Source organism: Monodelphis domestica, chromosome 4, assembly GCF_027887165.1.
Source record: "Monodelphis domestica isolate mMonDom1 chromosome 4, mMonDom1.pri, whole genome shotgun sequence".
NCBI lineage: Eukaryota > Metazoa > Chordata > Mammalia > Didelphimorphia > Didelphidae > Monodelphis > Monodelphis domestica.
The window spans coordinates 360,754,363-360,824,928 of record NC_077230.1 but is presented as its reverse complement, the minus strand read 5'-3'; the positions used below and the strand labels follow the sequence as shown (position 1 = coordinate 360,824,928).

General features: G+C 44.7%; 4 protein-coding genes across 7 annotated transcripts; all 4 read right to left on the bottom strand.

Moving 5' to 3' along the window:
• Positions 1-3,697: 3,697 nt before the first annotated feature.
• Positions 3,698-7,593, bottom strand: GJA4 (gap junction protein alpha 4). 4 transcript variants are annotated; one of them, XM_007492765.2, is made up of 2 exons: positions 7,279-7,593; positions 3,698-5,736 (listed from the first exon to the last, which is right to left on the bottom strand). In XM_007492765.2, exon 2 carries the CDS (start codon positions 5,719-5,721, stop codon positions 4,651-4,653), a length of 1,071 nt encoding a protein of 356 aa, XP_007492827.2. In that variant the 5' UTR covers positions 5,722-5,736; positions 7,279-7,593; the 3' UTR covers positions 3,698-4,650. The 4 variants fall into 4 exon arrangements, with proteins under 4 accessions (XP_007492827.2, XP_007492828.2, XP_007492826.2 ...); XM_007492766.3 differs by having other exon boundaries at positions 7,447-7,593; XM_007492764.3 differs by having other exon boundaries at positions 7,456-7,592.
• An 8,773-nt stretch (positions 7,594-16,366) lies between these two features.
• Positions 16,367-21,823, bottom strand: GJB3 (gap junction protein beta 3). Its single transcript, XM_056795125.1, has 2 exons — positions 20,655-21,823; positions 16,367-18,215 (listed from the first exon to the last, which is right to left on the bottom strand). Exon 2 carries the CDS (start codon positions 18,181-18,183, stop codon positions 17,362-17,364), a length of 822 nt encoding a protein of 273 aa, XP_056651103.1. The 5' UTR covers positions 18,184-18,215; positions 20,655-21,823; the 3' UTR covers positions 16,367-17,361.
• A 28,292-nt stretch (positions 21,824-50,115) lies between these two features.
• GJB4 (gap junction protein beta 4) lies at positions 50,116-54,699 on the bottom strand. The gene is made up of 2 exons (XM_007492761.3): positions 54,586-54,699; positions 50,116-52,612 (listed from the first exon to the last, which is right to left on the bottom strand). The coding sequence occupies exon 2, from the start codon at positions 52,558-52,560 to the stop codon at positions 51,757-51,759; it is 804 nt and encodes a 267-aa protein (XP_007492823.1). The 5' UTR covers positions 52,561-52,612; positions 54,586-54,699; the 3' UTR covers positions 50,116-51,756.
• Positions 54,700-57,237: 2,538 nt separating this feature from the next.
• Positions 57,238-62,260, bottom strand: GJB5 (gap junction protein beta 5). The gene is made up of 2 exons (XM_007492760.2): positions 62,129-62,260; positions 57,238-58,057 (listed from the first exon to the last, which is right to left on the bottom strand). The coding sequence occupies exon 2, from the start codon at positions 58,031-58,033 to the stop codon at positions 57,245-57,247; it is 789 nt and encodes a 262-aa protein (XP_007492822.1). The 5' UTR covers positions 58,034-58,057; positions 62,129-62,260; the 3' UTR covers positions 57,238-57,244.
• Positions 62,261-70,566: the final 8,306 nt, after the last annotated feature.

The window sequence follows — 70,566 nt, the reverse complement described above, 5'->3', positions numbered from 1 at the left end:
AGAACTCAATAAATTGCACTTGAACTGGACCATTCACCCAAATCAAACCATTTGTCTGGATACAACAGAGCCAAAAAACAACTTAGGGACAATATTTTTAATAGATGTTGCCATACAAATACTCATAATCTTCAAGCTTCAGGGAACGAAAAGCTTTCAAAATATAGAGACTTAGCAGAAGAAATTAAAATCATGTGGGGACAGAATGATTTCTATACCATCTCTGTTATCTGCCTGCTGCTAAGATTGTACCTAGGATGTTGTCAGTGAGCTCACAAAGATGTATCCTTATACTTTTATTTAACTACAAAAAAATTTGTATAATCTACCACAATAACCTGCTGAACATTAAATGTAAGAAAAAGCAAGAGTGATGTCCCAAGACTTTCTATATGAATGCTATTATTCAAATGAAAATGATTATGATGTTAACAATATAAATAATATAATAATTATTAACAGTGGACTTTAAAAGACTTTCTATGGGCAACATTTGAATGGACATATAAACAAAGGAGTTTCACACAAATAACTGAATTACACAGTTATCCACATAAAATGGAGTTTATGAAAGTAATTGAGGATCATATCGATATCAGGAATCACTGAAGAATAATCCTTGAGAAGCCAATGCACATTATGCAAGGAAATGATAGATAGAAATGATGCAGCATATCATCACATGATGAAAACATCTAATGTCTACCAAAGACAGCAAAACACAGCCTGGTAGCTAGAATTATACAAAGGAAGCTTGTTATCTTTCAGGTGACGAATCATCACATTATAAATACAGACCTCAAAATATCCTTGAGAAGTCAACAAATAAATTGAACTGGAGCCAGGGCATTTTCACAGAAAAGAAAAAGTGTTGCCCACAGTTGGCTGGATGTGACATTGATCCAGAGAAAAATTTAAGAATAACATCTTTAATAGATGTCACCATACCTAATACTCCTAATTTCCAAGTTATGTGCAGTGAAAAGCTTCCTAAATATAGAGATCTAATGAAAGAAATAAAAACAACGTGGGAATAGGATGAGGCATGTGTCATCTCTGCCATGCCATCTGTGCCTGGAATTGTTCTGAAGATGTTTTTAGTGCGCCTACCTGAGTTCAAATCCATCCTCTGATACTTGCTAGCTATGCAATCCTGGGCAAGTCACTTAACTCCCTCTGCCTCAGTTTCTTCATCCAAAAAATGGAGATAATAATGGCACCTATATTGGGGGGGGGGCTATTGTGAGCATCAAATGAGGTAGCATATGTAAAGTGTTTTGAAAATGTTAAAGTGCCATATTAAAACTAGCTATTATTATTGATAATAAAAATAAAAACAAAAAGCAGTCATTTTATCTGCCTGTGGGCAAACCATTAAATCTAAAATAATATTAGCAGGATAGACTTGTCCTAATATTGTTTCTATTTGAACTCCACAACAATAGATGAAATGAATATTATTAGGTAACATTTATTGTTAGCTGATAAAATGAGATATTTGTAAAACACTGCAAACCTTAAAGCATTATACAAATGCTTGCTATGATTTATTATTATTATTTATTATTTCCTTTTGTAACTACCCAGAGACTGACAGATTTTCAGACTTAAAAAAAACCCTTACCTTTTGTCTTAGAATCAACACTGTGTATAGGTTCTCAGGTAGAAGAGCAGTAAGGGCTAGGCATTGGGGGTTAAGTGACTTATGCAGAGTCATACAGCTAGGAAATGTCACTCTAGGTCTGGCATACTATCTACTATATTGTAAAATCTCCAGATTTTCAGCATTTGAAGGTACCTAAGAGATCATCTCAACAATTATTTAACCTGGGGTCTGTGAATTTGTTTTAAAAAGTATTTTGACATACTGTAACTTAATTGATTTCCTTTCATTAGATTATAAAATCCTCTGGATCTTATTTTATGCATTTAACGTTATTATTCTGAGGAAGGGACCAGGAACTTCACCAGACTGCCAAAGAGAGCCAACATCAAAAGGTTACGCCCTACTGTAGGCTTTGGGGAGCTATTAAAGGGTTGGCTTTATTTTTATTTATTTACTTTTTGTTTGTGTTTTTGTTAGCTTGTTTTTAGCAGGGGAGTGACATAGTCAGAGGGATGTATTAAGACAAGAATTCTCAATAGTGAGGGCGCATATAGGGAGAATCCATTTGCTCAGTATTGCTGGTGATTGTATGCTGCCATCACTGGGATGTATGCGTGCGAGGCCCGAGATGGATACATCTGAAGGCTGATAATGCATCATGTAGGTACACAGGATTAATGATTTTAGGGAAGCCTCTGATAACAGAACATGGGGATTCCAGGCAGGGAAGGGCCTCAGCTTTGATTGGAAAACCACTGAGTGGATGTTGAAGGCAATAGTGGAAAGTCCCACAGAGAGTTGTTCTAAGAAATCATGGCAGCAGCTAACAGAGGCTTTAGGGACAAGAGCTGCTTCCTGGGGAAGCTGTGTTATCTCTATAGTGAGACGAGGAACAATTTAAAGTTAGGACCCAGGATGCCATTCCATTTTGGGGGCTCATGTTTTATTTCCAGGAAAACCTGGGTTCATAGTCTCCCCTTTCCTACATACTGGCTACATTATCTTGAGAAAATCACATCCGGTCAGTGCTCTGGGCAACTCTGAAACTATAAATTGTCCAGAATGTGCTGAGTTGTCTTGGTAGAGGGAATTTTCTCACCAGAGTTCCCAATTATCAATAAAATCCTGTGCTTTAAGTCACTAGTAAAGTTGCTCTTGAAAAAAAAATCACCGTTTCAGAGGCGATAAAGGGAAAGGATGGGTCCAGGCTTGGCTTCAGGGCAGTAATGGTCCCCTCTTCTCCTTGTTTCCCCTCCCTCCTGGGTTCTGTGATTCTGGGAAGTGGTTGAATCAAGAGCCAGAAGGTCCCAGAAGGGGTCTGGAGGGCACAGCTGTGAGGGTGAGGTGGGCAGGTGGCTGCATTTCCTTACAGCCCACAGGTGGGGATGGAGAAGGGACAAGCTGGAATAGAAGAGACCTGTTGGTAGGCAAGTGAGTGTAGTCAGGCTCTGAGCTGGAGTGGTGGCCATCAGAGTGGAGAAGAGGTGATTAAGAGGCAGTGAGGACAGCTGAGGACCTATTTTGTTTCAGGTTGTTAAGAGACCCTAGAATTGAAACTGGATGTTTGATTAGCATCTGGAGGGACATTGCATAGGCCATTTAAATCCCTCCCTTGTCAAAAGAGGAAGGTTGGTCTAGATGGCTTTGAGGTTCCTTCCAGTTTTGTATTATGATCCTGTGGCCAAGATGCATTGAAAGCAGACTCAGTAGGACTCTGTGTGGTGGGATGGGGAGGGTGCTGAAAGGGCAGGATTAAAAAACACGTTAAGAAATAGTTTATAGAAGAGCTTAGATTTGGGCAGATTAGGTCCTTGGTATTACTGGGACATCTAGGTGGATTTGCAATCTTGAAGTGAGAAAAGAGAAGCTTATGGATAGATTTGAGGGCATCTGGGAAGGAAGGGTTGAGGCCATGGGAGTAGATGAGAGCACCAAAGGACAGAGAAGAGCTATTATGACGAAGCCTTGGAGGGTTAACAGGTGGAAGGAGCTAGTGAAGGATATCCTCCCTCTCCCTTCCCTCCATCCTTACCTCCCCACATCCCCTCCTTTCTTCCCACACTAATAAGACGAGGTCACACTGGCTACAACTTATGTTCAGGTCCCATTTATTTTAGAAGAACAAAAAACACAAACAAACAATATGGGGGAAAGGTTCCAAGCCCACTCTTCCCAGCCCTGTTCCAGCTCTCTCTTTCCAGGGTGGAGTGAGGACACAGCTAACCCAACCCAAGAGAGCATACAGAAAAGGGAGTCACAGCTTTTGACCAGGACCCAGTGGCTCCAATATGTGTGTGTGGGCGAGGGGCTTCCCTTTGGTGGGGAGCCAACAGGGTGGATCATAACCCAATCTCTGCCTTTCCAAGGGTATTTTTAAACCTGGGACCAGGGTGGCTACCTGGGCAATGGAACACATCAATGAGCTTGTTTACTCAGGCTTACAAAACCCAAAGAGGAATACAATGTGGGAGTCCTGCTCCTTAGGACTTTTATATCAAGGAATCTCAATCTTGAAGGGACATGACATTCCTTCCTCCCCTTTTGTAGATGAGAGCATAGGACAGACATGGGTCCCTTCTTCTGGGTAGCCACCACCCCATTTCTAGGCTGATCAGAATGAAACAAGATGGAGGCAGGTGGAAACAAAGACCTGATCTGGGAAGTCTGACCCACTGGGCCTCCACAACAGGGTCGACACAGGCCCAGTACTGCCAACACTGTTGGCTTTCCTAGGATAGGATAAAGTTCTCTTGATCCCAGGAAAAGTCAATGAACCATGACCTGAGATCACGTACTACTCAGCTGGAGGTCTCTTTGGTCCTTGGGGAGGCCAGAGGTCTTAGAGCAGCCAGACTCTGCAGCACCCCCCCCCCCAGGTACATGGCTGCATCACTCCCTCTACCATGGGAGAATTCACTCACATGCAGTTTGGGAGGGAGGCACCTTCAAGACAAGAAGCTGAGAAATATCTCCCCACTACTTCTCCCTGAAAAAAAAGAGCTCTGCTTGGAGGTTGTGGCAGTGGAGGTCAAGACTCAAGCCCCTTACACATACTGTTTCTTGGAAGCTGAGCTACTAGGACGACTCAGGGCATTGTCTCCGTTCTGGGGGGGCTGAGCCAGGTAGGGGCCCTCGGGATGAGTCAGCAGGGGCCCCGGCCCAGGGAGCATGCCCTGCTTCTGGGTGGCCAGGCTCTCTTCTGTATTCAGGTTAGCCCAGTTCTGTTCACTAGACAGCTTGTTGTAAGAGGGGCAGGGAGGCGACGTAGGTGTCTCGTTCATGGGGAGGTAGAAGAACATCCGATCCGAATAGGGGTCCCCAGAACTACCCATACCAGCCCCATCCCCCAGGGCAGCAGAGTAAGGCCCCGGCCGAGCCCGGGTCTGCCGGGCCCTCAGCTTGTGCCCCATACACCGAAAGCCAAGATGTGCCAGCTCCAGGAGGTTGAGTACTAGGGAAATCATCCCCACGACCAGCATGAAGATGATGAAGATGGTCTTTTCTGTGGGGCGGGACACAAAGCAGTCCACCAGGTGTGGGCAGGGGAAGCGTCGGCACACGTACACGGGCTCCATCATCCAGCCGTACAGGCGCCACTGTCCATAGAGGAAGCCAGCCTCCAGCAGGCTCTTACAGACCACGCTGGCCACGTAGGTGCCCATCAGGGCTCCCCTGATGCGAAGATGCCCATCCTCGGCCACAGAGATCTTTGCCATCTGCCGCTCCACCGTGGCCAGCGCCTGCTCCACTCGTGGGTCCTTGGCTTGAAGCGCCCGCAGCTCGCTCTCCTTCTGCCGCAGCTTCTCTTCTCGGCGGGACAGGTAGATGACGTGGCCCAGGTAGACCAGGGTGGGCGTGCTGACAAAGAGGAACTGCAGGACCCAGTAGCGAATGTGGGAGATGGGGAAGGCCTGGTCATAGCACACGTTGGTGCAGCCCGGCTGGGCCGTGTTACATTCGAAGTCTGATTGCTCGTCTCCCCAGACAGACTCACCCGCCAGCCCCAGGATGAGGATCCGGAAGATGAACAGTACGGTCAGCCAGATCTTGCCTATCACTGTGGAGTGCTCCTGGACTTGGTCTAGCAGTTTCTCTAGGAAGCCCCAGTCACCCATTGCTCCACGGTCTTTCTGTGTGGGGAGAAGAAATGGGGTGTTGGAGAAGGGATGGGGGCACAGGGCAAAGGATCTTGGACACTGGACAGAGCCAGTCCCAAGCCCTCTCCTCTTCTACCCCCGGGGGCCAGGAGGTCAAGGGAAGGAGCGATGTAACCAGGACCCAACTGGATCTGGGAGAGAGGTTGAAGGATAAAATTGCTCTTTCTAGAGCGTCTGGGGCTCCTCACCTCTGCCCTTTTAGCCCTAGGTGGGCTGGAGAGAAAGCCTCTTTTACAGCAAGCTGATCCTTGAGTGTTTCCTTGTGTGTGGAAGGGAAAGAGATAGAGAAGCCACCTGGTTTGGGGGAGGCACACCTGTCAATCAGCTCAAAGAGGAAGGAGTAGTGGGTACTTATATATATATGTGTGTATATATATATATATATATATATATATATATATATATATATATATACACACACACATATATTGATCTCCTTTCCTACAGAAAGGAATGAAGTTAAATGATCACATCACTAGCCACTCTTCTTTCCCACAGTTTTTTTAAAGCCCTTTCTGTCTTAGAATCAATACTGTATTGGTTCCAAGGCAGAAGAGTGGTAAGGGATAGGCAATGGGGGTTAAGTGACTTGCCCAGGGTCACACAGCCAGGGAGTGTCTTTGAACCCAGGACCTTCCATCTCTTGGCTCCCATCTCAATTCACTGAGCCACCAAGTGCCTCACTTTCCCACAGTTCTTAAAGCAGCTATTTCTTAGGTCCTTCTCCTAAAGGTTCCCCTCAACCACTCAACCAGGGGGACCATTCCCTGGAAGTTCCTTTGCTAGACAGAGGGGGCTCAGGTCTCTGTACTTCCCCAAGAGGAAAGACTCAGGCATAATGGGAGAGTTTGATTGGGCTCAGCTCTCCTGAACTTTTTCTGTTAGCTCAACTCTGGTAGATTGAGGAAAACAAAGGGAGTTTCCTAATCAGAATTTCCAGGGTCCATAACTGCCCTGGCTTTGCTCTCCTCTACTCCAGGGAGGGTAGGGTGGGGTGGGGTAATAGCACCTAGCCCAGTCTGGGTGAAAATGGACTCTTCCCTTACACCATCTTCAGCACAGTGTCTTGGAGGGTTGTTCCACTTCAAATACTACCTCCCACCCCAGTGATAGAGTGGGGGTCGTCATATCGGCTCCCAGACCGAAGACAGTTCAGATCTAGCCACCTAGGTTGTCAGACCTCTCACGGACCGATATCCCAGAACTGACTCCCCTTCCTCTGTTTACCAAGACTTTTCTGAGAGGGAGGGAGGGACTTTGCCAGGTGAAGCGAGGGAATTTCCTAACAGCCCACAGAGGGAAGGGAAGTATAGGGGCCACTCCTCACTTTGGGGTTATTGTCCAAGTTACAGGAGGGGCAGGGACCAGGAGCCCCATGCAGACATCTCCAGTGGCACCCACCCACCCACTCCACCCCCCACATTATTCCCCAGGTGCAGCAGGGGTCACACCTCTGAGAGCAAGAACAGGAAACAGCGGGCCCAGGAATGGGGAAGAATTGTTAGCAGGTCCTACCTTGAGGTTTGAGGGGCAGGTGAGGAGGAGTCAAAGGCCACGAACCCCAGGCGTACTTAGCCCTCTACCACCCAGCCTTCCCTCCCCAAGGCTTGGCACAGAGCTGCCCCGGGAACACTGCCCTAGGCTCAGTGTACTCTCAGCGGTGGTGCCGTCCCAGCCCCTCACCTGACGCACCTGGGCTTAGAGGCTGTGGGAAAGGCTCGACACGTGGGGAAGGAAGCAAGAAGTCCCGGAGAGGCGGCCGGTGGCCCCTCCGAGGGAGTCTGAGTCCGAGCCCTGCAGGACAGAGCTGGCAGCTGTCCCGAACTTAATAATAGCGAGGAAGGCGGGGAGAAGGAAATGGGGGCGGGGGCCAGGGGCCAGCTAGGCTGGACTCTTTAAAGAGATAGGTGTTTGTTCGTGTGAGGTGGGAGCTTGGTGATGGAGAAGATTCAGGGTGATGGGGAGGGAGGTACAAGGAGATGGGAAGAAGGTCCCTCTAGCTAAGCCTAAAATCCCACTCTTAGAGCTTCACATTCCTAGCGCTAAAGTCAAACAAGCCTGCTTCTGTCTCTGTCTCTATCTCTTTCTGTGTCTCTTTGTCTCTGTCTCTCTCTTTTTCTCTGGCTGTCTCTGTCTTTCTTTGTCTCTGGCTCTCTGTCTCTGTCTCAGTCTCTCTTTGTGTCTCTGTGTCTCTCTTTCTACCTCTCTCTCTCCTTAGACTTGAAGATAGCCCTGGAAGAAAACTCCTCAGGCAGCTTTCTTGGACCTGGACCCTCCCCTCCTTTGTAGAAGGCTCGCCTTGATCATTTTAAAAGGGAGCTGGATTGAGAAGTTTTTGGGTACCTATAGAGGAGAGGATAGATAGATCCAGGCGACTCCTGGTCCTTTAGGGACGTTCTTTCCATGGACTTGGCCATGTATTCATTTCCTAGATAACCTGCAAACATGCACCCTTCTCTTCTTCCCTTCCTCCCTCCCTTCTCCTCCTCCTCCTCCTCCTCCTCCTCCACCATCCTCATCACCACCACTACCAGCCCCACCCCTCCTCCCCTCCCTGTCCACAAGGCTGAGAGGCTAGGAAAACTGGGAGTATTGACACCCAAGCTGGGTGAGGGTACCCCCTAGGATTGGCAAACTGGTGGCATAGCTATAGATGAGTCAGGAGACTTGAAATAGTAACTTGAACAACAAGATTTATTAAGCCCTTACTATGTGTCAGTTCTGAGAATTCAGGGAAAAAAAGTAGTTTAGTCTAGTCCTGGTTCAGTCACTAACTGGTTTCATCACCTTGAAAAAGTCAATTTCCTTCTTTGTGCCTCAGTTTCAAAAAACTCTAAGAGACTGAGGTGAGAATGGAGTGCTGTCTAGCCATGGGGAGGAGATAGAAGGCTTCGCTTTGGTACAGCAAGCAGACTTGGCTGACTCAGGCACAGAGGGCTGAAACTGGAAAGTAAAATTAGAAGTAGAAGTTGGATCCAGATTGTGGAGGGTTTTAAACACCAGCCTGAGGAGTTTGTATTTTTAGCCCAGAGGCCGTAAAGAGCCTTGAACTAGGGTGGGGAGCAAGGCTGGTGAGAACCTTTCTAGGAGAAGAACCTTCAGGCCTCTTCCTTGACCTTGGCGTAGGCCTGAGTGGAGGCACCTACTTCACTGACCCCTGGGGGCCTGAGAACCATAGCAGGCAGCTTCTCAGCCTCCCAGCCTTCCCTCCTCCTCTATGACCCTTTCCTCCCTGTCTCTCCCTGGGGGACTCCTTGAGAGCCTATCAGGGTCCTGAGGTGATGACGTTTGTCCTCACCCCAGTGCTATCCCTGGGGATGCTGGTGGGAGAGCAGAGATGGGAAGAGGGTGGGAAACTAGTCTGGGAGGTGAGATCTGACTGACAAGCAGAAAATCACAGAATTTCAGAAGTACAAGGAACCCTCAACCAACTCCTGCCCCAAATGGATTCCTGACATGGCATTTTAACAGGTGGTTTTCCTTACAAATCTACTCTCTGCAATGTCCATTTTCCCCAAAACCCTTACTTTCTGTCTTATAATCATTACTAAGTATTAGTTCTAAGACAGAAGAGCAGTAAGGGCTAGGCACCTGGGATTAGGTGACTTGCCCAAGGTCTCACAGCTAGGAGATGTCCAAGGCCAGATTTGAACCTAGGATCTCCTGTTTCTAGGCCTGACCCTCTAATCAGTGAGTAAGCAAGCTGCTCCTACTTTCCTGCCACCTGGGGCTGAACAGAACAACTCGGTGGGAACCTCATCTTTCTGACCCATTATGCAAATTTGTGGGGAAAATAGGGATTGCTATGGTCCTATTCCATAGATTCCATAGATCTCCACATCCTTACATCTTCTCAAAATGCTTCCCAAGGTCACTCAGCATTGGCTATTCAGCATTCATCATGGCAAAGAAAGGAAGAAAGGTGCAGACCTTGAACTAGATGATCCCTATTTGAAGAGTTTAGAACAATTTCCTCAACTGTGTTAACTTCCTCATTTTAATGATGGAGAAGCTGAGGCCCAGTGAGGTAAAGTGACTTGGAAGGAACCATTCCTGCTGTGCAGTGAATTAAGGGGAGCAAAAATAATAGTATCTAGCATTTATATTGTTCTTTAAATTTTTCTAATTACAAATATTCTCTTATTTTATCAATGGAAAAAGTATACTTCTGACTTGTGAGTCAGAGTATCTAGATTTAGATCCTGGCATTGTCATTTTTTAACTAACCTTCTTGGGCTCCAGTTTTCTCATTTGTCAAAAGAAAGATGTCCTGATAGAGAGATGATGGATTCAAAGTACAGACTGAGGCATATTTGAAATACAAATTTGAAAGAAAGGTTTTGTTTTTCTTGCCCTCCCCCCCAGCTATGGTGATAATGGAAGGGAGAAAAGGCAGATATGAAAATGAAATAAAATTTAACTAAAAAGTGAAATGAGGAGGTGGGTTAAGATGGCATCCGAGATTTTTCCTTTCCACTTTTAGGTCTATGACCCTAATCCCTGCAATCTTGTTCATCCGTGGCCCCTCCCATTATATAGTTTATGGTCTCTGAAAAGTTATACATAAACCAAATGTTTATAAAGCAATCAATCAATTAGAATTTATTAAGTACCTAATATGGGCCAAACACTGTGCTAGGTGCTGAGGAAATAAAGAATGAAGCAATTCCTACTTGCAAGGAGCTAACATTCTAATGGGGAAGAAAAGTGGCTGTACAAAATGCATAAAGTATAAATATAAAGCGAATAAACATGAATATATGCAAAGAAGTTAAATAAAAGGTGGTTTGGGAGTCAGTACACTAATAGTTGCAGGGGGAATAAAAAAAGGCTTTAGGTTATCAATCAATCAATCAAGAACATTTATTAAGCACCTACTATGTGCCAAGTGCTGGGAGGAGGCAAAAGACAATCCCTGTCCCCAAGGAATTAACATATAATGGGTATATTAAGAAAGAGGAATTCTGAGGCAGAGGTAAAGGGGCAGGACTTTGAAGGCTTGGAGCCAATGCAAAGGAGCAGAGATGGGAGACAGACAGAGTGTCGGCTATGAGAAACAGAAACTGGGCCACTTTGGATAGACTTTTGGATAGAGTGGGGGCAATGTCCAGTGAAGCTGGAAAGAGAAGTTGGGGCTAGACTGTGTGGGATTTTAAAAGCTAAATATTTGTATTTGACCCGGGAGCTTCTGTAGTTGACCAACCAATGACATCATTATTATTGGATAAGTAGGAGAGAGATCAGTTCTTAATGAAGTCATTTGACTTTGGCCGCAGTAGACAGCAGAATGCACCGGAGTGGAGAGAGTCTCTAGGCAGGGAGGTCCATTTCAGTAATCCAGGGGAGAAGTGATGAGGGCTGGAGCAAAGGTGGGTTCTGAGTGAGTAGAGTGAAGGGGCAGGAGGCTGGGGACTCTGTGAAGGCAGAAATGGCAAGATCTGGTTCCAGAGCAGCTATGTGGAGTGAGGAGAGCCAGAAGGGACATCTAGGATAATGCTGAGGTTACAACTCAATGCTGAGTTGGTAGATCAGGATGGTGGCGCCTTGGGGAGAGTTAGGAAGAAGGGAGAGGTTAGGGAGGGGGAAAGGATAAAGGCAGCCTTCACAAGGGCTGTGGCTGTATCTGGAAGACCCCTGAGCTAGGAGTCAGGAGACCTGGGTTCTTGTCCTGACTCTACTGCTGTTGACTCCCTGTTTAATCCCCAGGCAACTCCTTTCATCTTTCTGGATCTCATTTTTCTTGCAATGCACAATAAGGAGGTAGGACTAACATAACAGTCTTCTTGTTTTCCATAGTCTATGTATCTGTTATAAAGCAAAGAACCTTTTTAATAAATAATAACAGCTGACATGGATGTAAGCTTTAAAATTTGCAAATTTATACATACAGTCTTGTTTGAGTCTAACATCCACCATGTGAGGTAGGTGCTGCTGATATTATCCCCATTTTACAGATGGGGGACCTGAGGAACTGAGGTGATCAGGGACTTATTCTTGACCTCGGATCTAGCCATTGTTGGAGGCAGAAGTTGAACTCAGAGCTTGAGAACACTACTCACTTGAATTGCCCCATGGAATCTTATTTTATAAATAAGATTCTTATTTAATAAATAATAATTTATTATTATTTTTAAACCTTTACCTTCTGTCTTAGCATTAGTTCTAAGAGAGAAGATTGGCAAGGGCTAGGTGATCCAAGTTAAGTGACTTGCCCAGGGTCACACAGCTAGAACGTGTCTGAGACCAAATTTGAATCCTCATCCTCCCAACTCCAGGCCTGGTGCTCTATTCACCATGCTATCTTGATGCCCCCAAATTTTTATTAAGCACCTATTATGGCACAATAGGTTTAGTCAAGAAGAATCACTAACTCTGTGAACAGGGACTTACTTTACAGAGTCAAATGAGATACTGAATACAAAGTGCTTTGCAAGCTTGAAAGGGCTGAATAAAAATTATTTATGGTGATGATAGCTAAATGGAACTTGATATAGCAGTTTAAAGAATCTTGGCCTTATATCAGATGATTTGCTACCTCGGGAGAGGGATGGTCTGAATAGCAAAATGTCAGAAAAAAGCACCAAAAATTGTTTTTAAAACAAAAATTATATGTTAAAAAATCCTGGCTTATTTGGATATTCAATTCAACAAAATCAACACATATTTGGTAACCAACTGTTGGCCTCTGAGACCTGGGTTCAGGTGTCGTCCGTGACACGTTCTATACTTTACCAAGTCCCAAGGGGCCCTCTTGGACTAAGTCACAGGGAAGGTATGGATCCGTATAGGTTGGTGGAGTTTTCATGGTACCAGTTTACTATACCAGTGAAGTCAGGAGTTGATCATCCAAAAGGTATCAGACTGTGTACTAGATGCTGGGATACAGAGAAAGAAATAGACACTGTCCACGCCTTCAAAGGGCACATATTCTTCTTTGCCTCCTGGCTTCCTTCAAGTTCCAGGAGCCTTTCCCTATCTCCATTCATTCTAGTACCTTTCCTTTGTTGATTATTTCCTGTTTAACCTCATGGTTCATGCTGTCTGCCCAGATTGTGAGTCCCCTGAGGACAGGGGCTGTCTTTTGCTTTTCTGTGAATCACCCAGAGCTTAGCACACTATCTAGAACATAGTAGATGCTTAATAAATGTTGATTGACTGACTGAGACCTGAGCTGCTTTGGTAGCCGGTTTGGTCCCTGAGCTGGATCTGAAAGATGCTTTCTGTCTCCAGATTCTTCTCTCAAGGCACAGCAGCATATTCTGATCCCACAGAGGGATCCTGGGATAAACCGGTTCCTTGGCCCCAGAATGACTGCATAAAGGATTTACCCATAGCTCTTCTAGGAAATCCTGTGCCTTAGGGCACGGCTTCAGGATTCTGAAGGGAAAAGCCAAAGGCTTGGGCTGAGTTCCCACGGTTAGGGTGGGAAGGAAGGGGAGAGGATCAACTTTCTTAAGAGAGAGGGATGAACGGAGGCTGGGTGAGTCAAAGGGAGTGAGTGAGAAGGTCTGAGTGTGACAGAGCGTGTGAGTCAGTGCAGCAGAGGTGATGTGGCTGTGAGGAGCCAGTGTGTAGGAGAGAGACCATGTGCAGGTGGGAGGGTAACCATCTAAGAATGCCTAGGGTGTCTCTGGGTATAAGAAAAGGGTGTGATGGGATTGTATATAAGCGTGAAAGAGACATTGTCTAGGCTTGCTTGTGCAAGACTGCCTGTGTGTCTAAGGATGGGAGGTAGTGTAGAGGGAAGCTGGAATGTGATTTGGGGATTCTGTAGGAGGAGTTGGTCTCACTGTGATGAGGAATAGTGTGGTATAAGGGTCAGAGAACTGTCCTTAGTGCTAGGAAGACCTGAGTTTGAATCTGTTCTCAAATACATATGTCTGATACTATGTGGCTCTGGCCAAATCACTTAATCTTTCAGAGCCCTAGATGGCTCTCTATAAGTTTTAGAGAATTTCCTTAACCAGGAGTTCCCTATAGCAATGACATCACAGCTTCAGTCTCCGTCCTCCTTGTCTCATACAGAGATTTTCTATATATAGGTTTTAGGCTCATAAGATTCAGAGCTGGAAGGGTCCTCTGATGTCATCTAGTCCAATCCTTTCTTTTAATGGCTGAGGCTGTATTGAGAGGCACAGCTTCAGAGAATAAGGGGGAAGAATAAAGAATAATCCTGTTATACACTGCCCTGGTCAGACCATACCTGAGTAGTGAACAGTTCAGGGTGCCACGTTTTATGAAGTGGAGAGTGCCCAGAAGAAGGCAACGTGCATAGTGAAGGGTCTTGATGTCAAGACATATGAGGATTCCTTGAAGGAATTGGAAATATTTAGCCTGGAGAAAAGAAGGCTCAGGAAGGACATGAGAACTGTCTTCAAGTATTCGAAGGACTGTCAGATGGAAAAGGGATCAGACTTGCTTTGATTGGTCTCTGAGGACTGATTTCAGATCAATGGAAGTAGCAAAGAAGCAATTTTAGGCTTGATCTGAGGAGATGCTTCCTGGTAATTGAAGCTGTCCAAAGGTGCAATGGCTATCTTCCTAGAGAGTTTGGAGCTTTTAATGAAAGGGACAGACAGACATTTATTGAGTGATCTTGAAGGGCAACTCTTTTCAAATATTGATTGGACTAATGGACACAGAAGCTCTTTCCAACTCTAGGATTCTATGGAACCAAGAACCAGAGAAGATAGGGATTAACCCAGTGGCACACGGAAAGCAAGTATGGAGGTCACTATTTGAAGCCATGATTCTGGTTCCAAAATCAGTGCTCTTTCAATATTTAATTATCTCTCTCTCTCTCTCTCTCTCTCTCTCTCTCTCTCTCTCTCTCTCTCTCTCTCTCTCTCTCTCTCTATCTATCTATCGATGTGTCTCTTTCCATCTGTCCATCCATCTATCTATCCATCCATTATCAATCCACCCATCCACCATCCACCCAACCACCCATTCACCCATCCATCCATCCATCCATCCATCCATCCGTCTATCTATCTATCTATCTATCTATCGACACACATGTGATAGGTAACTCTGGGCTTCATTTTCCTCATCTGTTCAATGAAAGAATTGGGCTGGAAGATTTTCAAGGGATCTCTTACTTCTGCAATTCTTTCCCCCTACTTCCTGGGGTTCAGAGGGGGGGGTGGTTAATTAAATTAAATTAACTATGTATGTGACTGAGTATCTCTGCCTGTGACTGTGTACATGGTGGTGGGATTGTTGGTGTTTCTTGGAGTGATTGTGTCTCAGGGGAGTCTGTGGGTGTAAGTAGATATGGAGAGTGAAGTGGTTAGGGTGAGTTTGTTTACTTTTGCATAATGGCTCCCCCAGATTCTCCCATTTGGATGTTGTATATGTATTCAGAAGCTTTTAGACATGGAACTTTGGTCATGGTGCCCTCTACTGGTCAACTAAGAGAATCAAGCTCTATAATTGGCTTGCTCCATTTTCTACAGCCCATCCCACTTGCTCACCTTTATTCCGATATTTACCATCCCTGCAACCACCTAAAGAGGTAGCTGTGCCATAGATGGCTCGGTGGATAGAATCATGGAAACTAACTTACATGTTGTGCTAGTCACTTCATTTCTGCCCAAGTTCTTTCATCTGTAAAATGGGGAGAATAGTACATGCCTCCCAGGGTTGTTGTGAGGATGAAATAAGCTGATATTTGCAGAGCTTAAAGCACTGCATAAATGCTAGCTATGTCAAATGAAATCACAAACTCTTTGAAAATCTTAAAGTGTTTTATAAATTTTGACTGTTATTATTATAACCTTATTGTAGCTCACAACTAGCACTCCGTCCTCTCTTCCCTTCCCTCATTCCCACATTCCCTATCTCCACAAGTCTGCTGTTCTGATAATAATATGTTCTCATCTTTATATTCCATTTTGCCATAGCACCAGTTCCCATTCCTTCATTCCCACTGCCCTTGTCCCCCCTCAGTTCCATCTGCTCACCCCACATCCCTACTCCTGTAATCTATTTCTACATCCTTATCCCTCCTCAAAATTTCCCCAATTTTCTGAGGGGATGCCCCTCAATTGGGGAATGGCTGAACAAATTGTGGTATATGTTGGTGATGGAATACTATTGTGCTAAAAGGAATAATAAAGTGGAGAAGTTCCATGGAGACTGGAACAACCTCCAGGAAGTAATGCAGAGCGAGAGGAGCAGAACCAGGAAAACATTGTACACAGAGACTGATACATTGTGGTACAATCGAAGGTGATGGACTTCTCCATTAGTATCAATGCAATCCCTGAACAATCGGCAGGGATCTAAAAAAAAAATACTACCCACAAGCAGAGGATAAACTGTGGGAGTAAAAACACCGCTGAAAAGCAACTGCTTGACTACAGGGTTGGAGGAGATAAGACTGAGGAGAGACTCTAAATGAACACTATAATGCAAACTCCAACAACAGGGAAATGGGTTCGAGTCAAGAACACATGTGATAACCAGTGGAATCATGCGTCGGCTATGGGAGAGGGAAAGGGGGGGGGAGGGGAGGGGAGGAAAAGAAAACGATCTTTGTTTCCAGTGAATAATGTATGAAAACGACCAAATAAAATAATATTAAAATTAAAAAAAAATTTCCCCAATTTTCCCTGCCCATAAGGATAAGAGGAGTCCAGTGATATCATGATTTTAGGAAAAAAAACCCAAACCAGGTCTTTTTTTAATTGAATTTCAAGAGAAAATCATCTTTTCATTCTCACCTGTTGTTTAGTGTGCTTCATGCCTTCAACCTTAGTTCAGGATGGGAAGATGAGTCAATTCTACTGCTCCCTAAACCAGCATTCCTAGTGAATCTGTCCCCAAGCTTCAGAAGAACTTCTTGGGGACAAAACCTGCTAGGGCCCTGAGTTTAGAGGATTCTTCTGGAGATTAGGGGGTAGGGAAAAGAAATAACAGATCTCTTCAATATGGAAAGAGAGAGTTCTGAAGGCAAGGGTGGAAGGAAACCAGATTGGACTTGGAGGAAGAAGCCATAGCCTAAGCCCCTAGATATTGCATCATTGCTGGATCCTCTTTGTTGGGACTTACCTACTCTCATTTCAGTCTGTGTGGCCTGCTGGCCTAACCCACAACTCTGTGTGTCCCGACCTGAGCTCTCAGATGATGGTCCTGTGACCTCTGGTTGGGGAGAAGGACCCATCTTATCATGCCCCTCCCTTCTGACTCCTTGGGGGAGTAACAGGGCTGCCCTGAAGGCCTCCTAAGCACCAACAGAATTTAGCCCTGGTGATAGGGAGTAGAGGGTTACTCTGATCTGGTTCTGCCCCATCTCTCTGCCCCTCCCCCCCAATTGTAGGATATGAGGTTAGAGATTAGCTACTAACCCTTTCTCCCCGACTGATCTTCCCTGAGGCTCCCAGAGTGGGAACTCCTTCCCCAGGACCCCCAAGCCTCCTCCTCTACTCTCATTCTCCCATGTTGACTCTTCTGGCCCTGGGGTCAGAGGAACAGGAACTCCCGGGAGTCACGAACAATGGGGGAGTCATGAACAATGGGTTGACCGTGCCTGGCTCAGCATACCCCAGTCTTGGTGGGCAGTCCTCAGGCCCCTTGCCTCGCTCCATCCCGGGGTCAGATGAGAGTCAGGTTGGGTGCAGAGGCCCGAAGGGCCTCTGCCCCCTTGCCTTGGACCATGCCCTCTTCGCCCCCATGGTGGGTCAGCAGATGGTGGCAGCGGCAGGTGGATGCCCTGCTGGAGGAGGGAGAGTGCAGGGCAGAGCGCTTGTGCTTCTTTTGGCAGAAGCTCCGGGATAGTCTCTTAGAGATGAGGTAGCAGATCTCAGAGATGGTCAGGACAATGCAGATGGCTGAGGCCCCCACCATGAAGTAGGTGAAGATCTTCTTCTCGGTGGGCCTGGCGATGTAGCAGTCCACGGTGTTGGGGCAGGGGCTCACGCCGGCACACTGCACCAGGCGGGGCATGAAGAAACCGTACCACAGCGTGTGCAGAATGTAGAGGAAGACGACTTCCACGATGAACTTGAAGAAGAGGCTCAGCAGGTAGGTCCACCAGAGCCCGCCATGCTTCTTGCTGGCGTTTTCGTAGAGCCGGGCGCATTTGTCCCCGTGCTTTTCCCGGTGCCGCCGCTCCCGCTCCTCCCGGTAGGCCACGTGCATGATGACCAGCAGCGAGGGGCAGGTGACGAAGATGAGCTGCAGGGCCCACAGGCGGATGTTGGAGATGGGGAAGAAGTGATCGTAGCAGACATTGGTGCAGCCGGGCTGGCGTGTATTGCAGTCAAAATCCTTCTGCTCATCCCCCCACACGCGCTCCGCCGCCACCACGTACACCAGCAAGCGAAAGACGAACACCACCGACAGCCAGATCCGGCCGAACGCTGTGGAGTACTTGTTGACACCACTCAGGAGTGACTGCAGAGTCTTCCAGTCCATGGTTCATGGGCTTCGGGGGCGCTGGGCCCCACCTGTGAGGGACAAGGACGAGAGAGGCTCAAGGTGGGACAGAGGGAGGGGCTTGTTCGGCCACGAGGGCTCTGAATTTCAGGCTTGAGCCTAGGAAAGACTGGAAGCTGTGGGCTGATGGGAGCAGAAACTGGTCCGGGACTGGGAGTCTCAGGAGACCCGGCACTCACCAAGCATAGAGATGTTTTGTGAATGCAGGAGTGGATGTGCTTATGTCCCTCCCCCCCCCCCCCCCCCCCGCCCCCCAGCCAGGCGCGTGCAGTTGCATGTAGGAGTCCTTGAACCAGCGCACATGTGTCTGTCCGTATAGGCATGTGTCGATTTGGGCGTGGGCACGCTTGTGAGGAGGGTTGAGCCCCAGGGCATCGTGAAGTAGCTTTTCCTGAAAAGGTGTATTTGTCAATGTGGGTGGGTGGTGTGTGCCTAGAGAGTATAGCGTTAACCTGGGCTTATTTGTGCTTGGTGCACCGATGAAATGCCCCGTGGTGATGTGTGGGGAGGCCCCAGGTGGAATGTGTCACATGGGATGTGGGATGTGGAGAGCGCTAGGGTGTTTGGGGTGGCACCAGCAGCTGAAACTGGCAGGCAGCATGGGGCAAGGGAAAGAATGCTGGATTTGGCCTGGCTCTGCCCAGTTTTGGGTGAGTCACCCAACCTTGATGGGTCTCAGTTTCCTCATCAGTAAAATGAGGGGAGGGGTTTGGACACAGTGGCTCGAAGGGCACTCCCGAATCTAGATCTGTGATCCCAGGGTCCTGTGAACTTGAGGTAGCAGCAGCTGAGGAAGACCCAGAACAAATCTCTTTTGAGTCTTTTTTTGGGGTGGGAGTGGAATCCTTCCTCTTCTCCTAGGAGCCCAGATGGGGAGGTGAGGGAGCAAACCCTTCCTTTCCCCCTACGTGGTGAGTCAAGATTGCTTCAGATCTTTCTCTTTTTCCAGGTCCTAGTTTTCCCTTAAGCCTGGTCTGCACTGGACGTCCACATTTCCCACCCCTTTCCCCAGGTCTGTGCTCTTTGGCTATATGGCTCTTTAGATCTATTTCCTGCACATGGTTCTGTAGGGCAGAGACTGTTAGTGGGCTTTGAAATCAAACTCTTGAGATGTGATCCCTGAGCTGCTCCCTGTAAATATTGGTACAGCCGAAAAAGCATTTGCTTTGACATCAGAAGACTTCAATTCAAATCTCTGCCACTTATGCCCTGGCTTGGACTTTACCTTTCTGGCCTCAGTTTCCTCACTTGTAAAATGAGGGGGTTGGACATCTCAGATGCTTCTGAGATCCCTTTCCCCTCTACATCTATGATCCTAGAAATATGAATCTTCTTTAGTACCTCCCATCATCCATCCCACCAGCATGGAACCTTGAAAGGAGGTCTGTCAGGAGAAGGGTTGGCCACTGTAGGAGCCACTTCATGATTCCCAGTGAACTTGGGTAAGTCACTGGACCTTAAGGTGAATAGAGCTGATTTCATGATCCCTCATTCCTTACTGATCTGATTTACTGTCTCTGAAAAGGGAAGGGGATACGTCTCAGAAATCCTTGCCACCTTCCTGATCTCCAGACTTCACCCTTATCAACACCCCCTACAGAGCCCCCAACCCTGTCTGAATCATGGAATGGCTACATTCATGGGGAAGGAATTTCCTTGGCCAGACCGAGGGCGGGGGAGCAGGCGGAGCTTACCTTCCCTCAAGCTGAAGGCAGGAGGCTAGAGAGGGGAGGTACGGAGTAAGGTTACAACCCCTTCCAAGGACTGGAGGAGCAGGTTCTGGGCCCCTGACTCCCCTGGCTGAGCTGCCCTAGAAGGGGTGGTGGTTTGTGTGGAAGACCTGGCTTTGGCTAATATCTAAGGGATGGGGCTATCCAATAGACCAAAAGGAGTCCTGGATTTGTTCTCTCCCAACCCTATTAGGTGCAGGAGAGAGCTCTGTGCTCTGTGAAAGGGCTGGAGAGCAGCCTTAGCCCCAAGCATGATGGTGTGGACTCACAGTACATCCCCAACTATACTCAAGAGTCTGGGGATTAGTACCTGGGCTTCCCTTCTTCAGGTAGGGAAGAGCAGGGCCCCCTAATCCTACCGTAGGTACTTTCTTGGGTTTGGGGGAACCACTTCCCCTCCCTCCTTCCTTGAACCACTCCCTCCTCTCCATCCCCTTTAGTCTGGAGCATGGGGACTTCCTGGGTTCCTGTGGGATTGAAAAACAAAGAACTGGCCCCTGACTTTTGTCCCTTTGAGATTTCTGCTCCCTCCTGCCCAACAGAGTGAGGGACCAGGATACCTTCAGCCAGCCCTATCCCAGAAATCATCTCCTAATCCTGCCATATTTTTTTAGAGGGGAAGAGGGGGGTCAGGGACAGGTCCATGTCCCATTGGGCTTAGATAGTGACTGTTCCCCAGCCAGTGTCTCTAACCTCCTTGATCCCAGGGGTAGTACTTACCTTCCAGCTCCTCCTCTTCCAAACCCTGCAGGGAGGCAAGTGAGGGACAGTCTTAGATAGCTGCTCCCACACACCTTCCTCTCTCAGCCTGTTCACTCCCTCCTCTGGGCGGAGTTGGCCTGCCCTGCCCTGCCCATTTGGGAGGGATGTCGTTGGCCAGCCCAAGGTGGCAGCAGGTAGGCTGCTGGACATGAAGGAGACCCCTGCCTGGGACCCTCATAACCTGGGTTGTGTTGATGATGGGGAGAGAATTTGCCCCACCTGGCCTCATTTCTCTACTGTCTAACAATGAATATCTGAGTTTCCTTATTTCCTCCTCAGGACCCTGAGACATATCCAGCTCATACCTCTGGCCCCTGAAAAGGAAAAAATAATTATTGGTATCTTTCTGCTTTAGATCACAGTCATGTCCAGCTTTCTCTAACTCCCCTCCCCTAACTAGTGAGCCCTACCTCTTAATAAACACAAGCAAAATCTGAAGACACTTCAGTGATGTCCGACAGTGTGTGGCACGTACTGCAACCTCAGTCTTCCATTCTTCTTCCCTATTTACCTTAATTATACATATTCACAAAGTGCATGCAGGATTGCAAAGTCCTTCCTCACCACTGCCTGTTGAGGCAGGTAATACAAAATTATCATATTCATCTTTAAGACGAAGATTCAATTTTAATGATTTGTCCACAATCCCATAGCTGGGAAGTGTCAGAGGCTGGATCCAAAGCCAAGGCTCCTCACTTGAACTGAGGACTTTTTCAGGCAGATGCTGGCTTTGATACCTGTTGCCTCTTCTCCTACAGAGACAACTCATCCCAGATGCCCCACGCATGTTATTCTGGGGGTCTCCAACTCATCCTTCAGTAGTTTCCTAAATTCTCTTTCAGGAGTTCCCAGCCAGTCCCTGAGAGATCTTGGAGGTCTTCTCTCAGGGGTTCCCCATTCCCTCTTTCAAGGGTCCTTAGTTCTTCCCTCAGGAGCCCTACAGAGTCCTTCTACTGGCTAGATTTGGTACGATAAAGCTGGCTTTCTGCATCTAGATATATGTATATGTATGTTTGTGTGTATGTGTGGCGTATTTTTTTACTAAAAGAAAAAATTTAAACCTTTACCTTCTGTCTTAGTAATAATTCCAAAGCAGAAGAGCTGGAAGGGCCAGGCAATTGGGATTCAGTGATTTGCCTGGGTCACACTGCTAGGAAGTGTCTGAGATCACATTTGAACCCAAGACTCTCTCCTTTTCCAGACCTGACTCTATGCACTGAGCCACCCAACTGCCTCTCCTTTATATATTTCTTAGCCTTCATCAGAGCCTCAGGAGAAGCTGGCTCTTCTCTTCCAATAACTATTCTCCTTTGTTTCCCGCCAAGATGTCTCAGACTCATTGAAGTGCCCGGTAGCCTTTCCAAATCTCCACCTACTTGAGATTGTGAGGTTCAAAGGTTGTTGGCTAAGCCATTTTTTCTGGAAGGAGCCCCCTGCCTAGCCTTGAACTTAGTCACAGTTCAGTTGTTCTGCCTCATTCTGGCATAATGGAGGGTGGGGTGGGGTAGGGCAGGACTCCAGCAAATCTTCCTACCCTTTGCCACCAAGGAGCTATTGCCCTTGGCTTTTTTGAGATCTCAAGGCTCAGAGAAGGGTGAATGGGAAATATGATGCTTGACCTGGCTTGGGGCAGTTGTGCATCAGAGCAGCCATCTTCCTGGGCACTGAGACTGACCTATTTAGGTTCCTTCCTGAGAGAAGTGGTTGGGGGGGATCTGAAACCTGGGCACTGGGCAGGATTTCCCTACCTGGGATGTCATCACTCTGGTTCCAGGGAACTGAGGGAGCGTCCCTAGAAATGAGCCAATTTAAAGCAATTAGAGATAATTACAGGTAACTAATTATATCTGGGTAATTTCCCTTTGTTTCTCTCCCTTCCTAATATATTGCAATCCGGGACCCAGTGTCAGGGCCTCACATTCTTGCTGCTTCCATCTCTAGGACATATAGACCCTCCTCTTCTTCCACCCCCACTTCCCTTCCTTGAATATGGCTTGTTGGCTCCTGCAGAAGTCCTTCATCTCTGTCTTAGCCACAGGCCAGCCTGAGGTCTCTTGCCATAGATGCTTAGGAGAGAGGCTTTTGTGGTGGTCTTACCCCACCTCTCCTACCAAGTTCTGAGTGGGCTCTGGGAGGGAGATAGAGGAAAGTACTGGGAGCAACTTATTTATCTCTCCCCACCTTCCTTCTCTTTTAACTTGGAAAAATGCCTCACCCCAACTTCCTTTATCATGGCTTGGCATTGCTTGGAGAGCCCACCCTCTCCTGCTCTGGGGACAATTCCAGTCCTTTTCCAGGGGAGAAGTTGAGCTCCACAACTATGGGGGCAAAGCCATGGGGATGAGGTGGGCAGAATTGAGAGTGTAACCGGGAAGTCTGGACCTCCAGCCTTTCCTTTACCCCCATCTGACCTCACTTTCTCACTAGTTCCAATTGGAGACTGGCTCTGTAAGGCTCTGCAGCCAAGCGATTAGCATCCTGTCTCAGAGTGGGAAGGGGCCACAGAAAATATCTAGTCCAACCTTGCTCTGTTGTAGGGCAAGAATCTTTACAAAAGCCTTAATAAGCAGTCATTCATCTTCCTTGAAGACCTACAAATGACTAGGAATTCATTACCTACCCTCCAGAGGCAGCCCATTCCACTGTTGGACGGTTCTATTGTTTTTTAAATTAAAAATGTTTTATTGCTCTACCCTTCCTCCCTCCCCCTCTCCCTCCCTTCTTTCCTCCCTCCTTCCCTCCCTTCCTTCCTCCCTCCCTCCCTTCCTCCCTCCCTCCCTCCCTCCCTTCCTTCCTTCCTTCCTTCCTTCCTTCCTTCCTTCCTTCCTTCCTTCCTTCCTTCCTTCCTTCCTTCCTTCCTTCCTTCCTTCCTTTATCCCTCTCTCCTTTCCTCTTTCCTTTTCTCTCTTTGTTTTTCTTTATTCCTCCCCTTTCTTTCTCCCCTCCCCTAACATTCTTCCAACATTATAAAGGTGGCTATAGACCACTAAACTTGGAATCAGGCAGGCCTTAGTTCCAATCTTGCCTCAGATACTTACCAGCTAGATGATCCTGGGCAAGTCACTTAACTTTTGTGCTTCAGTTTTCTCTGATGAAAAATTGGGATAATAATAGCACCTATCCCATGGGGTTTTTGTGGGGATCAAATGAAATGACATATAAAATGCTATTTGTGCCATAAGAAATGATGAACAAGATGACTGCAAACTAACCTGGATAGACTTACATTAAATGATGCAAAATGAAGTGAGCAGAACTAGGAGAACATTGTACACAGTAACAGCAACAATGTACAATGATCAACTGTGAATGACTCAGTGCAAGGATCCAGGACAATGCCAAGAGTATCATGACAGAAACAGCTATCCTCCATGTGTTTTTTTTTTTCTCAAGTGTAAGCAATATGTGTCTTCTTTCACAACGTGATGAACATGGAAATATGTATTGTATGATAACACATGGCCAACCAATATCATGTTGCCTGTTGTCTTGGGGAGGGAGGAGACGTAGGAGGGAGGAAGAGAACATGTATCCCAAAATGACAGAATATGAACGTTAAAAATTGTATCAATGTGTTAAAAAACAAACCACTTCACAAACCTCAAAGTGTTATACATGCTAGATTGATTATTAGTATCATTACGCATTTATTTATTCCCAATTCACTTACCTCCTTATAATCCTCCCTTTATAACAAATAAAAAGTCAACTATATAGTTATTCAGTCAATTCTTCAAATAGTTAAAGGGGTAGGAGGCACACTTCACTATTAGTCTCTTGAACTCACAAGTGGACACTGCATTGACCAGAGGTTTGGTGTCTTTTTTTCTTTACATTTATCATCATCATCATGGAAATCATTCTTCCAGTTCTGCTGACATTACTTCAATTCATACAAGTCTTCCTCAGTCTTTCACAGCTCTAGCTATTGAGATATTTTTCTTGAAATTGAGCTAAAATCTATCTCTTTGATTTCTACCTCTTGCTTCTTAACAGGATCAGGGTCATAAACTGGAAGAGACCCTCTGTGGCCATTTAGTCTGACCCCTTCATTTTCCAGATGAGGAAACTGAGACCCAGAGAGAAATGACTTACCCAAGATTTAATCTCTTTTCCTTCTCTTCCGCCAGAAACAAAGAAAAACACTAACAACAACCCTCATAACAAATATATGAGTAAACAAAAGACAAATATACAAGCAAACATATTCCCACATTGTCTGTATTTAAAAATATGTCTCATTCTGCATGTTGAGTCCATTGCCTCTCATCAGTTCTCTGAAATCACAACTGCTCATGGTCAGAGTTCTTAAGAATTTAGAAGTTGTTTTACAATATCGTTATTAGTATAAATATTTTTTCTGGTTCTGCTCACTTAACTTTGTATCCATTCATATAAGTCTTCTCAGGTTTCTTTTCTTTCTTAAATAAACCCTTATTTTCCGTCTTAGAATCAATACTGCATATTAGTTCCAAGGCAGAAGAGTTTGGTAAGTACTAGGCAATGGGGGCTAAGTGACTTGCCCAGAGTCACACAGCTAGGAAGTATCTGATGTCAAATTTGAACCCAGGACCTCCCATCTCTAGGGCTGGCTTTCAATCCATTGAGAAATCCAGCTGCCCCCTTCTTAGGTTTCTTTAGTCATTTTTTATAGCATAATAGTATTCCTTTATATTTATGTGCCTTTATTTTATTTTTTTAAAACCCTTACCTTCTGTCTTGGAGTCAATACTATGTATTGGCTCCAAGGCAGAAGAGTGGTAAGGGCTAGGCAATGGGGGTCAAGTGACTTGCCCAGGGTCACACAGCTGGGAAGTGTCTCAGGCCAGGTTTGAACCTAGGACCTCTCCCCTCTAGGCCTGGCTCTCAATCCACTGAACTACCCAGCTGCCCCCTGTGCCTTTATTCATATAGCCATTATCTAATTGATGGGCATCCCCTTAATTTCCAGATTTCTGCTACTACAAAAAGAACTGAACTGCTATAGATATTTTTGCGCATAGAGATCTTTTCCCTCTTTTTTGGTTTCTTTGGAGGCATAGACCAGTAGTGTGCTCATTGGGTCAAAGGATAAGCACAAGTTAGTGACTTTTGGGGCTTAGTTTTAAGTTGTTTTCTAGAATTATTTGCCCAGGGTTATACAGGAAAGTGTCAGAATCAGGATTTGAACCCAAGTTCAGCCCTCTGGGGTCAAGCAGAACAAATCTAATTACTTTTCCACATGACAGCCCTTCAGATATTCAACCATTTCCCTCTTGGGTTTATTTCACCCCCCCCCCCCCGAATATCCTTTTTCTGTTCTTTCAGCACAGAATTAAAGATTTTAGGAGAAGAAGTGTTAATTAAATATATTATATCAAAGGATAGGATTTTTTCTTCCCAGGACACTAGAACCATTAAACAAGTATATCTTTACTTTTCTAAAACCTTGCCTTGTGTTTTAGAATCAATACTAAGTATCAGTTCCAAGACAGAAGAGCAGTAAGGGCTAGGCAATTGGGGTTAAGAGACTTGACCAGGGTCACACAGCTAGGAAGTTTCTGAAGTCAGATTTGAAGCTAGGACCTTCTGTCTCCAGGACTGGCTCTTTATCCACTGTGCCACCCAGCTGTCCCCAAATGTGTCTTTTCTACCAGAGAGAAAAATGATGTTGGCTGCTGGAGGGGCTGGGGACATTCGGATGCTGAAATCCTGGATTCTATCTTCTTTGGCAAGATGTGGACTGCTTCATCTCATATTCTTGGTGTAAGGCTGAAGAGTGGGAGAGTGAGGGGAGGGATTGTTCTTTTCTAGGTTTCTCTTGAAGGCTCATACCTAATAGCAGTGGGTTGGACCCTGCTTGGGGTCCCCAGGAAATCCCATTCCCCCAAACATCTAGCTGCTGATTTCAAATCAAGGTGTCCTTGTGGGTTGATGGTCCTCAGGGGATGAGGGAAGGCAGGCAAAAACACAGCAACTCGAGGGCTTCCTAGTCATTCCTCAAAGCCCAACTCTTTCAGGGAAACTTTCCTGGTCCCTTCAGGCTGTGACAATCTTTCCTCTCCCATAATGCTTAGTTTTGTGCCAGTCTAACCCACTTATTAATCTCCTAGCTCTGTGCCTTTACTGAGGCTATGTATATCTCTCTCTCCCTTAGCACTGCCTGAAAGGCTCTCTCTTATCACCTCCTCAGCTGGGAACCCCTAGATCCCTTCAAGGCTTCCTATAAGAGGCTATTTCTGATTCACCACATTGTTAGTTTCCACTCCTCTAAAATGGTGGCATATACTTTCTGATTCCCACTTGGAGTTTCCCATATCAATGAGATCTCAGGTCCAAAGAATAATTTAAAAAAAGTAAAAATTATGAAACAATGTAGAGCACTGGGTCTAAAGTCAGGAAGATCTGAGTTCAGATCCAATTTTAGACACTAGGTATGAGATCCTGTTTGCCTGAGTTTCCTCAGGTGTAAAATGAGCTGGAGAAGGAATGGCAAACCTCCCCAAATGGGGTCATAAAGAGTCAGAAACAGCTGAACAACAATAAATCTGTGTGACCTTGGCTAAGTTACTTAACCTCTGTTTATCTCAGTTTCCTCAACCGTAAAATAGGGTTAATAATAGCACCTACCTGTAATAATGAAAGTAAAATAGTCAATGTAATAGTATTTAAAAATAAAGAGTGTGGTTGCCATCTATAAAATTAACTCTCAAGTCACGAGTCTGTCAGTAGCTCTTAATTAAATTTTAATCAAAATGGAGAGAAAGTAAAAAAGAGGGAAATGTAGGAAGGAGGCAGAAAATATCACCAACTAAATTACTCTAAACTGAATCAGGAAGCTGAAATCTAAAGCCCCCAAGCGCACAGCAGGCATCAGCAGTCCAGCTCAAGACCCTGTTCCACAAAAGGGCCAATGGAGAGAGAGCTCTGCCTCCCGCACACACTTTTTTCTTTCAGTCCCTCTCCATCAGGCAATGTATGCTCACAAAATTGGATGTGGGGTAGGATGAGCTTGGGGAGTGGGTACTATCTATACATACCTCAAAGGGTTGTTATGAGGATCAAATGATATAATATTCACAAAGGGTTTAGCACAGTGCCTGGCACATGATAGGTGCTTAATAAATGTATTTATTGGGGCAGCCAAGCAACAAAGTGAATAGAGCACCAGATCTGGAGTTGGAAGGATCTGGATTCAAATTTGACCTCAGACACTTCCTAGCTGTGGAACACTGGGCAATTCACATGACCCTGATTTCCTAGTCCTCGCCATTCTTCTGTCTTAGAATTGATACTAAGACAGAAGGTAGGGGTTTCCTCCCCCCAAAACCCCTACCTTCTGTCTTAGAATCAATACTGTATACTGCTTCCAAGGCAGAAGAGTGGTGAGGGCTAGGCAATGGGGGTTAAGTGACTTGCCCAGGGTCACACAGCTAGGAACTGTCCGAGGCTAAATTTGAACCCAGTACCCCTTATCTCTTGGCCTGGCTCTCCATCCACTGAGCTACCCAGCTTCCCCTTGAAGGTAGGGTTTTAAAAATTATGTTTCTTTATCAGTGTAATGCTATTCTCTCTCTCCTATTTTGATGTTCCCTCCAACCCCCCTAGTAGAATGTGAGCACCTTGAGGTCAGGCATTGTTTCTTCTCTTTGCCTCTGTAGTATATAGCATGATGCCTGGTATGAATTAAACATTTATTAAGTGCTTGTTGGAAACGTGTATTATAGTTGTGTGTGTTTGCATCTTGTCCCTGGAGGCAGGGGCTGTGCCTTATCTAAATGTCCTATTTCCGCCAATGTTTTCTGTGCCTAATAAACACTAAAATAATTTGTGGTTGTCGATCTCATCTCCAAGACTCTGCTGAAGTCCTTTTCTGGTGCTTTGTCATGCCAGGGTGGTGGCCCTGGTTTCCCAAAGCAAGTGTCGGCAGGTGTTAGCAAACTGGAAAGTCTTGGGAAAGGATGGGCTGGGTGTTGAGACTCTCCACGTGTCCTAGAGGATGCAGCAAGATGGAATTTTCAACTGTAGCAACTCTCCAAGACCAGCTTTGGGGACACGCAGAGGGTATGATCTGTCTTGGTGTGGGAGAGCACCAAGGAGATCCTAGGGAGGCTCAGTACTCACAGCAGCAAAACCAGGGGCTCCCCAAAATGTCAAAGTTGGAGAAGTTGTCCTGGCTAAATGTCCCCAAATGAGGTATCGAGACATTGGCTTGGTGTCTCTGGGAGCCAAAGCAGGAAAGGAGGTTGCATGTTACTTAGCCAGCATTTATTTAATTTTTGAATTTTCACCTTCTGTCTTAGAATTAAGTCTGATTCCAAGGCAGAAGAGTAGTAAGGGCTAGGCAATAAGGGTCAAGTGACTTGCTCAGGGTCACACAGCTAGGAGGTGTCATCAGATTTAAACCTAGGACCTTGCAATGCCACATATGGCACTCTATCCATTGTGCTACCTGGCTGCCCCTCCCCATGCATTTAGTAAGCATCTACTGTGTGCCAGGGACTGTGCTAAGCACTTTACAAATATTATCTCATTTAATCCTCATAACAACCCTTCAAAGTATCAGAATCTCACAGCTAGGAAGAGTCTGAGATTTGAACCCAGGAGATTGGCTCTCTATCCATTGAGTCACCTCGATATCCCTCAACCATGACTCTTATTATAAGATCCAGACACTGTGCTAAGTGCTAGGAAATACAGAGAAAGGCAAAAAACAATCCCTGCCCTTAAGGAACTCACATTTTAATTAATTATATACAGTGTAAAGGGAAGGTATTTTCCATGTAGTAGAAAGGCTTGGGAAATGAGGGATTTGAGTGGAATCTTTTTTTTTTTAAATGCTTACCTTTCATCTTGGAACCAATACAGAGTACTCTGTACAATACTCTGTATTGGTTCCGGGGCAGAAGAGGGGTAGGCAATAGGGGTTAAGTAATTTGACCAGGGTCACACACCTAGGAAGTATCTGAGGCCAAATTTGAACCCAGGACCTCCTATCTCTAGTCCTGGCTCTCATTGTCCCCTTGAATTGAGTCTTGAAGGAGACCAGGAAAGCCAGGAGACATAGGGGAGAAGGAAAAAAAAGTATTCCAGGTATGAGGTACAGCTAGGGCAAAAGCTTGTTTTCTGGAGATGCAGTGGAGTGTATGGTGTGTGCGTGTGTGTGTGTCCAATAATAAGCAGGCCAAGGTTGTTGGATCTGAGATGGCCTGGGAAGGAGAGACACTCCTCTAATATCAGAATGTAAGTTTCTTGAGGGTATTTATCTCAGTGCCTTACAGTATTCCAACTTTCTTAAGTGCTTCTGAATGTGACTAGGGCCAGAATGCAAAGGGTTCTAGTTCCCATTTTTACCTTGAGCAAAAATAGCCATGTTTGGGAGTCCAAAGACTCTTGGAGGCCAGCCAACCAAGGTGATCCATCCTAGAATTCTGCCTTTCCCCATCCCTTCCAGCCCCAGGGCCCCCACTCTTTCCTTATCCCATCCCCAGGGCAGGAATAGCTTCCTCTGCAGAGGGACTGAGGCACAGCCCCTCAGAGGAGGTGGAAGTCTGGTTCCTCACAACCTTAGGAACCTCTAGGACTCCTCAGGGAGCAGTGGACCTCCATCTTTTATCTCCCCCTCCTCCAATGGAGCAGGAGGGGGCTGAACCACTCTTAGAGCACTGAGTAGGTCCTGGGAAGACCCAAGCCCATATCCCTAGTCAGGGGGCACTAAGAGGCCATCTAGTGCTTCTTTCTCCCTCCCACTCCCCACACCCCCAGTTCTGGGTGTGGATCTGTTTTGAGGAAGAAGGCTCACCCCCATATCTTGACCTCACTCAACAAGTTCCCACCCTGGCTCTAGGGGCCTCCTCCCATTGTCATACACCTTTCAGGAGTCCCTCTACACCCACATAAGTACTAATGTGACCTGGAAGCTTTCCCCCTAAGACAAAGGCTTCCCAAGGGTGGGGCAGTGTCTCCCCCTCAAATTGGGGGTTCCCAGAGGTTGGGGACTGTTACCTTTAGCCTGCGGGTTCTCTGGGGGTAACGTTTTATTTCAGTCTCCAAGTAGGGGTTTTCTGAGGCAGTCAAGCTCCCTCAGTCAGATGGGGTTGGGAGAAGAATGAGGGCCTCCTCTCTTCTTCTGGGGGAAACTTACCTTGTGCTAGGAGGCTCAAGAACCTTAGTGAGCCCAGAACTGTCTTTCTCCTTGTTCCCCATAAACAGGCTTCCCCCCCCCCCCTTTAAACCCTTACCTTCCGGCTTGGAATCAATACAGTGTGTTGGCTCCAAGGCAGAAGAGTGGTAAGGGCTAGGCAATGGGGGTCAGTCAAGTGACTTGCCCAGGGTTTGAACCTAGGACCTCTTGTCTCTCAATCCACTGAGCTACCCTTCTGCCCCCATCAATGGGCTTTTTGTTGGAGGTTACAAATAGGCAAAGCAGGGATGGATGGGCAGACAAGTGAGGAGGTCGAGGGAAAGTCCCAGACAAGGAGATGAGGAACCAGGCTGAGGGAGTGGGGCTGAGTCAGCCTCTGTCCCCCCAGGTTTTAGGACCTGAAGGAAGAATCCAGCCCTAGAATTTGGAAAGTTGTTTTGTTTTTCTTATCAACCGTACCCAGTCTCTGTGAATGGGCCAGAGCTGGGTGCGGCTCTTTCTCAAGAGGGAGCGGTGTCTTCGGGGTAGTTTCCAGCACACTAGAGAACTGTTTCTTGGCCCCTGTTCGCCCCAGATCCCAGCTCTGCCAGGACACGAGGTCTAAAGAAGCTGCCCAGGCCTGTTGCATTCAACAACATCCACTCATATTATTAAGCAAAAGGTGCCAAGTGGTGGAGATATAAAGACAAGAACAAAGTTGTCTTGTCCTCAAAGAGTTTATATTTTTCTAGGGGATACAGAATGAACAACATACATAGAAAAGGAAATAAAGCAGGACCTTTAGCAAAGGTGCAGAGCATAGGGAGCCCTTTGGATGGGCGAGGGCATGGGCCCATCCCCAGAAATACACCAGCACTCCTATGCCCACCAGCCCCATAATAAAATAGTTTTTTTTTTTAATCCCAATGAATGAATAAAATATTAAGCATTTTGACACCAATTCCTGAATGGCTGTCCAATTCAAATGTTTATCACTCAGTCAACAAATGTAAAAAATTAGGTACTTACTGGAGTTAGGTACGATGCCAGATATTGGGGTTACAAAGAAAAACAAACAGACTCAGCCTTCAAGGAACTCACTCTAAAGGGAGTAATAATATGCAAAAACTGGAAGCTCAAAATATACACAGCTACACAGCATTCTGAATTAGCCCCTTGTCTCCCCAGCCAGCAGGAAAAGGGCTAATTCTCTGGAAAGTTGTTGCTAGTGAAAGTCTTTTGAAAATCCTCTTCTAGTTTTGGACAAGCTCAGAGAGGGAGAGAGCCAGCAGGAGAATGATGGTGAGGCCAGGAGTCTCTCTGGTGGGAGAAGGGGGCCATGCTCAGAGAGATTTCGGGGACGCTGGCCTGAAAAGGGTGAAATGTGTGGAACTGGGAATTTCTCCTGACTCCTTCCTTCTCAGGGCTGACTCCCACACAGAAGCATCCCACCACCCCACCCAGACACAGTTTGGGACTTTGTGACTCTGATTACAAGTCATGGGCACCCTCTCAGCACCCTCTCAGTTTCTCATCTTTAGATTGGGGAGGCTGGGACCAGAAACACAGGAATGAAGCAGGCAGGTGAAAGTGCCCCAGACTCAGATGAGTCAGGGAGAGAGGCAGCAGGGTTTGGGGAAATTAAATGCTTGGATTTCCAGGTGACTGTGCATTAAGATAATCCTTTCTAGTTTGTTTAGTCCCTGTCACTCAAGGGGAAAATTAATGCTTCCTAGTTCCTCAGTCATCTTATGGTCCGCTTCTTTCTTCTTTCTTTCTTTCTTTCTTTCTTTCTTTCTTTCTTTCTTTCTTTCTTTCTTTCTTTCTTTCTTTCTTTCTTTCTTTCTTTCTTTCTTTCTTTCTTTCTTTCTTTCTTTTCTTTCTTTCTTTCTTTCTTTCTTTCTTTCTTTCTTTCTTTCTTTCTTTCTTTCTTTCTTTCTTTCTTTCTTTCTTTCTTTCTTTCTTTCTTTCTTTCTTTCTTTCTTTCTTTCTTTCTTTCTTTCTTTCTTTCTTTCTTTCTTTCTTTCTTTCTTTCTTTCTTTCTTTCTTTCTTTCTTTCTTTCTTTCTTTCTTTCTTTCTTTCTTTCTTTCTTTCTTTCTTTCTTTCTTTCTTTCTCTTTCTTTCTGTCTCCCCTTTGTCTTTGAAGTATTGGTTCTAAGGCAGAAGAGAGGTAAGGACAGTTGGTGTTAAGTAACCTATTCTTTTCCAATATATAGTATTTACATAGGACTTTATAGTTGGCAAGGGACTTTGCTATCTTGATTTGACCTTCACAATGATGATGTAAGGGAGGCATTATGATTACCTCCATTTTATAGATGAATAAACTGAGGTTGAGAGAAGTTAAATGACTTGCCCAGAATTACACATCTAGATAATGTCTGATACAGGACTCAAACTCAAGTTCAGTCCTCTGTCCATTAGGTCACCAGTTACTAGAAACAAATGTTCCTGAACATGGGCAATCCCTGGTAAGCAGAGTCATATGAATGTGAAATCCAGATATGAAATGGAGACACACATATTTGTTTACAGACAGGTCTGTCTTTAGACAGACATGTACATGCTTGTTTCCCACTTTTCCTATCTTTAATCCCAGGCAACCTCATTGAGAGGGACTGACTTCAGCGACACAATGTACTCTACTTTAAACAGACCCATAACCAAAAATTCTGGAATCTAAGGCAGATTCATTTGAGGTGGATATAGGGGGCCCTGTGATGCCTTTTTTTCCAAGAGAGGTCCAGAGAAGTAAACTCCTTTCCAGTTCCATTGTTCATTACTACCCTTCAGCCTGGTTGTCCTTGATGTTCCTTATATGTAGCTCCCATATCTGAGCCTTTGCAATGGTTATCCCTGATGCCTGGAATGCTCTCCTTCTTGCCCTTTGCCCCATGGAATTTTTTATTTCCTTTTAGACCCCATACTTTATTTCAAGCTCTATCGACTGCTTGATACCTTTCCTGATCCCCTCTACAGCCTTCCAGTGCCCACTTCTCTAAGGACTGTATTTATTTTACATTTATTCTGTATCTGCATATCTTGTCTCCCCTGAGAGAATGGAAGCTTCTCAAGGGCAAGGAATGCTCCATTTTTGTCTTTGCATCTTCTGGGACTACCACAGTGCCTTCAACAAAGGAACAGTTATTGTTTATCCTTTGTTTTTGAAGAGAACCAATGTCATCATGGGGCGAAGTCTTGACTTGTTTGTGAATTGGATTTAAGTGAGTCAGAGTTGCACAAAGTCATCAGCCTGTCTCTTCTAGAGTCATCAAAGTCCAGTGGCATAACATAACAAAAGTCAGGATGACTAGCAACGGCCCAGGATGCAGAGGATGACTCTGGCATCTTCCATGTCTGACCAATCTCAAAGTCCTCTGCTGCTACCTTCATGGCAGTAGGAACAAATTATTCTCATCCACCCATTTGGCCAGCAGTCTTCACATGCCTGAGATAGACATGCCTCTAACTGACTAGGAGGTGAGAGGCCTGTCAGTTTGTTTGTTCAAGTATTTGTTGATTGTTTCCTTAGAGAAAAAAGTCCTCAGAAAGGGCAGCTTTGGGGACCTTTGGGCTGGTTGAAGGATGGTCTACCCATTTGCCTATATTGAACCTAATCTAGAGAAATAGGCTTCTTGCCTGTTCGTTTTCCTGGTACAGATTCTTTGGAGGCCTGGAGTCTCCCTTTTCTCCCTTCTTTAAGATGAAGGAATGGTTAAAAGGAGGCACGTTGTGTTCCCATCCATGGTTCAAAACTCTGCCATATTTAATTATAGCTTTGGATTTAGAATCAAGTCCTGGTGCTAGGGCCCCAGTGCTACCTCAGAGACTAGATATAAATGTGGGATATGGGGAATGGAATTTTATGAGTGAGAGGTGAGTGTGAGACCTGAAATCTGAACCACTGTAGCTCAAAAGTTCTTTTTGACATAATTTCTTATATGTGCCCCCGATTCTACTCTAGCTCAAATGTTTTAAAATAATTTCTTATATGTTCCACAAATTCAGACTAGGGCCTCTCCACATCTGAGGTCAAGTTTCCTCCTTTAGTCTAGGGGGTCCCCATTTCATTATTTAGACTTTTGATTGAAACCACACCTCCTTCTTTGTCTCTAACAGGCGAGTTTCTCTTAGGGTGGAACTGGGACAGAGGAAGAAGCTGACAGACTAAACTATGAGTCTGTCATGACTCAGGCCCCCCCAGGCTTAGGCTTACTTGACCATAGTGAGGGAAAGCTTGCCTTTAAAGGAAATCAGAAATGAAGCAGCAGAAAACATTTAGCTTCAAGCTAAGGAAGCAATCCCTGACCTGAGGGGTGAAACTTGGGGCTTTAGGATAGGCTGACCCTGGCCTGGGACAGGGGCCAAATTGGGAAGGAAGCCATGACTCAATACTACAACTTTCACCCAAGTTTTCCCAGCCCTGCTGATGTTTGACACTTTAAGTTACCCACAATATTTTAATTGTTATTTGAAAAATTTTATTTAATTAATTTAGAATATTTTCCCATGATTCATGTTCTTTCCCTCCCCTCCTCCCACCCCTCTCCTATAGCTAATGAGAAAATCCACTGGGTTTTACATGTGTCACCCACAATATCTTTAGGTGAAGAGGGGGGCCAGTTCATCTGACCCTAAGGGAGAGTAGAGAGGATAACACAACAGTGCTACTTTTTCAAGTCTCATTCCTACTATTGGGCCAGGATCCCAGAGGATGGCTACTACTGCTTCCCTTAGGTTCTAGGGATAACACTGAGGGGCTGGGACATTCATGGAAGTTTATGTTGGTTGCATGGTAAAGTTCCCATATGTAAATCCCTTTGGGCACGTAGGATTTGGCAGTAGCCACATGGCATGGCTGTCTGCCTGTAATATGTGGCATATACACTTGGGGCAAAAGGAGACAGCTTCAGGTCTTCTGAACTTTCAGACTTCAAGAAGTCATTGTTCCGTCGTTAGGCTGGGGGTGGTACACTATGTTAAACCCAGATGGAGAAGTTAAGCAGTCCACCATTGCTTTATAAATATAAATTTTTGCCCACATAACCACTTAAGCTTCTGTCTCCTCATAATTACTTAATAAAATTACCTCATTTTGAGGACTTTTTCTTTATTACTAAAAAATTGTTTTTATTTCTGAACTTAAGAAATACCAAATAAGAAAAGTATTTCCATATACATATTAGAACAGAAAAAAATATAATTGAAACTGCATGTGTCTATTATATTTTGTGTAGCTTCTTTACTCTTTAAATTTGTAGTGTTTAAAGCTACAACTTTCTAGCCTTCCTTCTGTTTCTTCTGTGTATTAAATAAAAGATAAAAGATGTCTCAATGACACTCTTTTCCTTCCTTCCCTTCCTTCCTTCCTCCCTCCCTCCCTCCCTCCCTCCCTCCCTTCCTTCCTTCCTTCCTTCCTTCCTTCCTTCCTTCCTTCCTTCCTTCCTTCCTTCCTTCCTTCCTTCCTTCCTTCCTTCCTTCCTTCCTTCCTTCCTTCCTTCCTTCCTTCCTTCCTTCCTTCCTTCCTTCCTTCCTTCCTTCCTTTCTTCCTTCCTTCCTTCCATCCATCCTTCCTTCCTTCCATCCTTCCTCCCTCCCTCCCTCCCTCCCTCCCTCCCTCCTTCCCTCCCTCCCTCCCTCCCTCCCTCCCTCCCTTCCTTCCTTCCTTCCTTCCTCCCTCCCTCCCTCCCTCCCTCCCTTCCTTCCTTCCTTCCTTCCTTCCTTCCTTCCTTCCTTCCTTCCTTCCTTCCTTCCTTCCTTCCTTCCTTCCTTCCTTCCTTCCTTCCCTACCTTCTTTTTCCTTCTTCCTCTTTCTTTCTTTCTTTCTTTCTTTCTTTCTTTCTTTCTTTCTTTCTTTCTTTCTTTCTTTCTTTCTTTCTTTCTTTCTTTCTTTCTTTCTTTCTTTCTTTCTTTCTTTCTTATTAGTTTTTTTTAAATTGGCTGTCCCTGTCCAAATTACAACAAAATCTAGCCCACCTACTTCCATTCCCAACTACCCTCTTTCAAAGGAGGCAATTTATGGCATTATACCAGTAATGAACTCACTGATTGCCCAAGGCATCATAATTTCTGGGAAATCTGAATACAATACACCCATCCTGCCTGTTAAAAAGCCAAAATTGGGGCTCAATGGCAAGCATCTCTATTGATTTGTCTAGGATCTGAGAGCTGTGAACAATCGTGTTATTAAGAGACACCCTATAGTTTCCAAAATAAATACTAGCCCTATACAAGAACAAAGGCTCATGAGCAGCCTGTGACAACTACAGAGGCATCTCACTACTCTACACTGCTGGAAAGCTCCTTGCCCGTGTTATACTCAACAGACTCCTGTCATCTGTTTCAGAGCAGAACCTGCCTGAATCACAATGTGGCTTCCGACCAGATTGCAGCACCATCGACATGGTCTTCATGGTGAGCCAAATGCAGGAAAAATGCCTTGAGCAGAACCTAAGTCTCTACATTGTCTTCATAGACCTAACAAAGGCATTCGACACAGTGAACAGGGACACATTGTGGGTGATCCTCAGCAAGCTCGGTTGCCCAGCAAAATTCGTCAAACTGATCCAGTTCTTTCATGTCGACATGACAGGGGAAGTCCTATCTGGTGGAGAGACTTCTGATCGCTTCAACATCTCCAATGGCGTGAAACAAGGCTGTGTCCTCGCTCTGGTACTATTCAACCTATTTTTCACCCAAGTATTACGACATGCTGTGATGGATCTAGACCTGGGCGTCTACATCAAATACTGACTGGATGGCTCACTATTTGACCTTCACTGCCTGACTGCAAAAACAAAGACAACAGAGAGACTCATCCTGGAAGCTCTCTTTGCAGATGACTGTGCTCTCATGGCCCACCAAGAAAATCATCTCCAAACCATTGTGGACAGGTTCTCCACCGCAACAAAACTGTTTGGCCTGACTATCAGCCTCAGCAAAACAGAGGTGCTGTTCCAACCTGCACCAGGGAGGCCAACAAACCAGCCGTGCATTACAATCAATGGCACGCAGCTTTCTAACGTCAACACTTTCAAGTACCTGGGCAGCACCATCGCCAACGACAGGTCCCTAGACCACGAGATTAATGCCAGGATCTAAAAGGCCAGCCAGGCACTCGGGCAGCTGCGCTGCAAAGTCCCCCAACACAGCGGTGTAAGCACTGCGACGAAGCTCAAAGTGTACAACGCAGCGGTCCTCAGCTCGCTCCTGTAAGGTTGCGAGACATGGACACTGTACCGGAAGCACGTGAAACAGCTGGAGCAATTCCACCAACGCTCCCTCTGGTCAATCATGAGCATCCGATGGCAGGACCGAATCACCAATCAGGAAGTCCTCGACAGAGCCAACTCCACCAGCATCGAAGTCATGGTCCTCAAAGCCCAGCTACTATGATCCAGACACGTCATCCGCATGGACCTACAGCGAATACCAAGACAGGTATTCTATGGTGAACTGTCAGCTGGACTCGGGAAACAAGGCCGACCAAAGAAAAGATTCAAGGATCAGCTAAAGTCCAACTTGAAGTGGGCTGGTATTACACCAAAGCAACTAGAACTCGCTGCCTCTGACAGAAGCAGCTGGCGAACCCACATTCACCATGCTGCCACCACCTTTGAAGATGAGCGACGTCGACGTCTTGCCGCTGCGCATGAACGCCGACACCAGGCCACAACTGCACCTCCTGTAACAACTGGCGTCCCATGCCCCATGTGCCACACACTCTGCGCCTCAGCCTTTGGACTTCAAAGCCATATGAGGGTACACCGTAGATGAAACTGCACAAAGACAATAGTCATTCTTGGTCACCAAGAGACTACCACTAAGTTTATGACTTCTCTGAAATATGCAATTTCATTCTTCCTTAAGGCACAATAATATTCCATTACATTCTTATGGTATAACTTGTTAGCCATTCCCCTATAGATGAGAATCACTTACATTTCCAGGGTTTTGCTACTGGAAAAAGAGCTGCTATTGTATATATGACCCCTTCACTTCTTTGTTTGATCTTCATGGAGTATAGGCCTCAAGAGTGGTTTCACTGGGTCACATAGGTTAGTGACTTTCAGGGCACAGTTCCAAATTGTTTTCTAGAATGACTATACTGATTCACAGTTCTACCAGCAGTGCATTTGTTTTCCCTCAGTCCTTCAAATATTTATCATTACACTTTTTTTCAATCATCTTTGCCAATCTGATGGTTATGAGATAGAATGTCAGAAATGCTTTTATTTGCATTTCTCTAATTACTGGAAATTTGCATTATTATTAGTGATTAGCATTTTTCATATGTTTGGTGATAGCTTTCTCTCTGAAAAATTTCTGTCCGTGTGCTTTGATTGTTTTTCTATTTATTGAAGAACAGCCTTTTTTTTTTTTAATTTGAAAAATTTATTTAGTCAATTTAGAATATTTTCCCTTGGTTATAAGAGTCTTGTTCTTTTTCTCCCCTTCCCTCCCCCCTCCCATAGCTGACACACAATTCCACTGGGTTTTACATGTGTCGTTGATCAAAACCTATTTCCATATTGCTGCTGTTTGCACTAGAATGATCATCGCCAATCATATCCCCATCGACCCATGTGATCAAGCAGTTGTTTTTCTTCTGTGTTTCTTTTCCCACAGTTTTTCCTTTGGATATGGATAGCGTTATTTCTCATAAATGCCTCCAAACTGTTCTGGATCATTTCATTTTTACTACTAGAGAAGTCCATTACATTGGATTATACCACAATGTATCCATCTCTGTGTATAATGCTCTCCTGGTTCTGCTCCTCTCACACTGCATCACTTCCTGGAGGTCATTCCAGTTCACATGGAATTCCTCCAGTTTATTATTCCTTTGAGCACAATAGTATTCCATCACCAACAGATACCACAATTTGTTCAGCCATTCCCCAATTGAAGAGCATCCCCTCATTTTCCAAACTGTTTGCTACCACAAAGAGTGCAGCTATGAATATTCTTATACAAGTCTTTTTCCTTATTATCTCTTTGGGTTATAACCCTAGCAGTGCTATGGCTGGATCAAAGGGCAGACAGACTTTTAGTGCTCTTTGGGCATAAGGAACAGCCTTTTGTTTTTATAATTTAGATTAGTTCTTTATATGTCTTGGAAATGAGACTTTGCTGTAAAGATTTTTTTCCCCTAGTTAACTGTTTCCTTTCTAATTTTAGCTGCATTGGTTTTGTTTATATAAAAAAATTAAAAATTTTACATAATTAAAATGATCCATTTTACCTTCTATCATTCTTTCTTCTCATTTATTATGACCCCTTCCCCATACCATGGAATCTTTTCAAAAATTCTTACCTTCTGTCTTAGAATCAATACTGTGCAAAGGTTCCAAGGTAGAGAAGAGTGGTAAGGGCTAGGCAATGGGGGTTACGTGACTTGCACAGGGTTACACAGCTAGGAAGTGTCTTATTCCAGTTTTGAACCCAGGACTTAGGCCGGGTTTTCAATCCACTGAGTCACCTAGCTGCCTCCCTAACCATAGTATCTTAATGGTAATTTCTTTCTTGTTTCTCTAATTTGCCTATGATATTACCCTGCATGTCTATATATTATATCCATTTGGGCCTAATCTTGATATATGGTATAAGATGCTTGCCTCTACATATGGTACTTAATTTCCTTTTTTTTAATTTGGAAAATTAAATTAAATTAATTTATTTAGAATTTTTTCCATAGTTACAAGATTCATATTCTTTCCCTCCCTTCCCCCAACTCCCTCCCATAGCTGACACAATTCCACTGGGTTTTACAGGTGACATTGATCAAGATATGGTACTTAATTTCTGCTAGTCTATTTCCCAAATTTTCCCAGTAGTCCCCCCCACCCCCAAATAGTGAATCTAGTAGCTGAGATTTTTGGATTTATAGAATGCTAGGATTCTGTATTTCTCTTCTTCTGTATGTTGTTTACTTAATCTATACTATTGTTCTACTTTTCCATTTCTTAGACCACACCAAATCATTTTGATGGTTGTTGTTTTGTAGTATAGTCTGAGGTTTTGTACCTCTAGGTCCCCTTCTTTCCCATTTAAAAAATCATCTCTTTGACCTGAAATTCTCTTGGGGTATAATGGTCCACCCTTCACTCCCATGAATTATGGTACACTGGACAGAGAGCCAGATTTAGAGTTATTTATATAGGAAATATCCTCTGGCTCAAAGCCAGGCCATACATTATCCCTCAGGGGTGTCAGGGGGACCCTGAAAGTTTGGAATCAATTTCCTCTAATGCTATTGGCTTGAGTCCTCACTGATTGTGGTTTCCCAACTCTCCGCCAACAATTACTAGCATCCCTGTTCTATTTAATTATTTAACATCAATTATAATTAACATCAAGTATAATTATATTCAACACAGTGCCTGGTACATAGTAGGAATTATATAAAATATTATTTGTTAATTAATATTATTGCTGTTTAGCTTTTACCACGAGTTATTTGCGCCCTCCATATAGCAATCTGAAAAACAAGTATTTATACCCAGTATCTCAGGGACACATCCTCTCCATACCAACTTGGTCTTTGGAGAGAATAGGCTGAAATTTTAGGTTAGTTTCTACATAGAAATGGTCCCATAAAGCAAAACCTGGCACAGACTTGAACTCCAGGAATCCTAGATGATCAGAGAGTTCACTCTCCTGACATTTTGAAACTCATAAGGTTATTCAATCCCTTTATCTAAAACAAAAGAAACATACCATGACATATCCATTGGGCTACAGGTTGATCCTAAGGGAGAAGACCCTTTATGGTGTCATCTCTCACTGGTTGCCATCAGCAAAGGAGGGCAGAGACCCATTGGTTCAAGAACATCCAAAACACTGGTTGACTTTTGAAGACACTCCTAATTCAAGTTTTGTACGCAAAGTGTCTGCCATTCACCAAGTTATTGGATGACTGGAACCAGTAACAGAATGTCTATTCATGTTCTAATGTCTCTTCAAGGCACTTCTATTACCCATTATCATGACTTACCAGGAAGTGGGGTCTTCTCCTCCAAATGGATAGAACTCAGAGCATGTGCCAGTCCCCTTGACATTTACTTCACTGGCGCTTCTTCACACAGTCCCTAGAATATAGGAAGCACTCAATAAACATTTGTTGAATGATTGATTTCAGACAGGAGGTCTTCTATTTGAATCTTGGCTCTGCTGCTTACTACCTGTGTGCTTTTGGACAAATTACTTCCTCTCTCTGGGTCTCAGTTTCTTTTTCTATAAAATAAGAGGGTTGGAAGCTTATCTCCAAAGAAAAGGAAAAATGTACCTCTCACCCTTTTTCACATAGATAGGGGACTATAGATGTGAAACATTGCATATTCTGTCACACTTATTAAATATATTGTTTAGTTTTACTGAAATGCTTCTCCCCCACTCTTTTCCCCTTTCTTTGTTATAGCTGATGACTTGCTGGGTAAGAGAGGGAGAAAGATGAATTTAGAAATAAAGGTGATGGGAAAACAAAAGATAGCAATAAAAATGTTATAAAAATAGCTGGATTAGTTAACCTCTGAAGCCCTTTTCAGCTCTAAATGTACGATTCCATGATTTTCAAAGGCTCCTTTGTACCAACATTCTGATTAGAATTCTGAGCTGATGAATCTTACCTTCTTTGTGGTCCTTCCCTCCCCATCCCATCCCATGCTCTGGGAAAAGTAACCCCCTTCCCCCTGCTCATCTATTCCCTGTGATTCAGAAAGTCTATCTTCAAAGGTGAAAACTACACCCCTACTCCAAAACTCCATCAGCCCTGTCCTAGTCTCCTTATTTTAGATCTCTTCCTCTGACACTCCTTCCACTTCCTAGCTCTCAGGGAAACCTGACTTTCTCTTGAAGGACCTTCATTTATCATCACTGTCTTCTTCTCTTTCCAGGGATGTTGGCATATATTTGATTTTGCTCATATCATGGCTATTTAGTTCTCCCTCTGCCATTATCAGAGGGTTGTAACTTTGAACCTAGAGGCAGCCTTAGAAGTCATCTAGCCCAACCCTGTTATTTTTTACAGTTGAGGAAATGGAGGCCAAGAAAGTTAAAGTTAAGGACTTGCCCAGGGTAATGTAGATAGTAAATGGCAGATCCAGGATTTCAACTTAGACCTTTTGATGTCAAGTCAGATCCCCTTCTTCTTTGAATTTTATGCCATCTGACAATCCAAACTATATCACTGTGACCAGATCTTATCATCTATTGGCATTCAGATCATTATAAATCCCAATGAATTCAGTGTCAGGATTACAATATTCTACCTCACCCCAATCCCTGCCCTTATATTTGTTTAATTTCAAAAGTCATGCTGGTAAACCTTTAAAGACCCTTGATTCCTGGTTCATTAACCTCCTCAGCACCCACAATATCTGTCTTTACTTTTCCTCAACCACCCACAGGAGTGATGACATCAGTATGTGTCACTATTACCTGAAATTGTTTTGTCATCATTATCTAGAATTCTTAAAACCTCTCTTTGATAAAAATCACCCATCCTTCCCTTCCTCCCACTGCCTCACGCCTCCTAATTCTTATTCTGACTTGTATTCCTTCATTCTCTCTTGTTCTTCCAGCTCATCAGCCAGTTTCTGGCCTCACTTTTCTTTTTTCAATTTTGGTCCAATAGTTAAGTTGATCAACAAGTCTTTGTCTCATCCTTGAACACTGCATACCTGTCCTTCTGCTGTTCTTGCCCAATTAATCTCTGGTGACTTTAAAATTTATGTGGATGACCCTTCCAATCAATTGGTCAATCAGCTAGTCAGTGAAAACATTTCTTGAGCACATTTTCTATGTGCCACACACTGTGTTAGGTGGTAAGGCTACAAAGACGAAGACCCTTCTAATGCAATGGCTTCCCAGTTCATCATCTTCCTAAACTCTAGTGATATCTGCCTCTCCTCCACCTCAGTTATCTACAGGGCTGGACACACCTTGGCCCTTATTATCACCCAAAACTGTTCCACCTTCATTATCCAGACCTCTGACATTCTTCTCTCTGATCATAATCTCCTATTCTTCTACTGCCCCTCCCACTGCCTCACTCCTCCTAAACCTGCTTTTCATCCTCAAAGTGACCTCCACTTACTTGTTCCATCTCAATATGTTTTCCCCTATTTTCTTTCCTTCACAATTTTATCCATAGTCAAAGATGGGCATCTTTCTACCCATGAATGCCTTGCACTGATCATCTGCTCTTCAGGAGTTCTGTTGTTCTCAACCTTCAATCATGTCTACCATTCACCTTCTCTGATGCCTGAGGAAGTCATTGACCTATCATGTTGACTGGTTTTATTACAACTGTGCTCTCACCTACATATGGCAATTCTTTTATTTATTTCTGATTGTTTCCCCATCCTACTCCCATTACTAGCCATTCTGCATTTTCTGTTTTCCACTCCAAATTTCCAACCCTATTCCTATACTTTTATTTTTCAAATTAAAAAACTTTGTGTGTGTGTGTGTGTGTGTGTGTGTGTGTGTGTGTCTCTGTGTGTGTGTGTGTGTGTGTGTGTGTGTGTGTGTGACTGGGTCTCCCTATCTTGCCTAGCCCAGAAGTATAGTGATCCCTGGGTTGAGCAGCATAGGAATTTTGAAATGCTCTGTTTCTAAGTGGGTGCCCCCTTTTCTTGGGGGTTCACAATATTGGTGCCAGACTTGGTGTGAACACCTAGCTCACTGCTACTCAGAACTCTCAGGCTCAAGTCACTCATCAACTCTAGCTTCCTGAAAGCAGAGATTAAAGGCTTGTACCACCACACCTGGTTTCTTACCCCTCCCCAACCCTGCCCTGCTTTTGCAGGTAACCAATCTTCCTGTTTTATTGGGAAGATTTAGGTAATATATTGTGAACTCTCTCTCATCTACCCTTTTCTAGGCTTCAAGAATTCTCTCCATTTTCACCTTTCTTGACCCTTTTTCTTGCTCTCTCTACTTGTGCCTATTATCCTGTTCCCTCCAGTTTTCCTCCCACTTCCCTGTTGAATGTCTGTCCATCTGTCTGCCTGTCTGTCTGTCACACACACACACACACACACACACACACACACACACACACAAGTCTTCAAATACCCACTGGCTCCTTCTCTAATGCCTATGATGGGTATTCAGGTCTCTCCTAGCGTCTATTTCAAGACCAGTCTACCCTTTGCTGTCTTCACTCTCTTAGTACTTAATCATCCCTTCTGCCACTTGCATTTTAGCTGCCACCTCCACCACTCTCCTGCAACTGCTCACTCAAAGGTCACCTCTTAATCACTAAATCGTAATGACCTTTTCTGTCTTCATCTTACTTGACATTTCTTAACATTCATCCCTTTCTCCTCCTGCATAGTCTCCCCTTTGATGACTTCTTCCTTCTCTTGGTTCTCCTCTCAGCTGTCTGACCTCTCCTCAGTTTCTTGGAAAGGAGTGTCTAGGTGTGGACCTCTACTTTTGAGTGGGTAGGCAGGTGGCTTGAGCCAGTTCTTCAGCCCCTCATGTGTGAAGCTGTGGGCACTAGTTAAGCCAACTGTGCCTGGAGGGTAGGGAGGTAGATAGGAGAGATTTGGATCTATGTTGACCTTAGAGATTATCTAGTCTAACACCTACAGTTTGCATTTTTTCAACATGTTCAAAATGGAATTCATTATCTTCCCTAATTTTGACCATCCTCTTAACTTCCTTATTTTTGCCCATCCTCCTCACATTGATGTGGATTTGAAACTTTAGAGTATCCTCAACTCTTCATTCTCCTTCAAGCTTCTTATTCCATCCATTCATCTCTGAGATGGTATTGTGGAGGTATTTACATGTCTTGTGTGAGAAGTAGTATGTGCAATGATACACATCTGTAGTGAAAGGATCTCAATTCAAAACTTTCTTTCCTTCTTCTTTTCCTCCTCCTCCTTCTCCTCCTCCATCCCCTTCTTCTTTGTGGAAGTATTTACATGTCTTGTATGAGAAGCAGCATGTGTAGTGATACACATTTGTAGTCAAAGGATATCAATTCAAGACTTTCTTTCCTTCTTCTTTTTCCTCCTTCTCCATCTTCTCCTCCATCCTCTCCTTCTCTATCTTCTCCTACTTTTCCTCCTCCTCCTCCTCCTCCTCCTCCTTCTCCTTCTTCTTCTTTGTGGAGGTATTTACATGTTTTAGTGTGAGAAGTAGTATGTGCAGTGATACACAACATCTGTAGTGAAAGGATCTCAATTCAAAACTTTCTTTCCTTCTTCTTTTCCTCCTTCTCCTCCATCTTCTCCTTCTCCATCTTTTCCTACTTTTCCTCCTCCTCCTCCTTCTCCTTCTTCTTCTTTGTGGAGGTATTTACATGTCTTGTATGAGAAGCAGCATGTGTAGTGATACACATTTGTAGTCAAAGGATCTCAATTCAAGACTTTCTTTCCTTCTTTTCCTCCTCCTCCTCCTCCTTCTGCTCTTTCTCCTCCTCCTCCTTCTTCCTTCTTCTCCAAGGCAGAACAGTAATAATAACTACATTAATAATAACAGTAATAAGTCTAGGCAATTGAGATTAAGTGATTTTGCCCAGGGTCCCACAGCTAGGAAGCAGACCAGATTTGAAACCAGATCTCCAGGCTTAGTTCTTTATCCACTGAGCCATCTTGCTGCCCCTTTTGCTTTTTTGGTATTCCCAATGCTTAGTATGGAGCCTGGTACATAATAGGTACTTAGTAACTATCTGTTGATTACTTATTACTATCCATATGACCATAAGCAAGTCATTTAGCCTCTCATGGCCTTAGTTTTCTCATCTGTAAAACGAAGAGGTTGAACTAGGCATCTGAAGTGCCTTGTAGATCTAATCTATGATCCTGTAATCCTTGACTCATGACCATCAACCCTACTTCAAGCCCTCTCTCATCTCTTGCTTGTATTCTTGCAGCGGTTTTCTAATTGGTCTCCCTGCTTCTAGTTTCTCCCTTGGCTAATCCATGCCTTTACATAGCTGCCTAAATGGGATAAAACAGAAATCTCTCAGCCTGCTAATTAAGGCCCTTCACAATACCTCTTCAGGCTTACTGTGGATCCCTCCCAATTATACACTCTGTATAATTGAGCATCCCATACTGGGCATCCCATATCCTGGCTTGGCGTCTTGAAGGCCCAGGCCACCGACCCCTTTCTGAACCACACCTCTAATTTATAGACTCTACAACATCCTTTAAGGAGCAGCTGATCCACCTCCTACAGGAAGATCATTTGATCCCCTTAGTGAATATTTGGTCTCCTCAAATTACCTTGCAGTTTCTTCCATTTGTATCGGCTCAGTAGAATTGGGCAACAATAGTTTCTGGCTTGGTATCCCCAATGTCTAACAGTATCTTAAACAGAGTAGGTGCTTAAGAAGTGTTTCTTGAATTAAAGAGGATTAGAATTAGGGGCCAGGCCTAGGGGCAGCTAAGTGGCTAGGTGAATCTGGGTTCATATCTGACCTCAGACACGTCTTAGTTGTGTGACTCTGGGTAAGTCACTTAAGCCTGATTCCCTAGCCCTTACAACTCTTCTGTCTTGGAACAGACATATATTGATTGTAAGACAGATATTATGAGTTAAAAAAGAGAAACTGAGGCCTAGAAGGGAGAGGGGGTCATCCAAGGTTACCCATTTAGGGATTAAGTGGAAGAACCTAACTTGGAAGGAAAGTCCTCTGATTCCAGATCTAGCAATATTTTCCCCATTATACAGCATGCCTAGTCTCCTCCCTTCTCCCTTTCTGTTCTTCCCTCTTCCTTTCCCTACCTCTCTTCTGCTTTCCTAGATTGAGGGGTGGTGGTGAACTTGTACAGGAAAGGAGGGTCCCCCACCCAAATGTGGGCAGCTCTCCGTTATCTGTGGGTAGAGAGGGACAAGGCTGAGGAATTGACCATCCAAACATTTGTGTTTGTTCACTTGTTTTTTTTAACCCTTCCTTTCTCTCTTAGTACCACTTCTAAGAAAGAAGAGCAGCAAAGGCTAGGTGATGGGAGTTAGGTGACTGGCCCAGGTCACCCAGCTAGGAAGTATCTGAGGTGGTATTTTGAACTCAGGACTTCCTGACTCTAGGCTGGGCTCTATCCACAGTGCTATCTAGCTTAGCTGCCCCTTTGTGTTTGGTTTTGAAAAGAGATCAGGTGTGTCAATTGGCTTCTAAAAAGCTTGACTTGGGGACCTGATATCCCCTCTTTCCCCCCTCATCTTGAAGGAAGTGGAGCTCCTGCAGGGAACCCACAAAGGATCCATTCTTTCGGGGTGGATCCAGGGCTGAATCTTGTTATTTTGTCTATAGGCAGGGGAATGTTTCTTCTCTAGGAAGCCTCTCCACATTCACTGGGCCTGACGGTTCATTCAGGTGCTTCCTCCTCCCTGTGCTCCAATGGCCAGGACTGCTGCCAGCCTGGGTCCCAGGCCTACCTGGGGACAAGTCAGTCCTGACTACACCCTCTTAGGGGCTCAGGCATGCCTTGTCCAGGAGGCCCAATTCAAGGAGTCACCTGGGGGTGGGTGTGCTGGGAATCAGTGGTTGTGAAATTAGGGCAGCTGCCTGCGCCAGCCATCTGCAGCTGTATGGAGGAGGAAGGCTGAAGATGCATCCAGTGACCTCAGCGCTCAGGCCCCATCATGCTGGCTTGGGACAGAAAGCCTGAGCTCATCGGATCCTCCTGGACCCCTGGGAGTCATGGGGACCTTTTTGGGCAGAATGAGGGTGCCAAGCAGGGCCAAGGTCTTTCCCCAGTGCCTTGGGGCCCTTGGGTCACTGTAGAGAGCTTGGGATGGAAGGATGTCTCACTTCCCTTCAAGAAAAGTCTTTAAATTTAAAGGAAATATCTAATGAATAGGATGGACCCAGAGAAGCATGGAAAGGTTTATGTGAACTGATGCAGTAAAATAAGGAAAATCAAGAAAACTCTAATGCCATTGTAAATGGAGAGGACAGCCACCTACAACCATGGAAAAGGAAGGTTGTAAATGATAAAGCACAAAGGTGGCCTCTGAGAAGAAACAGAAGGCACTTCTGCTATTCCTTGGCAGAGGTGGGGTTGGGGTCCAAGGGAGTGTAGCACTGCACATATTATCAGGGTTTTTTTTGATGTATTGATTAGCTTTGCTTATCCCCCCTTCCTTTCTAAAAAATTATTTGTTATAAAGGATGATTTTCTAGGAGGGGAAAAAGAGGATACTGGGGAAAATGTGAATGATTTAAAAATAAAATACTACAGTATATATAGTATATATATATACATATATACATACATACATATATATATATATATATATATATTTCTTTTAAATAAAAGGAACCTCTTCCTGGAGCTCTAGGTGTGTCTGTGTAGAGGGAATTGACCCAGAAAACTCCCTTTAAAGTCCACAAGGTGAGCAGGAAATGAGCCCAGGATTCCAGTGGAGTCATTCCCCAGCTTCTCAAGTGGGAGAAGGGGCATATAATGGGGACTGTCACTTCATTCTTTAATGGGAGGCCCAGTGACTCTCACCTCAGGCATGTCCATGGGCAAGTCACTGAGATTCTCTCAGCCTCAGTTTCATCATATGTAAAATGGGGATAACACTACTTACTTGTATTACCTGCCTTGCCAGTTGTTTTTAAATGAGGGCCCTTTATAAATTGTAAAGCATTAAAATTTGAGTTGTTGATATTGTTATAATTACTGGATAGAGGCATGGTGGTGGTGTGGATTTAAAGAAAATTTAAGGGAGAAGCATTGGAGTTTTCTGTAAGTGGAGTGAGATAGTGAGTTCTCCATCATATAAAATCTTTAAATGGAGGCTAGATGATCACTTGTTGGGGATGGTGGGGGGGGATTCCTTCTCAAGTATGAAGTGGACTACATGCCCTCTGGGCAGCTAGGTGACACAGTAGAGAGAACACTGAGCCTAAAGTCAGGAAGGCTATCTTCCTGAGTTCAAATCTGGCCTCAGATACTGGGCTTGTCATTTAATCCTGTTTACCTCAGTTTCCTCATTTGTAAAACAAGCTGGAGAAAGAAATGGCATATTGCTCCAGGACCTCTGCCAAGAAAACCCCAAATAAGGTCACAAAGAGTTGGACATGACTGAACATAACAACAAGAAAAGATGTCTTTTAAAGGTCTTTTCCACCTCTCAGATTTTGCCAATGAGGGGTTTCTTGGGCCAGGGCCCAGCAATGCTAATTGTTTGGGGTATGAGCAGCTCAATTCTGGACAAGTCATCAAGTGACTAATACCACTGATCTCTCCCCGAAACTGTCTTTCTCTATTTCCCTTCCACTTTTTTTCTCCCCTCCACCCCACTACAGGACAACTGCCCTTGAACAAAGGAACTGCTCTTTCTTCCTTTATCTCCATTTTATTTTAAAATAATTATGAATTTGACAAAAACCAAGTAAAACGAGCATTTTCACAACACATTGTAGAATGGCAGTAGAGATGATATGTAAACAATTTATTTCTGTTATGCAGAGCTTGCTTTTCTTTTAAATTATATGACAAATCCAACATGCAACTTTCGAAGCTGTCCTGTTGGTTCAGAATCCTGTTCTCATTTTTTCATTTTGAGAACTTTATCCTTACTTCTCTCTCCCTGCCATTTTCCTGCATACCCCACTCCTACTGAAAACATCCAACCAACCAAATCACAGAGAGGCCGTATTTCTTTGATCTCAGGATGTGACCTGCTTCTCTCCTCCCTCTCTCCCCCAACTCTGTCTCTACCCATGTGCCCCCTCTCCAAACTCAAGGCTGTGAGTCATCTGTATGGAGGCAAGTCCCAGCCTGTGATGGGTAGCGAGCTGGGCCAGAGGGAAGGGGTTGTGGGTATTGGTGTCTGTGTCTGTCTGTCTGTCTGCCTTTCCCAGATGCTCGCTTTAAATTTTGTCTCTAACCAAAGCCTAGGAAGCTATTTGGAACCTGTCTCCTAGCTGTTGGGGATATCCTCAAACTTCTTTCTTTTGCTGACTTGAGAGTGGCATACCTTGGTCCAAAGGGAAGTTTTGCTTTGGCCATCTCAGGGCCATGGCACCATCTAGACTCTCTCAAAAAACTGGAGTGGAAAAGGGACAACATTTCTCTAAAGGAGCTCAGAGCTAGAGCAACCTCAGAGGTAATCTTGTTCAGGGTGAACCCGGATAGGAGTCCCTTTCCCAGCAAGTAGTTCCAAATCCAGTCTCTGCTTAAAGAGATCTTAGTGTGTGTTTATGGTGGTACCCATTGCTTCCCAAGGCAGCCTTTCCTGTATCAGACAACTTTAACCATAGGAAGTTATCCCCACCTCATCTTCTCCCCATCCCTCTATCCCACATCCCCAGGTGTTTAAGACTAGGAGTAAGGAATGAATGACTTTAAATGTTATTGACTTTGTTTCCAAGGCCAGGGCTGTTTGCAAAGTACTTTATAAAATGCTTTTATTGAGGATTCTTTCCTTTTGTGGGTATGCATACACATCAGATTCCAACCCAGCTCCTAAGTAAGTCTCCACTTCATCATGGTGACCTCCTCACCCAGTAACTTCTCCCAGGGGGCACACGATGGAGAGAGTTCCTAGGGGGAATGAGACATGGAAGCTGCCATTTTTGGTTATTTGGTTCCATATTGTCCCAGGGATAGGCTCTGCTGATGGTGGTAGATTTGCCTTTCTCCTACCTATCCTTCCTTGGAATCTGCTGCTCACGTAAGATCACATTTTGTCAGGTAAAACTGACTAGAGAAGAAGGGATTGTAGTTCAGCCTCTTGCCCCTCCATCCCTGCCCACCATACTTGTAATGCTGCCAACATCACATCATAGGAGCATAAATGTGGAACGGGGAAGGAGCCTTAGAGATAATCTAGTCCAACCTTCTCATTATGCAGATGATAAAGTTTAGGACTAGAGAGGGGACTTGACCAAAGTCACTAAGGCAGAGAAGAGATTTGAACTCCAGAAGCAGGCTTTTTCTTTGACTGTCCTGCCTTTCCAGCCATGCTTGAAGTAAGAGACTTTAGCAAGGCAATGTGGCCTCCTTGGTGGGGTCACCTTGGGACAAAGCCTGGGCAGGAGCATAAGGGGGGCAGGCATCCTGCAGGGTCCCCAAGGGGCCATGGTGGCCATGCCTCCGATGGTGCCGCCGAGGCTGTTTCGAGTTCTGTGGCCCTAGGAGCTCCTGGGCTCTCTTACAGATCAGGTAGGACACTTCCCCTAGATTGAGCAGGATGCAAATGACAGCTGTGGCCACCATGAAGTAGGAAAAGACCTTCTTTTCCGTGGGCCGGGAGATGAAGCAATCTACCACATTGGGGCAGGGGTCCACGGAGCAGTGCACCACACGGGGCATGTCATAGTTATTATAGAGGCGATGGAAGATGTACAGGAAGGTGGCATCAACGCCAGCCTTGAATATAAGGCTTAGCAGGTAGGTCCACCAAAGACCTCCACGTTTTTTCCCTGGGTTGCCATAGAGGGGCCTGGCCTGGGGGCCATGCTTCATCCGGTGCCTCCGCTCCCGCTCCTCTCGATAGGCTACGTGCATGACGACGAGCAGCGAGGGACATGTGACCAGAATGAGCTGAAGGGCCCACAAGCGGACGTGGGAAATGGGGAAGACGTGGTCGTAGCAAACATTCGCACAACCTGGCTGTCGAGTGTTGCAGTCGAAGTCCTTTTGTTCATCGTCCCACACCTCCTCTGCTGCCACTACGTATACCAGTACTCGAAATATCAGTACCACTGACAGCCAGACTCGGCCAAGAACCGTGGAGTACTTGTTGACCCCACTCAGGAGGCCCTGGAGGAATGCCCAGTTCATGCTGTCCAAGTCACCGCCACAGGCTGCAGGAGATGCTTGCCCCTCGAGTTACCTAATGTGGAAGTAGCTACACTTTAGTCCTATCTACTCCTAGTTAGCAGATTATGCTGGGTAATTTAACTGTGGGGATAATAAAAAAGAGCTCGCTCATTTCCCTCCAATCTTAACCTCTCAGCTCACCCAAGTGACAAAGAAAAGCTGAATAAGATTATGTTCCCTGCTTTGGGGCTGAGCAAAGGCAGGGAAATTTCATGTACCTTTTGACCCTTTTTATGACTATGAAAATTCCTTCCACTTCCCTCCATACCATGTGTGTGTGTGTGCCTGTCTTCCTCTATTAGATTGTAAGCTTCTTGAGGGCAAATTATGGCTTTCTTTTATATCCCCATCATTTAATACAATATCCGGCACATAGTAGGTGTATAATAAATGTTCACAAGCAGTTCTTACTCCCCTAACATCTCTCCCCTTTGTTCTGCCACCAACTATTAACTCCCATACTACTGCCTTCCTTGAGAGGGCTCTAGGCACACAGACTCACACTGGTCCAAGAGTTAACTTGGGGTCCATACAGTTTTTCCTCCACCCCCCAAGGAGTCAATGCAAAGATTTCATGGGGCTTAAGCATTTGGATGGGAAAAGAATGACATTTTAATTTTATACTAACCTCAAAATGATATTTAATATTTCCTTAAATTTGGAATTTAAAACAACAACAAAAACTCCATGATTTTTAAAAGGGATTCACAGGCTTCACCACAGCGGCCAAGGGTTCTATGACATAGAGAACAATTAAGAACATCTGTATGACCCAAAGAACATGAACAAAGAGAATCAACTGCTTTGTTTCCCATCACCAACAATCCCCTAATGCATCCCAGGACAAAAGGAAGAGACTTCTGGATTTCCCATGATTACACCTTTTCATGTGGATAATTTGGCCCGGAGTCAAGAAGATCTAAATTCAAATCTGACCTTGAATACTCACTAGCTGGATGACCCTGGGCAAGTTACTTTACTCCATATGCCTTAGTTTCCTCATTGGCAAAATGAGCTGGAGAAGGCAATCATAAACAGTTCCAGTGTCTTTACCAGGAAAACCCCAAAAGGAGGTAACAAAGAGTTGGACTCTTGTAAAGAACAGTATCTTTTCATTAGTATAGATAGCCGAAGACTGATAGGAGGTATGGGAGCATGTACTGGAAGGGCCTGCCCATTTTGCAAAAGGGGAAACTGAGGCCCAAAGAGGGAAAGGTGTTTGCTCAGAATTTTACAGCTAATTAGCTGGGATCTTTTTTTTTGTGGGGGGGTGGGACAAGACCCTGGAATTGCTGCTGAGGTGGGAGTATCTCTGAAATAAGGTGCTTTCCTTCATTTCCCTTCTCACTACTTTTGTTTCTCAGGACCTTCCCTTGTGTCTAGTATTTCCTTTTTGTGTGATTTCTCACCTCACCTTTCTAGATTTTAGTCTCCTCACTTACAAAATGAAAGAATTAGACGAGATTATTTTTAAAGGTCCCTTCTGACTCTAAATTCTATGATTCTATGATGGATCTGGTCAGGTTTGCTCATTGCTTTGGCAAGAATTTCTGCCCTGGTCCTAGATTCACATTCTGAGTCCCAGTTTTGAAATCATACCTCTCTCGTTCTTGTCCCATCCCTAGAACTCTCAGAGAATGGGGAAGCTGGAACCAGCGGCAAGCAGCTGAAGTTGTCCCAAAGATGGGAGGCATGCTCCACGAGATCCGGAGACCCAGCTCCTTTTGCTCTGCATTGATCTCTAAATAGGCTAATCTTTGCCAAGTAACTCTGGGACCTCTGGGGGTCCAGTCCCCAGCCGAAGGGCTTTTAATTCTGTTTACCCTGGTCCAGACCCTCCTCCTTGGACCCCATCCCCATTGTCCCTGCTCCTGGGTAATTCCCGCTTCCCCACTGCCGGCACTAGTCCCAGGTTTTGCCCCCTCCTGCTTCCACCTCCTGGCCTTGGCTTCTGGCATTTGTCCTCCCCACAAAGGGCTGTCTCACCTGTTCTGGACCCAGCAGGCTATCCTCTGGCCCATTTCCCCGAGAGCTGGAGCCTAAATCCCGAGCAGGGCCGCCGGAGCGAGAGCCACCCCTGAGGTCTCCTGTCTCTGCCCAAGGGCCTCCCTTAAGCTTTTGTCCCACTCGGGCACATCACCTGCTGGGCGGGGCAGCCAGGACCAATGAGCCAAGGCACCTTGTCGGGCCGGTGGGTGGATGGGCAGGCATTATGGGCACTGATACAGAGCAAACACTGGGGCTTTGCTTCGCTCTGCTCCCGCTCCCAGGGCTGTGAGGTAGGCAGGCAGAGGCGGGGACTTTCCAATGCAATGGGCCTCCTGGGGCGCTGGGGTAGATTTTCTGTCAATCAGTTTCTATGGGCGCTAAGATACCTCCTGGGCCCCCAAGGCGGGGGAGTGCCTCGTACTAGAGAACTGAAGTTAATTCAACGAGATCGCTGCCTCTTATCTGCATTCCAGCGGACCACATTTTCTTGGATCGTTCTGTTTCTAGAAGGTTCACACCTTTCCTTGGGCAAATCTAAGCCTCAGTTTCCTCCTCCTCCACCCCGAAGAGGGACTAACACTTTCATTAATCCCCTGCCAACCGTGTAGAAAGTGCTTTGTAAACCTAAAACAATATGTAAATGCAAACGATTGTGATGATCATTTTTAGGTAAGATTTTCTCTACTGAGCGAAATAAGGGAATTGGGGGTGGGTGGAATTTGGCTAATTGGGTTGCACTTCAGTCACCGGAAATATGCCTGGAGAAGTGTAAAGTGTTTTGTGTTAAAGAGGAAAAGGGAGGGCAACTAGGTGACTCAATGGTGTGAGAGCCAGACCTAGAGATGGGTTCAAATATAATCTCAGACCTAGCTGTGTGTTTCTGGCCGAGTCATTTAGCCCCCATTGCATAGCGGAAGGTAAGATGATTAAAAAAAAAATAATTTTTTTTTAAAGAGGAAAATGGGACCTGGGTTCAAATCCTCTCTGTTGCTTACAACTTGAGTAACCTAGAGCAAGTCACTTGACGTAACATAGAGCATTGCTTTCTCTTGCAATCAGTGGTGGTATGGGGGGTGCTTCACATGTTTAAGTCTAGTGTATCCTATGAGGAGACTAGGGGCCCCACAACTTGGAATCCCTCATAACATTGTGACAAGAATACTTTCACTCTTTCTTGTTTAGTTCCTAAACTACATTTTAAGACCCACTTCTGTCTTGTTATTAAAGGAAGATCTGGGAGTGAGCAGTTGTGGCTGTAGGGAGAGATGGAGAAGGCTATACTGTATCAGAGTGCTGGGAGGATGAAGGAAAGGCTTCAGGTGTTGTGTAGTGCAGTGGAATAAGCCTTTAATTCAGAGTCAAATCAGACTTGGGTCCGGGTCTCACCCCTGAGCTTTTGATCATGTCCATTCTCAGATCTGAGCCTCATTTTCCTCATCCCTAAGATGGGGATTTAGAACAGATGGTCTCTAAAATGCCTTTTTACTCTTGAGGTCTGGAATTTGTGGACGCTTGCAGATTCTGGCTCAGTCCTCCTTTCCTCTCAGGAAGGCAGGTTCATTGATGATTTGCTTATGCCATTCCATTGCCTCATTCCTCCAATAAGTCAACTCACTGACTTCATCCTTCTCCTTCAAACATCTCAATGGGTCAGTGCATTCAGCTATTAAGTAGTATTTAATTTCATTTATAGGTAAAGAACGTTTTTAAACATTCTTTTTAAAAACTTTGAGTTAAATACAGGCAGTATATTTTTGGAGGGAGAAGCAGAGAACTCATCCCTGGTAAAACTAGCACAGTAACTGGGGAACCCTGGGAAATTGCAGCTCTGAGGAGGTCCATCTTCCCAGCCTGCCTCTAAACAGGCTTCTGGAGGTCTGTGGGGTTCATGTGGGGGTGGAGCTGGGGGAAGGATTTGAGAAGAATTACAGACTAGGGTTGGGCTCCAATGTCACTCAGGTCCCTTCCGGCTCTGATTTTCAATGATTCACTAGTACAGGCAGCGCCTGAGGGGTAGCACAGGGCACTAACTGTCCCTGGGGCAGGTGAAGCTTGGGGACTGGGGAGGGTAGGGCACTAAGGCATCCGCTCCAAGCCGCTGGAGGGAAGGAATTTTGGGAGGCGGAAGGGAATGGCTCCAGCTGGAGTGTGGCCAGATTCAAGTCTGATTTCCCAGCTTCTGGGAACAAGCTGTGGGAGCCTTGGTAGGGTTCTGTTCCCTGGGGATAATGGTTTGGGGGATGTGTCTGTGAAGACAGTAGGAGCACTTGATGGTGCCTGTGTGGCAGAGAGAGTGGTTCCAACTCCGCTATATTTTTCTTTGGCTGTAACTCCCTGGAGTTAACACTGCATTGGAATCGGGCAGTGGGGATGGAGGCTTGTCTCCATAAAAGATTTCCTGCCAGGAAGACTTTGCAGAACGTCACCATTGTCCAGCTCCTTTACTGGAGGGATGAAGTGCAGCTTTTTTTTTTTAGAACCAGATGAACCAGTGAGGGATTCTCCACCCAAATAAATTTTTGGCACCCCAACAGGGCACCGTGGCTTCATACCAGTCTAGTCTTTGGTTTTCACTCAGTGCCCTGCCCTTTTGATTTCTGTGCCCAGTGTTGCATGGTGCCCACCAGTGCCTGTGGTCTTCTTGCTCAGGTGCTCTTTATACCATGGTTTTCTTCACCTGGTCTCGGGGGGAGTCAGGAGAAAAAGGCAGCAGCGGTGGCTTGGGGTCGGTACCCAGGAAGATGAGATCGCCCCCGGACAGCAAATCCTTCTTGGTATCCATTCTCCCAACCTCCCGGCACTCCCAGCACCTCTTGCTGACCAAGTAACCCAGTTCTACCAGGTTGAGCAAGATGCAGACGATGGCGGTAGCCACCATGAAGAGTGTGAAAATGTTCTTCTCCGTGGGCTTGGAGATGAAGCAGTCCACGGTATGGGGGCAGGGGTCCTCGCTGCAGAAGACCACGTGCGGGAGCAGGTAGTTTTGATAGAGGCGGTAGAACGCGTAGAGGAAGATTGAATCCACGCTGGCCTTGAAGACCAGACTGAAGACGTAGGTCCACCAGAGCCCTCCGCGCTTCTTGCCTACGTTTGGATAGAGGCGCCCGCCTCCTTCGCCCACCTGCTCCAGGTGTCTCAGCTCCCGGGCCTGCCGGTACGCCACGTGCATGATGACGAGCAACGAGGGGCACGTGACCAGGATGAGCTGCAGCGCCCACAGGCGGACGTGGGAGATGGGGAAGAAGTGGTCGTAGCAGACGTTGGAGCAGCCCGGCTGGCGCGTGTTGCAGTCGAAGTCTTTGTGGTCATCGCTCCACACCTTCTCGGAGGTCACTAGGTAGACCAGCACGCGGAAGATGAAGACCAGGGAGAGCCAGATGCGGCCGAAAGCTGTAGAATACTTATTGACGCCGCTCAGCAGATCCTCGAAGATTCCCCAGTTCATCGTTCCCCGAAACCTGGGCTGGCGCTGTGGAGGAAGACAAGATGGGAGTTGGCTAGGGAAAGCCCGAGTGGGGTCATGCAGGGGATGGGTTTCCCAGACCAGGTGTTTGGATGCAGTTTGAGACTGGGCGATAACAACTCCCTGGAGGGGAAGCGCTGGACTAGGAGGCAGGAGACTTGACTCCGAGTCTAACATTTATGCTGGGTGAGCGTCAGCTTCTGTAAAATGGGGATAATAATATACCTACTGTTCACTTTACAGGGTGGTGATGATGAAAGTGCTGAAAGCCCTAAATTAATATGAGTTGTGAGAGTTTATTAGGTTCTTGGGGGAGTGCTGGCAACTCTAGAAGCATCTCCTCTGGGAAAGAATCAAGGGAAGGGTGGAGGGGATGCCCCCTGCATAAAGCGAGCAAGCCCAAATGATGAACATTCTGACAAAAAGAAATGGGGGAGAATATGATTATTCACTTAAAAATTTACTATATGATTTCTTCAAGTAATTAATTTTATTGCCTTACAATGGCTGCGGCTATAGACATTATAGTCACCCACAGCACACTAAAGGAATTTACCTATTTCCTAAAGTAAGGCACCCTTGCCCCTCCACATACAGAAGTCTCTGTGGCTCTGATTGCTTTTCCGTTCCCAATTGGGCACCAGTTGACTTGCAATGTATACAGTAGAAAGAGAATAGAATTCAGCAGTAAGAAGACCTCAGTTCAAATCCAAACTCTGACATTTGGTCCTTGGGTGACTTCCCTCTTTGGGCCTCAGTTTTCTCCTGAGAAATGAAGAGGTTGGGCTAGATGACTCCTAAGGTTTATTACCCTATAATGCTAAAATGATGATGATCCTTATTAACAAGGATAGAAAACCATCAGGATTCTCTCTCTTTTCTGGGCAGGCCACTTCCTCTATCTCAACCTCAGTTTCCTCATCTGAAAAATGGAAAGTTGTACTACCTATCTCATAAGGTGAAGTAAATCACACATTTTTGTAAATCATAAATCGGTATGAAGATGGCACTTGTTACTGTTACCCATAGACTGACTTCTGGGGCTTAGGGCTGGGCACATTAGATTTGAATGTCTGATCTTGATGCATGCCTGGTGAAGCTGTTCTAGCTTGTTTCTCTGGCCTCCTACTATCACCACATACAGAGAGATGGAAGCCAAATGTGCAAGATCTGTACTAGTGAGACCCCCAGCCTGGAATTTGTTCTCCTAATTGCCCTTGGGTCTGCCTTCTTAGTCCTCACTTAGTCCTGGGTGCCAGCAGGATGCTGTAGTGAAAAGAATTTGGAATCTGTGGATTTGGGTTCAAATTCCCACTCTGCTCCTGAAGACTTGAGAAGTCTTGGGTTAATCACTAAATAGTAATGACCATTTATGCAGCCCTTGAAGGTTTACAAAGCATTTCCTTCACAATGACCCATGGGGGAGGGAGAGGATTAGGCATGGGGGTGTTATTATTCCCATTTTACAGAGAGGAAGCTCAAGCTTGGCCAGTGACTTGGCCAGAACAACACAGGCACTTAGCTTCAGAGCTGGGACTCCAGCCCAGGTCTGTTTGTAAAAGTGGCTGCCATGTCTGGAATGCACTTCCTCCTTACTGTTTTTTAGAATCCCCAGCTTCCTTCAAAACATAGCTCAGGTGCTACTTCCTATATGAAACCTTTCCTGATTCCCTAAGTTATCAGAGAGGACTCTTTCTCTTGAAATTGCTTTGCATATTATCTAATTGTGTGTGAGTTGTATCCCTCCCCTGTATAGTGTAAGCTTCCTAAAGGCAGGGATCATTTTTTTTTTGGTCTTTGTAATAATAATAGCTGCCATTTATGTGACACTTTTAGGTATGCAAGAGGCTTTACAAATATGTCATTTGATCCTTGAATCAACCTTGGGAGGATGTTGTTCAGTCATTTTTCAGTTGTATCTGACTCTGTGATCTCTTTTGGGATCTTCTTGGCAAAGACACTGGAATGGTTTGCTTCTTTCTTCTCTGACTCATTTTATAGATGAGGAAACTGAGGCAAACAAGATTAGGTGACTTTTCTAGGCTTACCTTACATAGCCAGTAAGTGTCTGAGGCCAGATTTGAACTCAGGAATATGAGTCTTCCTGACACTAGACCTGGTGCTCTATCACTGCACTACCTAGTTACTTTAAGAGATAGGGGTTGCTATTACCCCCATTTTACAGATGAGGAAACTGAGAAAGACAGGTTCAATGACTTGCCTGTAGTTACACAGCTTGTGTTTGAGGTGGGATCTGAACTCAGGTATTCCTTAGTCCAACTGTACTCTCTATCCACTGAACCACCTAGCTGCCTGTTGGTATTCCAGTACTCTACTTTGTACATTGTAGGTTAATAATTAAATACTAGAATAATATATATAAATAATAGAATATAAATTATATATAATAAATCATAAATAAATAATGTAATAAAATAAACATTCACTGAATTAAAATGCAGTATTCTTTCCACTACATTGTACTTCTTCTCTGAGGCACAGTTTCCTCATCTGTAAAATGAGGGGGGTCACACTAGATGACCTCTTAAGGGTTCTTCCAGCCTGAAATCCTGTCCAACACGGTCCCCATTTATTACTATAAAGTATAATGTATTAGCTAGAGCTCTGGTCCTAGGGTCAGCAAGAGATGGGTTCAAATATTGACTCTGATACTAATTAGCTAGGGATCCCTCAATTAATCTCAGCCTTTCCTAGACTGATTCTTCATTTATTCAAAGGAGGATTTCATTAGCTGCCTCCTGGGAGGTTGGAAGGAGAAAATACACATAAAATGCTTTGTAAACTTTAATGGACTATGCAAGGGCCAGGTAGCATTATCCACCCCCACCCTAAAATCTAATCTCCTTGGGGAGCAGTGAATGAGTCTTTTCTAAACTGTATACTTTCCCCAGAGCAGGGTCCTGCGCTGCTAAATAGTAAACTGAATTGAATTGGATCCTGAGGTCCTTTCTGCCAGGAAGCTTTCTTGGATTGTGTGAGCAAAGGAGCAGAGGTGCGAGGCTGAACATTCCAAATTGTTTTGTCTTCCAAAATGGAGTGACAGACAGCTCTTTTAAGAACCAGGTTTGGGGCTAATCTTTGATTTGAAGTAGCTTGGATTTGAGGGTTAGGTGAAATGAATGTGAGTGTTTCTTTAGAAAGATAGGAATTTGAATCCTTCTGCAGACCTTTTACTGCCTGTGTGACCCTGGACAAAATTATTTAAAATCTTGATGAATCTCAGTTTCCTCATTTATAAAATGGGGATAATAATGGCATCCACCTAGCTCCCAGGAGTGTTGTGAGAATCAAATGAGATAATATATGTAAAGTTTTTTTTTTGGCAACCTTTAAAGTGCTATATAAATATCAGACACTATTATGACTTAACGGAGGGTCACTTTCTACCCTATGTTCTGCTAGGTTAATTCTGCTTAAAGGGAAAGGGGGAAGGCAAGAGAGAGGAGACACCCTGGGAGGCTGTGCTCCATCTTCTCCTTGGTGTTCCCTCCCATGCCTGCAGGGCTTCTGGCCCAGTGAAGCCCAGCCTCCTAGAGAAGAACAGTGTGCAGCCTCTACCAGGCAAGAGGTTCTGCTGGGCAGGCCCAGGCTGAGCCAGCAGAACAGGTCCCACCCAGCTCTGGCATCTGGATTCCAGCTACCACGTTGCAAATCATTCACGTCTCTACTCGTCCTCTCCATGGGGACAGAAGAGGGGCTGGCCCTGAAGCTTTAGAGGAAGGGGTAGTGGAATGTATATTATGGCAGGGGCTCCATTCTGAGCTATTTTGGTCTGTGAGGAGCTCCAGGTAGGTGGAGTCATCCACCATCAACCCCCTCCTCCCACTGGCTCCTGAGTCTGGTAACAGTGCCCAGGACACAAGATCAGGAGCCTTAAGCACTCATTTTCCTAAGGATCAGGTTGGTTCTGAGCTGGGTGATGCCCTTCTTCTCTACATCTCCTTTATATCAGTCCTTGAGATATTCTCATTTTGCCAACTGTGGAGAACCTTACATCTGGATCTGGGGCCTGGAGGGCTGGGATCTTGAGGACTAGAGGGATAGGGAATGTCTTACCTGGGGAGCTGGCTCCTCCTTCACCAGGGATCCCGAAGGGGCAGCTTTCCCTACAGCTGCCCAAAAGAAGTGTAGCTAAAACTCATCTCCAGGTAGAAAGGAATCATTTTCCCTAGGAAAGAGAAGACTGCTTGGGTGTGCCAGTCTCAGAGGTGGGGCCCTTAGATCAACGAGCTTTCCATTGGCTGGCTTTTGCCTTAGTCTTAACCTGAGCTGAGTCTGCCCTTTTGCTAATTAGAACTGGGACCTAAGGGCTGTAGAATGAGGACACCATGGAGGACAAGCAGAGGGCTGGGGCATAGATCTCTGCTATCTGTCAGATTTCAAAATGAGAGGGTGGAGGGTAATAGTTGGGGAAAGAGCTTAGAGCTGGAGGTGGGACAACCAGATGTTCTTCTCTTTACTGCCCTGGGTAAGACCCAGATAAATGATGCTTCAAGGAAACAAGAGCTGGGTCAGGGTGGGTGGTGTCCTACTGGACTACAAACATAATATGAGTCCCCAAAAAGGTAAATTCCATCTTAGTCTGCATTAAGAGAGGGACAGTGGCCACAAGGAGGGAGATGATAGTCATTGCCCTCTTTGAGGGTCCGATCAGACCTGCAGGGTTGTGCTGAGTTCTAGGGCCATATTTTAGTGTGTGTCCTCGTAAAGTATGTGTACCTGCATGGGATGTCTAAATGCGACTCCATAGGTGCCATGGATAATCTGAGAGGTGGAGTACTTCTGAAGGCTGGAGGAGAGCTTGGGACCATTCTCTAGTAGTATACTAGCAAGGATTGGGGGGAAGGGCCTGATTATCAGGTTGTGGAATGCTGTGAAGTTGGGCTCTAAGAGGAGTGAGACCCGGACTAGAATTAGAGTAGAAGCAGAGATGCCCAGTTGATGGAGCTGTGAATTAATAGAGGCATTCTAGAGAATAGTTTGGAATTATGCTCCCAAAGTTACTAAAATGGGCATGCTTTTTGTTCCAGTGATACACCTACTAAGCCTATAATCCAAAGTGAATAAGGTGAAAGTAAACCCTCACTTGGGTTTGGGTTAGCTGTGTCCTCACTCCATGCTGGAGAGAGCTGAGCCAGGACTGGGAAGAGCAGGGTTGGAACCTTTTTCTCCACATTGTTCAATTTTTTGTTCTTCTAAAATAAACGGGACCTGAACTTTAAAAATAAAACAAAACCATATTTGTAGCAGCTCTTTTTGTAGTGGTAAAGAATCAGAAGCTAAAGAGGGGTCTATAAGTTGTCAATTGGTCAATATTCAGTCAATGAACATTTACTAAGCATCTACTATATGCCAGACATTATGCTAAGCATTGGGGATACAAAGAAATGTTAAAAGATAGTCTCTTTTTTCAAGGCTTCACAGGCTAATGGGGTAGACAACATACAAATAATTATGCACAACCAAGCTATATATAGCCAATTATTACACACAGGAATGGTGTGAAAATTTCCAAAGAAATATGTCAAATAAATAAATTTAATGTCTAATAGATATAGTATAAGCTGAAAAGGCTCAAAAGAGAGAAGGCAGTATAATTAAGAATGGGAGTAGGTAGATAAGGAAAAGCCTTCTGTAGAAGATAGGATTTTAGCTGAGATTTGAAGGAAGTCAAGGGAAGCCAGGAGGCAGAGTGGAAGAGGGAGACCATCCCAGGCATAGAGGACAATGGAAATGCCCAGAGCAACAGTGAGGGCAATTTTATGGGATAGAAGAGTTTTGGAGGTAAGAGTTTAAGATGTAGACAATATAGAAAAATTAAAGGGAATGACTAAACAAAGTATGTTAAACGAATGTAATGGAACTGCACAGTAGGAAATGATGAAAGGAACAGTTTCAGAGAAAACCGAGAAGACTTGTATGAACTGATTCAGAGTGAACTAAACAGAATCAAGAGAATGAGTTACACAATGCCAACATTTTAAAGACAAGAAACTTTGTAAGCCTTAGGAATTCTGTTCAATGTGATGGACAATCACTTTTCCAAGAGATTCTTTTATTTTATTTTTATTTTTAAAAACCCCTTCTTTCTGTCTTGGAATCAATACCATGTGTTGGTTCCAAGGCAGAAGAGTGGTAAGGGCTAGGCAATGTCTGAGGCCAGATTCCAAGAGATTCCTGATGAAACATGCTACCTATCTCTTGATAGTCCTAGCCACATCTATTACTTCTTTTAGACCCCAGTGTAATGAAAAGGGTTCCACTCCCATCTCAATGAATATAATCACAAAGTATAAAATAGGTATAAGAAATTCTCCTCTATCACAATATGTGGATAAGTTTTGTCTTTCTTTATACCCATGTTGTTAGCACAGTGTCTGGCACATAGTAGGTATATAATAAATGTTTATTTACTCATTGTTGACTTTGGTCACTGGATAAAGACAAATGGCGTACCAGTAGGAAACATTTTGTAATGGCTAAGAGGATCCTTCTTGGGACTATATATAAAAAGAATAAGTCATTTTAGGAGTTGGAAGACTTAAAGTTCAGAGTTGATCAACTGGAGAATTGGGGGCAGAAACTGAGGAAGATATAGGTTCTTTAGAGAGAGTTGCTCTTGCGGAGTCCCTTCTCCTCTACTTATGATTAGTATATTTTTGGAGACACTGGGGCAGGAGGAGGAGACAATGCATCTTGCTAGGAGTAGAGATACAGAAGGACAGACACAGATATGGAAGGGCAGTTCCAGGGAGTATTAACCCTGAGAAATGTTGTCTATTGACTCAAGAAAGGAGCCCAGGAGCCCAGCTCACTGACTTATTCAGCAAGGAGCCAAAGCCAAGGAGAGCTTTGGAAGACTACAGAAACAGGACTTTCCAGGAGTATGAACTACCCTTTGCCACAGATATATCCTACATGTGTGCTCTAGTACTATTGAACTCTTAATTTGGAGCCTTATCAGGATAGTGTATGCTAGGCTTTCTGGAGTAATTCTTTACACCAAGTGTTCTTATGAAAACATTTTAATAAATGCCTTTGCTAAAAGCTAATTAAGTCCACAAGTCAACTATTAATGATAAATACTCTGGTGAGGACTTGTGAGTGATGGTGTTAGAATTCCAACCTCATAGGGTTATTTTTAGAACCTGAGGTCGTAGTTACCTTTCTGGGGACCCAAGTCTCTGAGAATAGTTAGGCAGCTTCAAAAAATTCTGTACCTACATTATTTTTAAGTCTTCTTTTGTACCTGGTCCCCATAGCCCTTCTGTAGGACTATGGGAAACCCATTTTGCACAGTGCAAGAAGTCTTCAATCCAATGGTATTTATGCTGAATTATTGCACTTGCTTTTTCTACCCCTCAGCTTACTTTCTGTCTTAGTATCAATTCTTTTTTTTTAAATTTTAACCCTTACCTTCCATGTTAGAATCAATACTGTGTGTTGGTTCTAAGGCAGAAGAGCAGTGAGGGCTAGGCAATGGGGGTTAAGTGATTTGCCCAGGGTCACACAGCTAGGAAGTGTCTGAGGTCAGATTTGAACCCTGGACCTACCATTTACTGTATCTTTTTGATGTGACTTGTATGATAACCTCCTCTCCCAACCAGGTCTTAGAATTTGAGAGAACCTCTTCTCCCTCTCTTTGATGAATTCTTTTCCCCTTTAGCTAAATAAACCTGTTATATTATATATATATATATATATATATATATATATATATATATATATATATATATATATAGTTTTAAACCCTTCTTTTAACCCACCTATTACAACCACAGGGGTAACTGGGCCAGATAATCCAAATTCCCTGTCCTGCTTCCCAAAACAACAAGAAGGGGAGGCGAATGACACCATCTCCTCGTGGAGCAGAGAGGAACAATGAAAAATAACTTTCAGATGAACATATTCAGCCTTACTCATCTTCCCTCCTAAACCTGTTTCTCTTACAAACCTGTTTTTTTTTGGGGGGGTGGCATGAGCATCTTTCCAGTCACTCCAACCTGTCCATGTGGAGGCATCTTTGACTCTTCCCTTTCTCTATCTCTCATTTCCCCATAATTAACCAGCCACTGGATCTTGTTCAGTCTAGCCCCAAGTCTCTTGCATCAATCTCCTTCTCTATATTCATATAACCACCGTCCCTATTTTAGGTTCTTGTCTCCATTCACTGCACTGTTGTAATAGTCCCTTCATTTCCTTCCTCATCTTCAGTCTGTCTCTTCTCTGATCCATCCTCTACACAATGGTCAAAATTATTTTTCTAAGGTACAGATTGGACCATGAGGCTCCCTTAGAGATCTTCAGCCACTCTTGTCTCTCAGAGATCATGTAAGCTCCTTCCCTTGGATTTTGGAAGGCCCTCCACAGTCTGGTTCCAACCTACTCCTCCAGCCTAGGATATGATGCTGCCTCATGCACTCTGGGTGCCAGTCACAACAGACCACTTACTAGAGTTGTCCCTAGATTTGACATGCCATCTTCTGCCGATCTGCATTTGCAAAGCAGTCCCCCAGACCTGGAATGTGGTCCTTTCTTGTTTCAGAACTCCAATGACAGTTTATTTGTTTTTTCTTAAACTCCTACCTTCTATCTTTTAGGATCATTTCCAAGACAGAAGCGGGGCAAGGCTTAGGCAATCAGGATTAAGAGACTTGCCCAGGGTCACCCAGCTAGGGAGTGGCCAAGGCCAGATTTGGCCTGGCACACTCTATCCACTGCCCTGCTTAGCCTTTCAACTTTTCTTCTTCTTCTTCTTCTTCTTCTTCTTCTTCTTCTTCTTCTTCTTCTTCTTCTTCTTCTTCTTCTTCTTCTTCTTCTTCTTCTTCTTCTTCTTCTTCTTCTTCTTCTTCTTCTTCTTCTTCTTCTTCTTCTTCTTCTTCTTCTTCTTCTTCTTCTTCTTCTTCTTCTTCTTCTTCTTCTTCTTCTTCTTCTTCTTCTTCTTCTTCTTCTTCTTCTTCTTCTTCTTCTTCTTCTTCTTCTTCTTCTTCTTCTTCTTCTTCTTCTTCTTCTTCTTCTCCTTCTTCTCCTTCTTCTCCTTCTTCTCCTTCTTCTCCTTCTTCTCCTTCTTCTCCTTCTTCTCCTCGTCCTCGTCCTCGTCCTCGTCCTCGTCCTCGTCCTCCTCCTCCTCCTCCTTTCTTTCTTCTTTCTTCTTTCTTTTTCTTTCTTCTCCTCCTCCTCCTCCTCCTCCTCCTCTCTTAGCTCAGGTACCATCTCCTCCACGAATCCTTTCTGGATTCTTGTCCCTTCACTCATTAAGTCCTTAAACATTATCTTCTTACTAATAAGATAGTTATTTGGGTACCAATGATACCCTTCAAAAAGAATATAAGCTCCCTGAAGGCAGGAATTGTTTTTCTCCAGTACCTTGTATGTAGTAGGTACTTAACAAATGATTTTATTTTTTGGGAACACATCTATGATTTCTTTTTTGTAGGGAAATCCTGGTGAGGAATTTCGCCTTTCAATGAAGATGAACAAATTCTCTGTAATTTTTCAACTTGGAAAGTTGCTGAAGGTTTTCTGGCAAAGAGCTAGAAACTAAAGGGATGCCCATCAATGGGGGAATGGCTGAACAAGCTGTGGCATGTGATTGTGATGGGATGCTAAAACACCTACATGAAATGATGAAGAGTGAAATGACCAGGACCCACAGAACATTATATACAGTGACAGAAATATTATTTGAAGAATGACTTGTTCAGGCACTTTCCTGACTCTGTGACCCTGGGAAAGTCACTTAATCCCAATTGCTCTTCTACCTTGGAATGGATATAATATAGAATCAGGCTCTGACAGGGCCTGATTCTAAGGACCAATTCTATGACAGAAGAAAAGGGCTTAAAAAAAGAATGGCTTGTGTGGGTCTATCTCCAGAGAAATAAGAAGAAGAAACAAGGTCCAACAGAAATGATATGTTCATACAACTGCGTGGAAGGACAGTAATGTCTTTGTCAGACTGGGGTCTTAAAAAAAAAGACTTGTGTGTAAAAGATGGAATAAGGAAAAGTAAAAAAAAAGATGTATAAAAAAGTATGGCATGGTCCAATAAGAATAGCGCCCAACGTTCAGAGTCAGCTGATGCATGTGGAGGGCTTTCAAAAGGAAAATTTTCTCTCTCTTTTATCTCTGTTGAGAGAAAAAGAAGAATGAGGAAAGGGAACTAGGATCAGTGTTGGAAGGGTTAGAATGATGACAGTTGTTGTGGGGTCATGGGATTGTGAGATCAAAGCCTGACTGGTTCCCAGCAAAATTCTAGAAGATAACATTGCCTTCATACCCAAGGTGGCAGGAAATCCAATCCTCTCATTTTGCACGAGGATGAGGAAGAAATAAGAAGTGAGTTAGCATTAGAGAAAGGATCTGAACTCAGGTCTTATGATTCCAGAGTTATTCCATACGACTTATTTTCCTCCCCTTTCATCTTCTAGTGATCATGATTTTGGAGAACAAAATGGATTGAACAAAATGATGAATAGGGAGCTGGAATCTGAAATTGGTGAGAAAATAGTCTGGCTTCCTTCAATGAATTTAGGTCATCAGATTCAGAGAACGGCATTGTCCAAAGGACCCAGCAGATATGATCATGGATATTGTCACTCATCTTTGTAAGACTGTAAGAAAAGGATGGAGGTTTTGGGCAAGGTCTATCATCAGGGCATATTATTTTTTAAATGAAAAATGTGGAATCTCCAAACCTCAGACCCACAAACCTGATATTAGTTCCCAGAAAATTCTAGAAGATAATATTGTCTTGTCCAAGGATTGAGCAATGAAAAAGATTAGTTTCATGCCCAAAGGAGAATTGGTTCTTCCCTTTCTTAATGCCAATTTCCCACAAGCCCATATCTCCCCCAACACTAGGGGCTGCTTGGAGCATGGGTTTGGGAATGGGGAGAATGGAGTTGGGAATGGGATAATAGGAGAAAGGAGCTGGGAATTGGGAGCATGGAGCTGGAAGAAGGGAAAGGGGTTGTGGGAGTTGAGAATAGTGTTCAGAATTAGGACCAGGGATTGAAAACAAGAAGCTGAGGCTAAAACCAGGGAGTTAGGAGACAGTCTCTATCTTCATGGACAGTAGATGGCAGCCTGACTCTTCTTTATAGGTTCAGACCGATTCGGTGGCCTGGGCTCAGCCAGGTCCAAAGCAGAGGGTTTGGCTTCCTGTCCATCAACCTGACAGGCGTCCCACTTTGTCTTTCTCTGCTTATCAGGTAAATGGAGAGAGCCACTCATTCCATGAGCATTTTTATAAGGTATATCTAGGGACTCATATTCTTGATACTTCTTGGAGTGAGTCTTGGTTCATTGACTCCAAGGTCAGGAGCTTTCTGACCCCAGAGGGAGACAAACAGGAGTGTTCTCATAAATGTTTAACAACCAGCTCCTGAAAAGCAGAACATATTTTTTTAAGTTCAATCTACATTATTAACATTTTTTCTCCATCACTTTATTAAGTCTAGGCAATCAACAAAGCAAGCAACCAAGCCCCAAGGGGCAGTACCTGCCCATTTCTGAAGTTCTAGTGCTCACACTGAGAATTTAACAAATGGGCTAGGCTGGGGAGTGGGCATGAGTTGACTCCAGTACACTCCTGCCAGTGTGGAGGAGATCGGATTGGCTGGTAGAGGACGTCCCAGGATGCCTAGCTAGAGCTCCCTTGGAATCTTTCTAGGACTCCAGAGACTTGGTGACTCAGTATTTGGATGAGTTGCAGATGACAAAGTCCTTGGCTCTCCCAGCTTTGTGTGGTTCAGTACTAAAGGGGTTGAGCACAGATAATCCTAACTGGTTGCTGAGCTGGAGTCGCTGCTGACTTTTAGGTCTTTTAGAAGGAGAGTCAGTTTCTGAAATTTTTGTTTGTTTTTGTTTTTTGGCTTTTCTCTGCTGTGGTCAGGAGGATACTCTGTCCATAGGTCTCTTGAGACACCTGGTAGTGGATAGAGCTCTGGGCCTGGAGCCGGGATCTACGATCCCATTCAGCTTCTGCTGGGTAAGTCACGTATCCTCTGTATGCCTCAGTTTCTTCATCTGTCAAATGGGGATAATAATAGCACCTATCTCCCAGTGTAGTTGTGAGGAATACATAAAAGAACACTTGTAAAGTGAGTGGCATGGTGCCTGGACCATAGTTAGGAATAATAAAATATAATATATTTTAATTATAATAATAATTATACATTAATAATATAATAATAAAATAAAATAAAAATGTGTTTCCTCTTCCCCATTGCCCTCCTTGTGAGGGAGCTGGAAGGAGGGACTGTGTCCTTTCTTATGCTCCCATGTAGAACAAGGATGGAGCTCTGGGTCCCAGGATGCCTTTTCTGCATTGCATTTCCTTTTGGGGAAGCTAACAAGAGCATTGTATTTAAAGTAGATGGGTCTAGGCTTGGAGGAAACCGAGTTTGAGCATCTTGGGTCCCATTCAGTAGGATATGACTAGCAGAAAGCATTGGAATCCCCAGGATGCTCCACTCCTTTTGGAGAAGACA

What these genes read in the sequence shown, in the direction of transcription:
- GJB4 (XM_007492761.3), bottom strand. Translation starts at nt 52,560, where the DNA reads ATGAACTGGGCATTCCTCCAGGGCCTCCTGAGTGGGGTCAACAAGTAC.
- GJB3 (XM_056795125.1), bottom strand. Translation starts at nt 18,183, where the DNA reads ATGGACTGGAAGACTCTGCAGTCACTCCTGAGTGGTGTCAACAAGTAC.
- GJA4 (XM_007492765.2), bottom strand. Translation starts at nt 5,721, where the DNA reads ATGGGTGACTGGGGCTTCCTAGAGAAACTGCTAGACCAAGTCCAGGAG.
- GJB5 (XM_007492760.2), bottom strand. Translation starts at nt 58,033, where the DNA reads ATGAACTGGGGAATCTTCGAGGATCTGCTGAGCGGCGTCAATAAGTAT.